Source organism: Trichosurus vulpecula, chromosome 9 (genome assembly GCF_011100635.1).
Source record: "Trichosurus vulpecula isolate mTriVul1 chromosome 9, mTriVul1.pri, whole genome shotgun sequence".
NCBI lineage: Eukaryota > Metazoa > Chordata > Mammalia > Diprotodontia > Phalangeridae > Trichosurus > Trichosurus vulpecula.
The window spans coordinates 14066295-14137429 of NC_050581.1; the positions used below are offsets into that span (position 1 = coordinate 14066295).

The following is a 71135-nucleotide window of genomic DNA, read 5'->3' on the forward strand; positions in this document are numbered from 1 at the left end:
CTGGGGAAGGGCAGGGATCAGGTGCTGTTTGCAGTCAATCAATCAACTAGCATTTATTAAGCATCTATTATGTACTAGGTACTGTCAGGAAGACCTGAGTTCAGATCCTGTCTCTGGCATATACCAGTTGCATCTGTTTGACCCTGGGTAAGTCATTCAACCATTCAATGGCCGAGGCCATTTAAAAAATTTCTTTAAATTCTCAATTAATTCAGTTCTTAAATTAATTAATTAAGCTCTTAAATTAATTAAGTTCTTTAATTAATTAAATTCTTAAATAAATAAATTTTAATTGAATTCTTTAAAATTGCAAATTGCTGAGTAGGTGCTAATTGACATAGTGGAGAGAGTTTCCTCACTGGAAGTTCCCTAAGCCAATAAAATAATAAGTCTGGTCCAAAAAATATATATGTTACGATATGATAAACGTAAAGGAGAGTTCCAAAAGAGTGGTGGGATTAATTTGGGAAAGCTTCAGAGTGAGGTTGATGCCTGTGCTGGGCCTTAAAGGATAAATAGGATTTCAACAGGCCTCCAGATGTGGAGGGAAGGCCATAGTAGGTATAGCACTAGGTGTTGCTATGACCTGGGTCACAAAACAATAGGAACAGGTTAGGCTTGAAATGTGATGGGACTGACCGAATGCCCCAGGTTCACAATTATTCTGCCTTTGGGAAAATAATTATGAAACACATGGGTGGCTCCTTATTATCTTGCCAATTAAAAGGAGAGAACTCTGTAATGATGGGCATGCCAGCTAGCAGCCCAGCCCCGTGCTAGGAAAGGTTGCTTCTGCATCATATGTTACAAAGGGACACAAGGAAATGCACACATCAAATGTACTTATGAGAAATAAGAAGAGATGAATTGGATGCAATCTTTAAGAGAATATAAGTGTATTTTAAAACATACTTAGAAACTGGTGGCTGGCATCATCCAGCTGAAGGAAGGTAGGGAAAGGAGATGAGGACCGTCATGTTCTCCTCCACATTCCCTACAACACAATTATATCTGATTTTTTTTCTCAGTACTCCAGCCACCCAAAACAATCTTATACCTTACTGCTTCCTCCTTTCAGCTTTGGCTTGAGGAGAGGAACTACAAATTACTGTCCCAGAATTGTGACCAGCGTGCTACCACTCCATCTGCATGGAGAGTAAATAATAATCATAATAATAGCTATTGTTTATATCATCCTTCAAAGTTTGCAAAGCTCTTCACCAATATAATCTCATTTTATCCTCATAACAATCCTGAGAGGTGGGTGCTATTATTATCTCCGTTTTACAGATGAGGAAACTGAGGCACATGAATGTTCGGCGACCTGACCAGGGAATCAGCCTTTATATAGTGTCCACCACGTGCCAGGCACCGTACTAAGCACTTTTCACAAGTACTCATCTTATTTGATCCTCACAACAATGCTGGGAGGTAAGCGCTATTATTATCCCATTCTACGGTTATGGAAATTGAGGCAGACAAAAATTAAATGCGTTGCTCAGGGTAACAGTAAAGGCGCCAGCAGCAATAACAGCTCGTGTGTAGACAGTGCTTGTCATGTGCCAGAGTCCCTGCGCTAAGCACTTTACAGTCACTGCCTCATTGATCCTCACAGCGGCCCTGGGAGGGAGGTGCTGTTATTATCGCCATCACAGAGACACATCCACTCCGGGAACACCTTCTGGAAGACAATTTGAAATTCCCTGAGAAAATTGCCTAAAATGCTCACCTCCTTTGACCCAGAGAACTTGCTGCTTTGGCATGTGCCCCAAGGAAAGCACAGATAGGAAGAAAAGTCCTATACGTATATATTGAAATATTCATGTCAGTACTTTGTTTTGTTTCAGCTCCCTATTAATTTACAGTTATTCTGTCCTTTCCAGACCAAAGACAATCTCCATAGCAAACAGAAGAAAGCTAAGTAAGTAGTAGTAGATAGGGGACTGGAACTCAGTGAATAATGGTGGAATTGAGGGCGGAGGGTGTATATAATAGACTTGGGAGTCCTCTGCACAGATCTGAGAACTGAAACCACGGGAGAGCACGAGATTAGCAAGAGGAAGAGTATGGAAAAAGAAAAGACTCCGGGGGACCAACCCTGCACTTCAAGGACAGGAAGATGAAGAAAGGAATGAAGAGAATTTCACTCATTCCAATGTTTATGTTTCTTGAGGTAATTTTTCCCTCCTCTTCTCATGGCCCTCTAATCACTAGTCTCTAAGAGGGGGCTGTTTCAGAAGGTTTCTGACTGGCAGGAGAAGCAGAAATGCCCAAGCAGAAGATTATGAGCAAAAATTAAATCATTTCTGAGGATAGACTCTTGAGCCCCTGACCTGGCTCCCTATAGACTAGGTAGGATCAGCCTCATCTTCATTCAACGTGAACCCTTCCCGCACATCCCAGTTAGCTCACCAGACTTCCTCTTCCTCTATGCAGCACTTTTTTTTCATACTTCCAAGCTCAAGTTCCAGTCTCTGCCAAGAAACCTTTCCTGTTCCCCATAGCCCCAGGTGATCTCTGAATGCTGCCTGGTATGTGCTGCCTGGTACTGTGAATTATCTTTCATCTCACTGCCTAACTAGACTGTGAATTCTTTGCAAGCAAGGAATAGAATCCCCTTCTCTTATGTACTGTACAGGGCTTAACACAGTTTGAGGGTACACAGGAGGCATATATGTATATACTCTATGTGTATGACTATAATAAATACAGTTATCCTTTCCACAGTGCAGGATTTTTTGGCCTTCCCTTTGTACTAGAGAAGAAGTCTGATTTTTCTCTTTTTCTTTTATGGGGTGTTTACAGTACCTTATTTTAAAATTTGGGTTAAGTATTTGGTTATAGGCCCTGTGTTGTCTGCTGGCCTTTGCATGGAAAACGCCCCCCAAATTCCTGTTTAATTTCTCATGCCAATCTGTGATACATTAAAACCTCAATGGGGAAATTCACCATGTGGAAAGGATAACTGCACACATATTACACACATGTATAGATTTGTTTAATAGAATTGTCAATAGGCAAATCACTCCAAAATGTATTGCATTTAGTTAGTTTGGACATGATGACCTCCGTACTAATCCCATTTCTTCCTCTGAGCCTGGAAGAGGAGATGGTTGAAGACATAGAAAGGGGAAGAGGAGTTGGGGAGAAGAGCTGGAAATCAAGGGGGGTGGTAGAGAAGGCCTCAATCTTTTCAGCAAAGCAAGGAGTTGAGTCATCTGCTGAGAATGAGGGGAAAAGGAAATAGATTTAGGGGGTTGGGGCCCTTGACGGGCGGGCAGGGCCGGGCTGTGACGGGCCTCAGGGGGCGGAGGCGGAGGCGGAGGCGGAGGCGGAGGCGGCGGCAGAGGAGAGGGCAGGACGACCGGCTACCGCCGCTCGCTCGGGCTCGTGGTCGCGCTCGCGCCGCAGGGAGATGGCTCAGCGTATGGTCCTCAGGAGATTCCTGGCCCCCATCTTCTCCAGGAAGCTCCCTCAGTGTCACCAGGCACCTCTTCCTCCTGAGCTTCTAGCCCAGGGCAGCCCTCGTAGACCCGCTGCTGCACCCAGTCTGGCCCGGGCATTCTCTACCACCAAGATCTCCAACGTTACCTTTAACGTCCAGGATGGGCCTGACTTTCAGGACAGAGTTGTCAACAGTGAGACACCAGTAGTTGTGGATTTCCATGCACAGTGGTGTGGCCCCTGCAAGATCTTGGGGCCCCGGTTAGAGAAAATGGTGGCAAAGCAGGAGGGGAAGGTGCTGATGGCCAAGGTGGACATTGACGACAACACAGACCTCGCCATTGAGTATGAGGTTTCTGCTGTGCCAACTGTGCTGGCTATCAAGAATGGGGATGTGGTGGACAAGTTTGTGGGCATCAAAGATGAAGACCAGCTGATTGGCTACTGAGCTGGGGCCCTCCTAGAAGAACTCTAGTCCTTTCCAGTCCCTACCTGTCTAGCCCCCCCTTGGCCCATCCTATGTCTTTCTGGGGAAGGGGTTCTTCATCTCCAAACTTGGGAACCAAGAGCATTTCCCGGTTATCTGACTGCAGAGGACTGGTCCTTAGGGAAGTGGTGCTGCTGCTGATGACCATGGGGGATAGGGCTGGGGATGGGAGCTTGGAGTTGTTCTCGCCTTCCCATACTTGATTCCCTACCCCCCCTCCTCCCATCCCCACCACCAAGCCCACCCTAACCTAGGTCCCAGTTGTGGCCATCTCCAGAGGAGACTGGAGAGGGGCCTGCACAGGGCTACTTAATAGTGGGGTCACCCTGTTTTGACTGTGAAATTTTTATTCTTGTCGTCTGGTACCTGTGCTTTATCACAGAGGCTCCGGGACCCTGTGCCTGACCTATTTGCCACATTTTCTCCTCTGATGCTGTTTTGTAAAAGAAGAGAGAGTTATACATACATATGTATATGTATGTAAAATTCCCTCATTTTGTAGGTCTGTAATAAAGAGAGCTTTACTGATCAAAAAAAAAAAAAGATTTAGGGGGTTGGACAGGAAAAGGATTTGGAACAGCTGTTCTGACGAATATGCTTTGCAAACTGGCAAGTGCTGTGACAATGTGAACTATTATTATTGGGGCCCAGAGATGGCAAAAGGCCAGATTCCTTGCTAGCGTTGTGTAGGAGAAAGAATGCTAGATTTGGAGCAAAAAAAGACTTGGTTTACAATTCTAATTTTATCATTTATTAGTAGCACTTAATTTTTGTGGGCCCCAGATTCCTGAGCCATAAAATGAATGGATTGTATCAGATTGAAAAAAATTAATAAAAAAAAGCAAAATGACAAATGCTGGAGTTGCTGTGGGAAGCAGGTACATTAATATACCGTTGGTGGAGCTACAAAGTAATCCAGCCATTCTGAGAAGCAATCTGAGACTATGTGCCAAAAAACTATTAAGCTGTGTATACCCTTTGGCCCGGTGATACTGCCTACTAGGTCAATACAAGAGAGATAAAAGAAAGAGGAAAGTGATCCATATGTACAAAAAATATTTATAACAGCTCTTTTTTTGTGGTGGCAAAGAACTGGAAATTAAGTGGCCAGTGGTGGGATTTCAGCCGAATCACACCAATTTGGTAGAAACAGTACCTAATTTTAGGTTGAGTTCTGTGAACCAGCTGTTAGCAGAGGCAGGGCCTGCACCCACCACATCAGCAGTGACGATGCCTCAACTCGGTTCTGTGGAGAACTAATTGTTAATTTATTTGAATCCCACCATTGAGAGTGGCTGAACAAGTTATGGCATATGAATATAATGGGATATTATTGTGCTATGAGAAATGATGAAGAGGATGGTTTCAGAAAAACCTAGGAAGACTTGTGTGAACTGATGCAAAGTGAAGTGAGCAGAACCAGGAGAACAATTTATGCAGTAACAAGATAATTAAAAAACCAAAACAAAACACAACTTTTAAAGGCTTAGGAACTCTGACAAACATAATGACCAATAACAATTCCAGAGGATTATGATTAAAACATGATACCCATCTCCTGATAGAGAGTGGATGGACTCAGAGTGCAGATTGAGATATTCCTTTAGATATGGCCAATGTTGGAATTTCGTTAACTTGACTATACATGTTTATAACAAGAGTTTTTTTGTTCTTGCTTTCTTAATGTGTGAGAAGGGGTAGGGAGGGAAAGGAGGGAATGCTGGATCTTGGCAAAAATAAAATTTAATTTAAAAAAATGAATGGTCTGGCCACTCAAGTGGTGGGGACTGAGGAACCTGAGTGATGGGGTTAAAAGATATATATATATATATATATATATATGTATATATGCATATATATTTATATATGCATATATAAATATGTATGTGTACTTTATACGTATATATACACTAGGGGATGACAGCTCACCTAAATCCCCTTCTAAGTCTATAATAACTACTAGGGAGTCTTTGGTCCTTTTGGCAATGGGACTTTAGAATCAGAGAAGAGTTTTGTTTTGGAAAAAAACCCAAAACCCTGGTATAAGAAAAGTCAGTCTCATCTTATTCTTTTTGCTCCAGACCAAACTGTACTATTTGATGCCCTCTGTACATGCCCTGAGCTTTCCCGCCCAAACTGTTGTGTTCCTTTGAAAAGGAATGTTTCCCACATGGCTATTCCTGAGTCTGTCTATGAGGCAGAATTGACACTACATGGGTTAATGGTGACTCTTATCTAAATTCATACAGAGCTAAGGATGTTTTATCCTGTCATATTTGGTATAATCATTTCCCTGTTTTTTCCTTTTATAGCAAGTTTATATAGTCAGAGCAAATGGTCAGTAAAAGATATGAGCATAATGTAAGTACATGAGAGCTTGCTGTTTTCAATCTGAATGTGTAGTCATTCCATGTCCCAAATAACTAGGTAAATTTGGGCTTGTCATCAGCCTGCCTGTATAGTCATGTGAAAAATTAAATCCCTGGAATAGAACATTCTTTCTGAGTGATATGGGAATAATTAGACAGTGGAAAAGAAGTTTGTGAAACAAAGGTACAAACACAGTGTTAATCATCATCCCATAGACTAAGGCCCGGATACATCTGAGCTACTATAATAAAATGTGTTTAAGATCTGAGCTATTAAGCCTAAAATTATATTGTTTTCTATATCCTAGACAACTTAGTAAATGAGTATTAGGCCTAGTCATCTGCCTGTTAATTAATTACTTAAAGTGTCCTCCCAAGTCTTTTATTATAATTGGAGTAAAGTTAACCTCTTATAAGCAAATTCATTTGCATAATTATTGAACTGAGGGATGCGATATCATGGTGTATTGTGGTGGCACTGTCTCAAAGAATTCAGAGTCAGACCACTTCTAATCCAAGTACAGGCCCTCAAAAGTGAGCTAAGTTCCAAGAGGAACCAGCGATTTAGTAAGACAACACAGGCAATTTTATAGTGCAATGATGCTGATTACACAACAGAAATTATGAATATTAAAAAGACAGGAGGGGTTTGTTAAGGGATTAGGTAATGGGGGAGGGGTCCCATCTACGGTTTGGTGGTCAAACATCCTGGTCATGCTGCTTCCTGATTGGCTAGCTATTGTGGTCCTGTCTGATCAAGATGGATAGTTAGGTAATGTGGTCCTCTCTTGGGCTAAATAGATGTTGTGATTGTGGTTGAGTATGAGAACACAGTTCTTTAAATATGTGAATTGAATCTGGGGGCAGCAGCTAGCTACGAGTAGTGGCTGTATTGAGTCTGGGGATCTCTGGTGCGGTTAAAATCAAACTGTGTGATTAAATCAGGACATGCCTGCTGTTTAGTGGGGCCCATAAGGAAAGAAGAATACTGGGGCTGGGGGCAACTTTATTAGGATTCCGTGGACTAAGGCCATACAGATGAGGGTTCTCGTTCATGTAAGGGCATAAAAAAGTCCATCCATTTTGAGTTGAGGTTCTTCAGATTTAGAGAATGTCACAAAGCCGTGTGAGACACCACTTCTCGTGCTGCTTTCCAAATATGTTTCCACGTAGAATCCAAAACAGCACCTCTACCTGAGCTGATCAATGGATCCATATTGAGTTGATCCTTTCTATTCTATGGAGTATAAGCAAATCTCCTTTTATTAATTGTTGAATGCCCCGATAGATGACTGTCACATTTTATCCCGAGCTTTGTTGTTCGTCGTATAGTCGCTCTCAGTACTGTACAGTTCTTTATGACCCCATTTGGGTTTTTTTTGGCAGAGATACTAGAGTGGTTGGACATTTCCTTCTTCAGCTCATTTTACAAGTGAGGAAATGGAGGCAAACAGGGTTAAGAGACTTGCCCAGGGTCACATACTAAGTAAGTGTCTCAGGCCAGATTTGAACTCAGGGAGAGTCTTCCTGACTCCAGAACCCATACTCTGTGCACCTAACTGCCTCCATTCATTTCAATATTGGACTTAAACTACTAGGAGACAAGCTGTCATGTAGAAACTTGTTCTCCATGGCCACAGAAAACAAAATTGGGATCATTGGACAGAAGGTACAGAGATAGAGACTTAATGAAAGGAAAAATTTCCTAATAGAGCTATCCAAATGTGTAAATGCACTGCCTTGGGCCTCACTAAGAAGGCTGCAAGCAAAGGATAGGGGACTGTTTTGTTGTCCAGGATGAGGTAGAAGGGACTCAACTCAGGCCAGGTTGGACTCCAGGGACCCTTCCAACAGTGAGATCCTGTGATTCTATTCCAATCTCTCCTTGTTCAAGTCCTGACCTTCACTTTGCTTACTATGTGCCAGGTACTATGCCAAGTTCCAGGGATACAAAGAAAAGCACAAACAGTCCCAGCCCCCAAGGATCATCCTTGAAGCATGCTCCCAGCTCCTAACCCTTCTTCTCTGGGACTTGACTCTGGTCTACCCTGTCCTCATTCTCAGGCCCTTAGGTACTGGGAAGGAAAAATACAAGGACCCCAACATGACCTGGGGCTAGCCCCTTCCTCTCACCCCACCCAGCTCTTCTACTTTGGCCTATCAGAGTGCACATATCAAACAAAGCTCCATGCATTTAGGACACATACATCCTATCTATAATTTTCACAAACTCTTTGTTCTTTGAATCAGAATATAGACTTTTGGAGCTTTGAGAAATCTTGGAAGTAATTTTGTCCAAACCCCTTATTTTACAGAGGCAGACTTGGTAATGCGGTAGGGTGGTGTATTTAAGAACTCAGTCTAGCCTCTCTACTAGACTCTTTAAAAAAAAAGTTGATACTTCTCACTTTGACATCATTTTCTTCATCTTAAATTTACATTTTTCTATGTTTATACGTTCCTCTCCTTTCCCTATCAACTTTTGACTAGTAACAAAGAATAAAAGAGAAAAAAGTAGTACAGTGAAACCAACCAAGTCTTACCATAGAAGTAATAATGAAGACTCGGTGCCAGGCACAAACTTTAGAATTATTCTCCCATTTGATCTTCACGACCATCCTGGCAGGTAGGTGCTATTATAGCCCCCCTTCTACAGATGAGGAAACTGAGGAAGAGGCAAGATGCCTTGTCTAGGGTCATACAGCTAGTAAGCATCTGAGGTCGCATTTGAACCCTGGTCTTCCTGACTCCAATCCGGGAACTCTATCCACCGTGCCACTTAGAAATAGGAAATGTTCCGTTTCCACTGTCCCCCATCTCTCCAAAGAGTGGAAGGAGAGGCATGTCTCATCATAAAGCCAAATTCCTGTGCAAACTCAAGTCGCTGCAGCTACTGTAACATAGCAGTAGAAGGAAATATATAGTATATAGGAAATTGAGATAGGGGAAATTGAGGCTCGGATTTTTATTTTTATTGCCAGATAAGGGAACTGAGGCCCACGGACGACAAGTAACTCGTCTGAGGTTGAAGAATGAATAGGAAGCGCAGGTCGGGTCCCCCGACTCACAGTCCTGCATTCTATCCACAACGTGGCTCTTTTTTCCCGGACTCATAGACTGGTGGGTAGATGGCCCATTTTACAGATGGGGAAGCTGAGGTCCGCTCCCTGCTCCGGGGCTTTGCCCCAGGACGCACTCCCGGGCAGGGGTCGGCGCGCCCCAGACTGGCCGAACACCTGCAGCCGGTCCCCGCAGGGGGTGGATTTCTCCCCGTGCGGGCGGGGCGGGGGCGCGCGGGGGGCCGGGCAGGGCAGGGCAGGGCAGGGGGCGGGGCCTGGCAGGCGGAAGTGGCCCCGGGCGGGGGCAGCGGCGATCGGCTGCGACCGGCCGCGGCAATGGGAGCCCCGGGCAGAAGCGGCTGCGGCGGCTGCGGCGAGCGGGGCGCGGGCGGCTGGAGGCCGGACACGCTGGCCGGATAGAGCGGGGCCGAGCGCGGCGGAGCCATGGGCCGGGCCGGGGTCGCGGCGGAGCCGTTGGCGTGGCTGCTTCTCCTCAGCCTCAGCCCCTCGGCCGCCGCCCCCGCCGCCGCCGCCGTCCCCGCTACCAACGCGAGCGGCGGCGGTCCGGGTGAGTGAGGGACCGTCGCGCGGTTCCCGAGCCGGGGCCGGGGCCGGGACCCCGGCGCCGCTGGGAGGGGCGGCCCGGCCTGGGGGCCGAGGCGGGGCTGGAGGAGCGGCGCCCGCACGCCCGCCTCATTGTGACCCGTGGTTGTGGGTGTGCTCACGGCGCTGTGCACCTGCTCGTTCCCCCGCGGCGGCCCGGGCTTGGGGGAGAGGGGAGGTTCCGATCCCCGAAGACTGCCCCCTCCCACTGATGCTCTGTGTGACCTTGGGCGAGTCACTTCCCGCCCCCGGCCTCAGTTTCCTCTTCTGTAAAGTAAGGGGGGCGGTGAGGCTGGACTGGCACGCTAGGCTCTTTCCTGGGATGGAGAGGTAAGTGGCCCATTCTCTTGGAAAGTCCTTCCTGGGGGGGCAGGTTCCTAATTGTAATTGGAAAAGGGGCATGGGCGGGGGGGGGGGTGGGGGTGGGGGGGGCGTTCTTTAAACTCCATGCGCACAAGGCAGAGATCAAGTTCGAAGCTGGTCTCCGACCAAGGCTCCAGCCAGGGATTTGGCAGGTTCAGAGGACCTGAAATGTTCCTGGAACAGGACCTAAGGACCTGAGTCAACAAACCAGCAAGCATTTATTAAGCACCTACTGTGTGTGCCAACCACTGTCAGGTCCAGATAAGTGTCAGATCTCTTCCAGACCAAGGCCATTGTAAGTAGTGTACAGGGATTGCCGTTTAGCACTCTGCTTCGGCTGTGCTGAGTCCAGTTTTAGTGTTCTCCGTCCTCCCTTAAAATGAACTCTTTTCAAGGTGGCCTTGCTGAGTGATGCAAGCTTTGGACTTTGAGCTAAGCTTCCTCAGTGTCCCCCGACTTGGTGTACTTTTAAGGTAAAGCCAGAGGAGGGAAGATACACTTTGTTGCAGATAGAGACAATAGGCTGAGTTTAGGAGCGTCCTGAAAGTATTAGGTGCCTAATAAATGTTTAATTTAGTTGGGTAATGATTTCTTGATTAAAGTACTGGAGGGCTGGATTCTGGAATAGAATTCCTGAGATTAAAGTCCTGGGCTGACTTCCTTCTTTGGGCCAGGATGTGGAGGTACAAACAGTCTTGAGTTGGGGTGGGGCTGTGACCTTTGAGACTTTTTTTCTGTGTGACAGAGCCCAGGGGAGGGGACTGGATGGTAAGTGACAGGGCACTTTGGGGAGGGGACTGGATGGTAAGCTTCAGAAGTGACCTGGAGAAATGTTTTGGTTTTTTTTCTTTCTCAACCTCCTAGAATTTGCTGAGGACCTCAAATAGGCCCCAGGGAGACTTTTGGGCCACTTCTCAACTTCCTGCCCTTTTTAGCTGTCTTATCTTTGTCTTGTGAGGTATTGCTTCAAGGGTTGGGGGAAACCACATGACAAAATTAAGTGGCAACTTTTTGGGGGGCGGAATCTTATTTCAGCTTTCAAATTGGACAGAAAACAAAACGGCGGAGTGGGAAGTTTGTTGGCTTGACAATTCAACGATTTATTAAGCAACTGCACTATATTTATTAAAGAGTCACAATTACTGGGGCTTCAAAGGCAGAAATGAAAAACTGTTCCTGTAAGTGGTACAACATATACAGAGATAAGTAAACACAAAATTGAGGAAGAAGAGAGAACTGACGTCTAGGGAGATTAGGTAAGGCTTTACCTATGTGGAGCTTTAAAGAAAGATAAAGATTTTAATAGACTGCGGTGAGGAGGTAGGAAGTGTGTTCTAGGCATGAACGAATGAAGCAAGCCCTTAATAAATTCTTACTCAGCACTGCGATAAATACTGGGAATGCAAACAGAATAGCTCTCAAGGACTTACATTCTAATGGGAAGACGACACATATGGAAGGTCTCGTCTGCAAATCAGATGGAAAGGTCCCATCGGCCTAGGGTGTAGTGGCAAAACAGATAAGTGTTAGTACCTCTTCCTTAATTTTATTTCTACTGATAAAATCACACCTATTTCTGATGCTAAGCCATTTGACAGCGCCAAGGACTCTTAATGAAAGAACTTTCTTTTTTGGGTCTTGAGTAGCTGTGGCTGTAACACTTTTGGGAGCAGCTGCCAGGCTGCATCTCTGCATGGACTACCCCTCAGGATAATGGCCGAGGGCATTGGGAAGCACTGTTATTCCCAAGGCTCTCAGGCCTCAGGTCCTAGGCCATTTCCCCCAAAGTCGGAAGGGAAGTGGTGGTGGTTTGACCTTCCTGACATGCTGCTGCCTCCTGTCTTCCCTCCAGGTGCCTTGATGCTTAATCTAGGTTGTCTTGCCTTCCTTGTGTGTGATAGTTAGTTGGGATGGCTGGTTCCTTCTCCACAGGAGCCATTTCCCCAAATGATGGTTATGAGGGCTGGACTGAAAGCAGGATGGGTAGTCTGGGGTAGGAAGGGGGTGTTGCCACTCCTAGGGCTCTTGTACTTCTGCCTGTCGGTAGCAGTTGATCATAGCATCTGTTGCTTGTGGTGATGACAAAGTTGGGCCTCCTTTCCACAACAGCTTATCCCCTCAATAATAACCATGGGGTCTGGGGGCTTGATGTTGTGAGGCACTACTGTTCCCAAGGTTTTTGGATGTAGGAGATGATGGTCAAGGAGGCAGCGGTGGTCGTTTTGGCTTACCTGACATATGTTGCCTTCTGTCTCCTCATCAAGGTTTCTGTCATGGGGACCAAGCTGTGAAGGTAGGAGATAGAATGCTGAGTTTAGGTAACTTGTCCAACAGTTGATTGGAAACCAGAGTTTGTGAAAGGGAATAATATGAATAGGTATAGAGAGGTTTAGGCTGGAACCAGATTGTAGAGAGCTTTAAATCATAGGCTAAAAAAGTTTGTATTTTATCTTAGCAGAAATAGGAAGCCTCTAAAGTTTGTTGAGCAGGGAAAGACCTGTGCTTTAGAATTATTTTGACAGCTACATGTTAGCAATTGGGAGGCTATTGATGGCTGCTTAGAGGTTGTCTCAGAAGTGCAGAGGTCTGAGAAGAGAGAGTTTAAAAAAAAAAGGACATGTTTTGATACCCCTACCACAGGTGGATCAGTGCTTTGGAGTAGTTTATTTTCAACTGCCCCCTTGGCTTCTCTGAAATATTTCTTCCCAGCTCCTGTTCCTTCCAGGAGTTGGTGCCTTCTAGGTTTGCACTGTTTGGAATGAAGGTCTGTTTTTCTTCTCTGAGTATTGAATTCCTGATTTAATTACTTCAGCACCAGTTTCCCCACTTCTCCATTCCATCCTCCTACCTCTGGAGTAATGGCCTAGGTAGTTGGATTATTGCTACCCTGTTATTGAGGGGAGGCCTCTGTCCCAGAGTGACCTCTCCAGCTGCCTATTGCTTATCCCCTCCTGCCTCCAGCAGCGAGCCTCTGCTCCCTCACCTCCAAGTCATATTCCAGACCCGCTCTTGGAGCACGGCCAGCCCAGGTCCCCATGGATTCTACCTGTGCCTTTGAGTTGGGCTGTAAGCACAGGGAGGTTATTATTTCCCTTGGCCTTAGTTCTTTCTATCCAACTATGGCCTAATACATAGGCCGGGGGGCAGGAACAGGCCAGAGGCTTACCTGAGATTGATTTTTTGAATGGAAGCTGGGAGGATTTCCAGACCAGAACTTCTGGCCCCTCTGCTCACTGCCCTGCTCAGCCGCATGAAGGGGCTTGAGGAGGCAGGCAGGGTAGGGGGTGATCTTGGGGCAGGGTTTTCCCTGGCCTGCTTGTCTTTCCATGGTGTTGTGAGTGATGGCTTGATGTTATTCAGTGGTTCATGTATTCATGAACCAAAGCAGTGGGCTTCTTACACATTCAAAACTGGCTAGAGAACTAGAGGGAGAAACCAGAGGAGGAGTGGGGCTGTGTGTTTGATATGGCAGTGCCTGGGCCCAAATCTTACTTCCTGCTATGAAGGAGATTTTTGAAGGAGTCACTGAACTTGTCTCCATTTCTGTGTCACCTTTTTCCTGCTAGACTGTAAGCTCCCCTTCTGCAGACTCTGTCTTCTGTATGGTAAACTCTTAAGTGTTTGTTGAATTTGTGGTGGAAAGGGTAGTCCGAGTCACCACCCTCTGGTCTAACTGGGATTTCTAGAGGATGTTTGGAAGAGTGAGTTCCTTGGCATGAAACAGTGCTGTAGAAGTGGATGAGCTTACAAATATTTTCATATTCACACAGTCACCCACACTCCTGCACTCTTTGTGCCACTGGGTGCCCAACTTGTCATCTTTCTGCCTTTTCTTAATCCATGATATCCTGCTCCTCAGACTACTGACGTTTTGCCCTTGTAACTTTCTTAGGGTGGAGGGCAGGTCAGCCAAGTTTTAATTACATTTAATTGAAGCTGTCAAGCTGTGGGATTATAATCCTGAGCCATGTCACTGAGCCCTTTTAGTTAAGGCCCCAGGTTGGCTGGTCAAACACCTTTCCTTCTGGCGTCCCAAGGGAATATAGACTGGATGTAATTGGAATATCTGTCCAAAGCCCTTAACACTGTTTTGTATCCTGGAAGGTACTCTCCAAAGGGAAGCCTACCAAGCTGATCCTTTTTGGGGGGATATATGTGAATGAAATGGGGGTGTCAACTCTCTGCCACCTCCAGGAAGAAGGGATGTCTAAGAAGTAGAAGCTGCTGCTGTAGGTGTCTGGTCTCTTCAGAGAGCTTTAGAGAAAATCAAGTCTTACCTGTTTTCTCAGCCAGTGTCCTCAAGGAACTCTTTCCCTCTGCCAGCTGCTTTTCTAGGGATGAAGTTTCTGGGACAGCTCCTGTGTCTATTGCTTTAACTTCTTAAGACAATATGACTACCTTGCAATGTGACCATTTCTTAAGAGGCTGCAGGAAGCCTTCATAAGACCATGTTACCACTTTGTGTTTACCTGCCATTTACTGTGACTTCTGGTGTTGTAGAAGGGACCATTCACCAAGAAAGGCTATGCTGGGGTCCCAGGTTTAGTGTGGAGTTGCTGCTCTCAGCCTTGGAGGACCCTGTCACTTTTTCCCTCTGACCCTTTTGAAGGTACAGCTATACAGGCAGACGTGTTCTGAGGTCCTTAATTTTTTTCTTCAAACCCTGCCTAATATCTTTAATGCTGGGAGGGAGAATTGAGGTATGATGGAGAGGGTTAGTTATTTCAGATCGACCTGGATTATTCAACAATGGGATAGTAAGCCCAAGTACCTAACAGCAGGATTTTACATTACAGTGGAGTTGGGTTATAACATATTAATAACCTGATTGGATTGAATTGAAACACAGGCATATCCATTATAACATTACCCTGACCAACCAATTTCACAATAAACATTTATTTTAGTGCTCTCCATGTGTGAGAAACAGTGCTGGGTATTAGAGATAGATGTGACATAGACCAAATGCTCTGGAGGTGAGAGAGATCACTTTCAAATATTGGAAATAGGGGACTGGGTAGGAAAGCCTTTGTGGAGAAAGGGGAGCCTGAGTTGTGCCTTGAAGGAAAGGATATGGATTGGGGGTAAGAGGAAGTCCATTCCAAGCACAAAGAATGAAATGGACAAAGACGAAGGGGTAGAGACCAGTCCATTTGGGCTGGAATGTAGTATGCTGAAAGAGGTATACTAGTATGAGAGATGGCTGGAAAGCAGGTTGGAGCCAGATTATGGATGGCTTTGAATTCCAGGATTAGGAGTTTGTTTGTTTTTTATTGTTGTTCAGTCATTTCAAACTCTTTATAACCTCATTTTGGGGTTTTCTTGGCAAAGATACTAGAATGGTTTGCCATTTCCTTCTCCAGCTCATTTTACAGATGAAGAAACTGAGGCAAACAGGGTTAAGTGACTGGCCCAGGGTCACACAGCCAATAAGTGAGACCAGATTTGAACTTAGAAAGATGAGTTTTCCTGACTCCAGGCCCCACCAGGGATGGGGAACCTGCGGCCTGGAGGCCACATGTGGCCTTCTAGGTCCTCAAGTGCAGTTCTTTGACTGAATCCAAACTTCATGGAACAAATCCCCTTAATAAAAGGATTTATTTTCTAAAATTTGTACTCAGTCAAAAGGTCGCACCCGAGGACCTAGAAGGCCACATTTGACCTAAAGGTCTCAGGTTCCCCACCTCTGCCCCACACTCTATCCACTGTGTCACCTAGCTGCTCCTCTTTGGCTTTAGGGAATCATTTAGGAGTTTTTAGAACAGTGACCTAATCAGAGGCTATTGTATGAAAGCTGTTCCTATTTCCCTAAAACTTTGTGATCTGAGTCTTTACTCTGTTTCTTTTTTCTTTCTTATTTTTATGAGGTGCAGGGGGGCATGATGGATGGAGGGAACAGAAGCTCAATGAGATGACTCCCTGCCTCCTGGGAGATTCTTGCAGCCTCCCTTTAAGGAAACACAGCCTACCCCAGAACCTCATATCTTCTCTGTGTCTTCCTTTAATGTGCACTATTCACTGCTTCCCTGACGCAATATCTTCTTTACTTTTCCACCTTCTGGCCTTTGTTCTCATTGCCCCTTCCACCTTCACTGCATTTTATCCTATTCTGTTTATTAATAGGCTGCCTAGCCTCTAAGGCTCAGTTCAAATGCTATGCCCTCCATAAAGCCTTCCCTTATCCCTTCCCTCCTCTCCTCATCGGAAATGAGCTCTCCTCTGAAGACCCATAGTATTCTGTTACCTCTCCTATGTAATTGTCACAGTTTGTATTATGGGTTGCTATAACATGATCTCCAAAGAGTTGAAGCTGGGGATCACCCAGAGGGTAATGGAGAAGCATGAGGTGGATGTGAGCAGACTACAACTTATTTCAAATGAGAAATTATGCCAAAGACTGTGTAAAGAATGTTATGAGAGACACGTATGACTGGGAAAAAGATGAGCTGGCTATTGTTTAGAGTGAGGGATCGTGATAGGCAGCCTGTATACTCCATTGGCATAGATGCAATGCCAGGAGAATGAGAGGAAACCCTCAAGAAGAGGACCCCCTGTGGCAAGGACATGAACAAAAGTGCCTCAGGTTAGGTCGTACATGAGCTATAATTTAGTGAGCTTATCACTGAAAGGAGCACCCACATCACAGATTTATTGGAACATATTTACATACTATCTGTGTACGTATTTTTTCCTCTCTTAAACTGTGAACTCTTTGAGGTCAGGAACCTTTCTAATTCACCTTTGTCTTCACCTCAGAGCCTACCACAGAGCCATATACATAGTAGTTTTCAATAAATATTTCTTAAATTTAAATTCTCATAATAATGTCCTGAGGTTTGAAGAGGATGGGACTGACTTTGGCTAGAAAGCTAAGGAGAGCTGAGGCAGGAGGCAAGCGGAGACTTTACCCAGGTTGGATCTCATTGCTTTGTTCTGGAAACATGGACAATATAATGTTGAAGAAAATGATTAGTAATGAATAGTCATTGGAAGGGCCTGGCTTAGATTGAGAAATTGACAAGATACCCTGCTGCTAGTCCGGGGTATGAGGCATAGGGAACCTTCAAACTCAGGGAGAGGAGGATAGGCTCAGTATGGGTTATTTGGAGGATTATTTAGTGGACACTATCCCCAATATCTCTGTCTCTAACATGGAGATGAGCAAACTGAGTCCCAAAGAGGGGAATGGACCTACTGAAGGTCATATAGGGAGTAAGACAGAACTTGGGATTTGGACCTACATCACCTAAATCCTATTTCAGCTCTCTTGGCACCATTCCACCTCTTGAACTCAGAGAAACAGTTCCTTCATGGAAGAGTGAGTCTACCATAAGGACTCAAAGAAGACTAGATTTCCCTGTCCTTGTCTAAGGTCCCCACTGGGTGTGCATGTGTATCACAGTATTTGGAGGATTGGTATATATTTGAGCCTGATTTGTTCTCTGGGAATGAGGCCTTGGCTTAGTCTATCTAATCCCTCTGGAGCTGAGTTGGCCCTGGGCCTCACAAGGGCTGTGTGAGCTGTTCTGGCTGAGTCAGCTACTGAGGGGACTCAGGCATCCTGACACCTAGTTCTCACTATGCTGGGGATCACTGCTGTGCTTGGATTTCTGAGCATATCCCTCAGTACTCCTTTTTGGTACCTGGAGTATGTCAGTGGGTCCCATATCTTCCCTTGATTCAGTTAAGCATATAAAAGAGGCTGAGGCTTCAGCTCATGGGCTGAAATCCCCGGGGGAAGGCTGGTGTGAGACACTCACAACTTTAGCAGATCAGGACTTCCACCTGTGACCATAGAACTGTAAGAGTCTTCAGAGGTCATCTAGGCCCCTCTCTACCTGAAGGAGAAAGGCCCTCATCTTCAGCGTCTACAAGTGCTTGAATAATGTCCACTCAAAAATTGACAGTAAGAAGGAAATAACTCTGTAGCAAGGCTTTGGTTTTGTGAAGTTCTTCCTTATATTGACGTGACATCTGCTTCCATAGAACACCCAGCCATTGGTTCAAGGTTTGCCCTGTGGGGCCAAGCAGAATAAGGGAAAACCACATGGGATCCCTTTACATGTTTTGAAACAAAGCTAATGACTCCGCAAGACATCAAGAATAGAAGATCCAAAAGATATTTTAAGATGATCATTATGTGCCTCAGTCTCCTCTTCTCCAGGCTCATTATCCCCAGTTCAGAGACCAAAAGCTGAGTCGATACCTCCTGGTCCCTGGGATCAGAAGACTTCAACTTGGGTCTGTCACTGTCTATTGTGTGACAAGTCCCTTCACTCTGTATTTTTCTCCCTAGTTATAAGATAGGAATGATTTTTCTGCTTTTCTCAGATATGCTTTGGCCTAGCATCATCTCTTGAGACAACTGCTTTGTCAGTTCTCTCAGCCCTAAGGTTACTGGAGCAGGAGTCCCTTGGTAACTGGCCCTGTGGGAAGTTTACCCCTTACTTCCTCTTCCCACTTGTCAACCCCTTTCAGTCATTGGTGCCAGCCCTCTATTTAGCCTCCTGCCAATCCTGTTTTTGCTGTCGATCCTGAAGGCATTGACTCAAGGAAATCAGTCTCTTCCTGACCCTAGTTGGGTCATGGTAACATTTTTTCCAGGATCCAATCACTTCAACCATCTCCCTGATAGCCTCTGCCAGGACATCAGGACTAGAGAAAACTGGGGTGGAGATGGATCAGAGGCCTTCAAAACTGTCCACCATCCCCTTCTAACTTAGGGTCTTCCGCTAAAGGAATTTGGAAGTCTCAAGCCCTCTAAATCTTCTATCTTGAACACTCCTAATCCAGTCTGGAGAGAAGCCTATTTGAGCTAAGCTGATACCAAGCAAGATCTTTCTTTGCTTCCTGCCAGTCTGACTAGGGAAAAGGGGTCAGTCAGAGGGGCACTACCATGGCCCTGCCATAGGTTGGCTTCAGTGTTAAGGGAGCTTGGGAAAAGTTGAGATCACATTCATCAAATTGAGGGCAGGGCTATATCTCACTCCATGCTTCTTTACCCAGGAAGAGGGCAACCTAAACCCTCCTGGCACTGAATGTCTCCTGTATTTACAAGCAGAATATTTAACTGTACCCTCTCCTTCACCTCAGCTCCATGGTGATTATCATGGTGAGAACACTCAATGCATCATTTTTAACCTGAACTCCAGCGGCCTGGTGGAGAACAGCTGCTGTTCCCCCAGGAACAGACAAGCTAGAACCTAGGATCCACCACATGTTTTCCTCTGGGACTTTCTGCTAGAGTTCACTCAGGCCAGGCTAGTAGTCTGGAGGTTGAAAGTGACCCTGAGGCAGCATGGTGTGGTAGAAATAGTGTTGTTTGGGATTCAGGAGACTTGACTTAGGGTGTGTAACCCTTCCTCAATGTAAAATGAGAATAACTCTGCCCTATTCAGTTAAACAATTTCAACAAACGTTTTTGAAACCTATATGAAAGACACAGTGCTGGATGCTGGCAAAAGCTATGACACAAACCCTATTCTCAAAGAACCAGCAATCTATTATGGGAGGAAGGGGGTGGAAATGATATATACCCAAATAACGGTAGTTAAAAAAATTGTTACACATAGGAATAATTTACTAGGGATAGTTAAAGGCAAAGTGCTAGGAGAAATTTGAGGAGGAGGAGACCATTTTCAGTTGAGGTGGGAGGTCATAGGAAGTCAAGGAAGGGCCCACGGAAGACATGGCACCTGCATGTGGCTTGGAAGGAAAAGAGATTTTTCAACAGATGTAGCTGGACAGAAAGTCTGTTCTACATATTGGGCGAATGTTATCAGCAAAAACATTAAAACAGAAGGTAAGATAAGAATGGGAGTTGGGCGATAGATAGTCCAGTTTGGGTGAATGTAGTGTACATGAAGAAGGATAATAAAAAGATACAGCCAGAACAATAGATAGGAGCCAGATTGTAGAGCAGTTTAAATGCCAGGATAAGGGAGCTAAACTGTTCGGTAAAGCAGTATGTTTCTGGCATGTATAAATAGGGGCAAATGCTGGGCCCAGAGTCAGGAAGACCCTGGGCATTTGAGAATGCCCAGAGAATGGGGAGAATCACTGTGTTATTGGGTCTGAGGTGAAGAGGGGACTCTCCTGCCTCAGTTTCCTCAACTGTAAAATAGGGATAGTAATAGCACCAACCACCCAGGATTGTTGTAAATATCACGAGGTAATATTTGTAAAAAGTGCTTAGCACAGTGTCTGGCATATAGTAGATGCTTTAGAAATGCCCCTTTCCCTTTCCCTTATCAATTACTACTATTAATAATAGTAGTAGTAGCTTAATTTCATATAGCACTTTCTAGTTTTACAATAATAATAATAACTGACATTTGTATAGCACTTAATGTTTACAAAGTACTTTATGCATATTATTTCATTTGATCTTGAGGGCAGCCTTGTGAAATAGATATTGCAGGTCGTATCAATTCCATTTTTCAAATAAAGGAACTGAGACTCAAAGAGATTAAATGTTTTGCCCAGGGCCACACAACTAGTACATATCAGAGGCAGGATTTGAACCCAGGTTTCTCTTTATTCTAAGTCCACCTTCCTGCATAACAGCCTTGTGAGATGAATAGGGAAAGAATTATTATCTCCCTTTTACAAATGAAGGAAACTGAGGCCTAGAGTGGTCACGTGACTTATCAAGATCATCAAGATGATGGAACTGGGACTCCAGTCCAGCTTGTTCCACTCTTGAGATCACCCAGTGGTCTTTCCATTACATTGCCTTCTTATGGTAAAGGTCCACACACAGGAATATAACTCTGGTGGGTAAGGACAGCATTTATTCACTGATGGCCCAGCATCAGCGACTCATGCCAGCTGTGCTCAGAGTAGTTGTTGAGAACTTCACTTTATCCATGCTTCTCAGCCCAGAACCTGATGCTTTGTATTTCTGGATATATTGGGGGGTAGAGGAGAGGGGGGGGGCGCCACGCTGAAGGGGAGGATGGGGGTATTGTTTGAATCAAGTTGTCGTTCGCCCCTGGGAAGGAGCAGTCCTCAACAGACTGCCCCACCCTAAATGATTATTCCTTCGTCTCCCCTAGACCTGACGTATTCATATGAGTACTTTGTCCAGAGCCCCCAGAAGTTGTCCTTCTACAGCTGGTATGGCAGCGCCAAGCTCTACCACTTCCGGGTGCCTTCTGACACGATGCTGCTCCGTTGGTTGCTGCAAGCATTCAAGGGCCCAGGCTCTGAGTGCACAGATGTGGAGATCACCGTGTATGTGACAACCCGATGCTCTTTTGGCACCCTTCCACATCTGCCTCTCATGATATCCCGTATCCCTCCTACTGTACCCTTGCCTCTCGCTGGTACACTTCCCACCCCACTCAGCTTCCTGAGGGGCCCCCAGCCTGTATTTTAGCTTTCTCCCTCATATAGCCTTGACTTGGGCTGCCCAAGACCTTGATCTCAACTCCAACCATTTGTTCCCATCTGCCCTTTCTGCTGGGGGAGAGGGAGCACGGTCTCGATCCCTCCCTGTTCTTTCTGCCTCTAGCCACTTCCGTTATGGTGCTCCTCCAGTCATCAACCCTCTGGGCACCAAGTTCCCAGACAACACCACAGTCCGGCCCTCATTTTCCATGAAGCTGACCCACAACAACACTATCATCAACGTCTCCAGCCCAGCACCTGGTGACTGGTTCATCGCAGCCCACTTGCCCCGCTCACCCCAGAAAATAGAAGTAAAGGTAAGAGTGAGGAGGGCCCTTCTCTACCCTCCCAGGCCCCTCTGGCATGACAGCCTCTCCCTGATGTTACCTTCTCTTTCCCTTGGAGACCCCACACAAAGAGTACAGTGACCTCTCTCCTTTAAGAGTTCCCCCTTCTGGGGCAGCTAGATGGCATGGCGAGTAGAGGACTTGAATTCAAATCCAGCCTCAGACAACTTGACACACTTACTAGCTGTGTGACCTTGGGCAAATCACTTAACCCCAATTGCCCTGTCTTCCCCCTCCAGAAAACCAAAAAATAAAAAAAAAAGAGTTTCCGCTTCACCTCACCGTGATTCTCCCCATGAAGATCCCCACCATGCCATTTCTGAAGTACATATCCAACAGTATCCACCCTCCCTCTCTCATCTCTCCCTAGGGTGTGGCCACCCCCTGTACCTACATCTTCCAGCCAGACATGCTGGTGCTACGACTGACTGAAGTTACCATTCTACAGCCTGACACGCCCCTCTCTCAGACCCTCTCTGGCTCCCAGTTGAGGCATCTCAAGTGAGTTGGGGGTCAGAGTCCTCAAGTACAGGGCCCTGCACTCAAGAGGGGATTGGGCATTAGATCTGCTTGAATCATCAAATTTTAGAGGTACATCTGTTGTCTGTCACAATTCTGTGCCCCACTCCCCCCCAAATTCATTATTTGATTCTCACGATATCCAATTAATTTCAAAAACATTTATTAATACCTGTTATGTGCAAGACACTGTGGTATATGCTGAGGATACAAAGTCAAACAGTCCCTGCCTTCTGGGAGATTATATTCTACTGGGAGGATACAAGATGTGTACAAATAAGTAAATACAAAGTGTATAAAAGGTAGATCCAAAGTAATTTCCAGTAGAAAGAATACAAAAAATGTAGGGAATGAGGTGGTGGTGGAAAAGCGTAGATCAGGAAAAGCCGCGGCGGGGGGAGGGGGAGGCATTCCAGGCAGGGAGGCAGGAGGCAAAATATCTTGGATGGTGGACAGTTATCAGGTCAGTTTGACTAGAATAAAGAATATGTGAAAGAGAATAATAGGAAACAAGGCCTCAAGGGGGAGGCCTGTAGTTGGTAAATGATGCGTTAGGACTAAAACTGAGGACTCCTAACTCTCAGTCCCAAACTGAAACCAAGTGGCAAAAGGGGTGGGAGGGGAGATTATAAATGATGTGGCAGAGAGAAGTGGAGTGGGCGGTGGAGGGAACTATAGAGACTGGTCAAGGCCTGGGTGTAGGGCTTTTCTCAGGTAGCTGTAAGGGAGGCTATCACCAAACAGTCCCTTTGGCTTACAGGGTCTTCATCCCAAGGTACACCTCAGACCTCCAACTAGAGCTGAGGAGCTGTATGTCTAATGGGAGCCAGGTCTGCCCAGTACGCCTCATTGTTGGGCCCAACACCCTGCCCCAGTCTTTTCAGAAGGTCATCGGCTGTACAGACCAGCATGAGCCCTGCCGTCTGCACCTACCTGCACCCCCCTGGGACACTTGGCTACAGGTGACAGCCGAGGGCAGGGCAGAACCCAACGTCAGCGTGACCTTTGATGCTGTTGCCTCCTTTGCAGGTTGGCCAGCCCCTGGTGTATCACTATCTTCACAATCCTGACACTACAATAATTTTCTGAGGCTTGGGAAGGAGATGCTGCCACCCCATAGCTCTTTATTCAAACCATTCCCTCCCTTCCCATTGCTTTGGGAATAGTTGGTTAGAGTTGTACCCAGTTCTTCCTAAATCCCCCTCAGAACTGTTCAGCTCTCACTATTAGCTAAATCACATGGAATCTCAAGCTGAAGCATTCCCCACCTATACTGGCCACAGTACAGCCTACAAATCCCTCCTGAGAGTTGCTTCTTGAGGTAGCCTATTCTCTTCCCCTGATTTTTCCTTAAGATGATTTGGCCCATACACCTGGAGCTTCCTTTCTTCCCATCTCTGAAAATAATCCTGATCCTCTCCTTCTGGACTCATGGAAGCCATCAAGGTTTTCTTTCCCCAAGATACACCCCTTTCCTGCTTGGCCCAAGTGATGCCCTACTGGGCTGAATGACCTACTTTCCTTCCTAAGGCTGCTGAAGGTCTCTCCCCTTCCCTCATTGTATTCCCCTTCAAGATCTCTTCTTTCCTGAGTCTGCAACTTCCCTCCCTCCTAGCTGCTGACTTTCATTCCCTTTGTTCTCTGGGCAGTGTGCCGGCCAGGGAGTCTGGGACCCTTAGTTGTCTCCTACATCAGCCTGAACCAGAGTCTCAACGCATCAGCAGCCTCCTTGTCCATGGGGCGAAGCCCTTGGCACCTTGGCAAGAGGATGGGTGTGGGCAGCAGCCCCTTTTCCCCTGTCGGGGATTTCCAAAATGCCTCGGCTCTGAGTGGCTTCTGCCTCCTCAGCTACCCGGTTATTCGGGAGGAGCTGGATGTGGTTTCCGTGCGCTTCTGGCCCCTGAGTGGTTCTGGGATCATTGTGTGGTCCAGTCCGCCCACCCTGTTCCTGATCAATCTCAACACAGGCATGGATAGTGGCAGCACCTTCATCGTCAGCCTGAAGCTCAATACGGTGCCTGCCCAGGGTTGGGATTGGAGGGCAGTGGGTGGGAAGAGATTTTTCTCTGGAATGTGATGTGAGGAAGTTTTCAGAGATATTATAGGTCACCAGGGGCAATGTACCCATTGCCGGTATGCCAGGTTTAGTTCCTGACTCCCTCAACAATTTCACCTCAGTCCCCAAACTTTCTAATATATTAATTTTGTCTTTGATGAGAGACTTTTATTTCCCAAAGAACTTGTTCTGGCAGAGATTAGAAATTGCCAATTCTTTAAATATTTACCAAATGCCTATTATATGGCTGGCCCTGTTTGGGGGAGGGTGAGAAATGAGGGAGAAAATGTGGTCCTCACTGTCAAGGAACCTTCAGTCTAGCAAGGGAAGTATTTGTCCGTACATTTAAGCAGCCGTTTACAAAATGCTCGATATGTATAGGACCTTGCTCTGGACAAGCAGTGAAGGAGATAAGAGAGATGAGCAAGCCTTGGTCCAGCTATCCAAGAACTCACCACCTAAGTGGGGGAGCAGAGTAGAGAAAATATAGAGAAATAAAAACAACACAAGGAAGAGTGTGTTAAATGTAGAGGTGTCACAGAACCAAAATGTTTTGAGTCTTGAGGGGAAAGAGTACTAAATTGGTAAGATAAGAGAAAGTTTCATGGAGAAAGGATTTGAGCTGGACCTTTGAAGAATGAGTAGATAACAGATGGAGCCTAAGGAGGTGTGGAATTGTGGGGCAGGGTTAGGATTCCAGGAAGTGTAGCTCCCTGGGCAAAAACAAGGATTTGAGAAAACTTTTAAGAACTAGGTGAGTAGACCCAGTCAGAGAAGGAGAGACCTGGGGAGGGATCACTGGATGTATGTGGAAAAGAAGTATAAGGAAATCAGTTTGGCTGGAAAATAGAATGAATCATGGGGAGACGTATGAGATCCAGATGGAGACATAAGGTGGTGCCCCACTGTAGAGAGCCTTGAACTGTGTCTTCCAGGAAATGGAAAACCTATTAAAGGTTTTTGGACCTGGAAATGATGTGCTCCAACCTGTGCATCAGAAATTCATCTGGCTTTGTATTCAGAATGGATTATAGGGAAAGAAACTGGAGGCCAAGAGACTGACTAGTCCTTTACAGCTTCAGCAGCCCACAGGCCTGCTTCTTCAAGGACCTTACAGTGGAGCTGAGAAGAGAAAGCTAGCACATATGAAATAGTTAGAAAACAATACGAGGTAGACTGTAGTATAATCATTCACACATAATTATAGTCTGTATTATGTTGTTGATATGAAAGAGTATGGTCTGTTTTATGTGAAAACTACCAAAACCGTTTGTAGAAGAGGAATCCTCTGGGGTGGTCAAGAAAGTTTCATGGAGAAAGGATTTAAAGTGCTTTAGAGGAAGGATAGAATTTAGATTGGGAGAAGGTGGGGGCTTCAGCAATCAGACCAGGCCCACGCCTTTCGTTTCAGGGGTAAGGAGAGGGGAAACAGGGATGGAGTTACACCTATTTTTCTAACCTCTGAGCTAGGTGGGGAAGGTCTGAGTTCTGGGCCTAGGCTAGGGGTAGGCAGAGAGGCCTAATACTGACCATTGGAATCTGTCCCTTGCAGACTCTGGGCAGTAACAACATTTCAGTGGTTGGTTGCCTGAGTGCCACCTCGCCTGTTCTCAGCCTCAATACCTCTCAAAACTGCACTACAGGTACAAGAATGAAGTAGAAGCCCCTGTCCCTGGAACCTCTTTTTCTGGGGGAAGAGGTGCTCCTAGGGGAAGACCCCTGTCCCTGGAACACCTATACTGTGGGAGGGCATAGGAAGAGCTATTTCGTCCTTGCTTTAGGTCTCTCAACCTAGCTTGAAAAGCAGGGGAAGTGGGTAACAGTGTATTAGGGGAAGGAAGTTTTCCATGTTTGGCTCCCCAGTCCTTCCGGTCTCGCTGGAAGCCCCACTAACCAACAGCAACACCTCTTTCCCTTGTCGCCTTAGCCTTTTTTGAAGGATACTCTTTGTATCTGTCTGACTCTTCTCGTGAGGCCATGCTTTCTGTCCCCTATCCAGAGACTGGCGACTGGTACCTCTCCTTACAGCTCATCTGCCCAACAAATGTGAGGTCAGTGTCCGAGGGGATGCGGTCAGGGGACCAAGGGTCCCACGGATAGTCCCAGGAATAGGACAAATTGGATCCTTCTGGAGATTTCCAAAGGGCCAGATTTGGGGGCGTGGGCTCCCCCTTTTGTCAGTTGGGGGATTATCCCTGCTGGGCCTTTTTGGCCTTTTTCAGTCACCGCAGGGACATCACTATTAGAGGATGGTAATGATAATAATGTCAGCAGTTCACATTTCTCTAGCTCTGTACAGTCTACAAAGTACTGTCTTTTTAACAACCCTGTGAGGTAGGTGATATAAATATTATTATCCCCATTTTACAGATAAGGAAACTGAGGCTCAGAAAGATTAAGTGTCTTGTCCAAGGTCAAACAGCTAGTAAGTATCAGAGCCTAGACTCAAACCCAGGACAGTTGACCCCCATTCCAGTGCCCCAGGAAGCTAATGTGGGGAAGGGCAGCCTCAATGGCTAGAACACAAAGGGGGAGGGAAAATGTGGAAGGCAAGACTGACCCAGCACAAGGCACAGAATAGAGAGGACATTGGGTCAGATTGCTAACTGGCTGATAGCTTCTAGAGATGTAGGCTTATTTGTGTGTCCCTTTGCCCTTTACAGTGAGTGTCAGCAGGTTCGAGCCAATGTGGAGGCTTCCATATCCCTGACCCCCTGCTTCAATGATTGTGGCCCCTATGGCCAGTGTAGACTGCTCCGAAGACACGGGTACCTCTATGCCAGCTGTACCTGCAAAGCTGGTGAGTAGTACTTGACTCTTTCCTGAGAGAGGAAACCCTAGATTGGATTTTTTTCTCTAATTCCCACCCAGAAAGGACCCTAGGACATAGGACCAATAGTCATAGTTTCCCCTAGGTTCCTGGGACCTTGGGGACCCAGCCATCTATCCTCAGGACGGTATGGAGTAGGGTCGAAAACCAGAATCCTGGCCTATGAGATCATTACAAGGCATATAAGAGGTGTAGCAGCCCTAGGGGCATGGCCAGGGTTCTGCCCTGAAGAGAGGAAGGCCCCTTAGAAGAAAGGCAAGGTTAAGGGAAATGTTTGAAGCCTTCCCTGCTTCTTCAATGCCCCATTCATTTTTTTGTTTTTCTTTTTTTCCTCTCAGCCTCCTGCTATGGTTTTCTTAGGGACCTTCCTCATTTCTGGAGTTTCTAAGACTTTCTACCTCATTACCCAGACCCTACCCTGGTAGGCCAAGCAGAAGAGTCCATTCTACTGATGGGGAAACATGGGGCTTAGAGCCCCATCTTGATACCCTACCTCAGGCTTTTCCTCCTCCCTAGAATGAGATATCCTGATTTGAATTCCATCTCTCCTCCAGACTTCACTGTTTCTGTTGAGACTATTGCCATTTTTCTAGTCATTCAGATTTATAATCTTGGAGTCGTCCATGGTTCTTCTTTTTCTCTCTCCCTGCATCCAATCAGTTGCCAAGTCCCATTTTTAAATATAAATTTTTATTGATATTTTTGTCATTCATCTCCTTTACATTTTTATTGGTATATTTGTTTTTCATTTCCCAGTATATCCTTCCCTCCTTCACCTCCCAGAGAGTTATGTCTTTAAGAAGGAAAAAAAGGGGGAAAAAGTGAAGCAACATATTAAGCAAATCCAACATTCTATGTAGTGTTCTCTGCATCTCCACAAAGGAGCCGAGGCGAAATAGTCCCCGTCTCTTCTTTGGAGCTAGGCTTGGTCATACTTTCACAGCATTCAGTTTCAGATTTTTGTTGTTTTTTCCACATCCATTGTTGTAGGTATGTTGTTTTTCCAGTTGCCAGATCCTCCTACTACAGTATCTTTTGTGCCCATCCTCTTCTCTGCATTTACACAGGCTCTGCCCGAGCTCATTACTTCTCCCCCAGACCATTGCAGCAACTTCCTACCTGATCCTTCCTGCTCCCTGTCTCTCCCCTATTCAAGCTTTCCTCCACAAAGCTTCCAAATTGATACTCCTAAAACATAGACTTTACCATGTTGCTCCCTGACTTCAGTGGCAGTTACCTCTAGGATAAAATCCAAAATCCTCATTCCAGCCTCCACAATATGATTCTCACCCAACTTTCCTGAAGTAGTATTTCATATTAATCCTTTTTCTAGTCGAACTGGCCCACTAGCTGTTCTCTGTGCATAACATTCTACTTGGTTGCCTGGCCTAGCTAAGCCAAGGTCTTGAAATCTAAGATTTAGAAATCAGGGGAGAGGTGTAGCTGCTTCCCCCTTGCAAAAGACAATATTCAAGTGAATACTGGTCCTTTATTTATATAAATTTATTTTTAGTTTACAACACTCAGTTCCACAAGTTTTTGGGTTCCAAATTTTCTCTCCCTCCCTCTCCTCCCCCCAGCCCCCAAGACAGCATGTAATCCAATGTAGGTTCTACTTATACCTTTACATTGAACTTATTTGTATAGTAGTCCAGTTGTAAGGAAGAATTATAACCAATGGAATGAATCATGAGAAAGGAGAAAGAAAACCAAAAAAAGAAGGGAAAAAACAAGAGAGCAAAAAGTTTGCCTCAATCTGCATTGAGACTTCATAATTCTTCCTCTGGATGTGCATAGCTTTTTCCATCATGAGTCTTTTGGAGCTGGCTTTGAACCTTGCATTGATGAGAGGAGCCAAGTCTATCAAAGTTAGTCCTTACAGATATCATGTGTTTGTAATCGTGTATAATGATCTGGTTCTGCTCCCTTCACTCAGCATCAGTTCATATAAGTCATTCTAGGTTATAATGAAGTCTGTCTGCTCCTCATTTCTTACAGCACAACAGTATTCCATTACCTTCATATACCACAACTTGTTCAGCCATTCCCCAATTGATGGGCGTCCCCTTGATTTCCAATTCTTTGCCACCACAAAAAGAGCTGCTATAAATATTTTTTTACATATGGGTTCTTTTCCCACTTGTATGATCTCTTTGGGATATAGCACTAGAAGTGGTACTGCAAGGTCAAAGGGTATGCACATTTTTATAGCCCTTAGGGCATAGTTCCAAATTACTCTCCAGAATGTCTGGATCAGTTCACAACTCCACCAGCAATGTAACAATGTTCCAATTTTCCCTCATCCTCTCCAGCCTTTATCATTTTCCTGTTTTTTCATGTTAGCCAGTCTTACAGGAGAGATGTGGTACCCAAGAGTTGTTTTGATTTGCATTTCTCTAATCGGCAGTGATTTAGAGCATTTTTTCATATGCCTATAGATATCTTTAATTTCTTCCTCTGAAAACTTCCTGTTCATGTCCTTTGACCATTTCTCAATTGGGGAATGACTAAGTGTTCCTTTCATGAGGCAGCAGCTGAGGGCATTGATTAGAGCTCATACCGCCCCGTCCCTCCATGCAAACATGTTAATAACCATAACGGAGTTGCCTATTCCTCCTGCAAGCCTGGCCCCAGGCATTGATTGGAGGGAGTTGAGGGAGAATGATACTGTGAAAGACATTCCCTGTGTCCCTTCTGTTTTTCACCTTGCAGCCTTGGGAGTATCTCTACATAAGCACTTCACTCTCATAGGTGATAAAGTATATGTAAGACAATGCTTAGATTTCTTCTCTTTTTTCATAAAATTTAAAATTCCTCTCTAAGGTTCCCGTCATTTCTACATAAGCATTTAGTGCTTCCTGGCTGGTCCAGCTGCCTAAGTTGCTATGTACTAGGACACGCTCCCTCTCCAGTGGTGAATTCAGGTCTGTCAAAGCCTTTTCCCTCAGAGTGAGGCTGAGGTCTCTAGGGAGCAAGCAGCATCTGGGAAAATGCTGACTTGCGTCACATCCGGCTCCAGCCCCAAGATTGCTGAATCACCCTTGCTGATTGGAACTGGAGGAGCGGAAAGGGACTTGGCCAGCTCAGACTTCCTTGCTTTCCTGGTGATACAGGAGGGAGGGCTAGCCCATGGACTTAATTCAGGATTTCCAAAGAAAACATTTTGGAAGGTCCCTGTTCTAGGGCAGAGCAAGGCAGCTACCTGGCTGTTGGTCCCTAGGCTTAGATTACTTATGGAAAAACTGATAACTTGGGGAAGCTTTGGGATATGGCTTTGAGGGGTCCTCAGAGGAGGATTATCTGACTTGACTTTTGTCCTCTCTACAGTATCCTGCTGGTCCAAGGATATGATTAAAGGTCCCTTCCCTAATTGTTAGTTATAATTGTGAGTCGATATTACTATCTCTGTAATAACTTCATTTACAACTTCCCTATAGGGGCATATAACGATCCAGCTTTCAAATTTGGAAGTTAGTAGTTAGACTAGCTCAGTTGGGTAATGTTTTAATTAGATCTCTTTTTGGTGCCTGGAGGTATCTTGGCCCCAGAGCTTGATGAGAGAAGAGTAGGGAAAGGACAATTCTGGAAAGGCCCTCGCTAGAGGAAGCCAGGCCCAAGTGCTAAATGGGAATGGGGGCTGATTAGTTTGGAAGCTGTACTGGCTTCTGCCACAGAATGTTAGTATTAGGAAGGACCTCAAAGGTCATCTGGTCTAACCTATATCTGAATGGGAATCTTGTCTATAGTATCTCTGACAAGTGGTCATTTGGTGTCCATGTGAAAACCTTCAGTGAAGGAATATTTGCTCTCCCCTGATGCTGTCCATTCCATTTTAGGACAGCTGTAGTTGTCAGGAAGTGTTTCCTTATGCTAAGCTGAAATCTGCCTCTGCCACTTTGATGCTTTGCTCCTGGTCCTGCCCTCTGCAGTCACATGAAACGAGACTCATCTCCCTGTCACGTGACTTCCTTCTGTATTTTTGTACATTTCTATCCTGTAGCTGCTGAGTATTTCCTTCCTCAGGCTCTAATCCTTAGTTCCTTCAACCAGTCCTCATAGGGTCTTTAAGCACTTCACTCTCATCAGTGTACATAAGACAATGCTTAGATTTCTTCTCTTTTTTCATAAAATTTAAAATTCCTCTGTAAGGTTCCTGTCATTTCTACATAAGCATTTAGTTCTTCCTGGCTGGTCACAATCAGATCCAGAATATCAATTTTCCCTTTCATTTTCCCTTCAACTTTCTTAAAAAACCCTTAGTTTTTATTGATATCTTTTATCTTTATATTACCTTTATTTCCAAATGCGCCCGCGCGCGCACATGCACACACACACACACACACACACACACACACCTCCTGAAGAAAAAAGGGAAGATGCATTTTCTGAACTCTTTTCCAGGAACAGCTTTGGTCATTTCAATTACACATCATTCAGTTACTTTTTTTGTTCTTCCTCTTTACCTTGTAGTCATTGTGTCTTTTGTTTTATTGGTTCTACATATTTTACTCTGTATCAGTTCATATAAATCTTCTCGTCATCTTTTAAAAGAAAGAAACCGTTTTTTAGATGCTTGGCTTGGGCAGAGAGCTCCAGCAAATGTCCAGTGAATTAAATTTCCTCTTCCCGACTGTAATATGCCTCTGTGGCAAGTTTGTGGTTTCTTTACCTAATTCCTCTTCTGTTTTCCTTCTCTCCTCTGAGTCATTACTGCATACTTGCACAAAAATATTCCTTCTCTTTCTCTCTCCATTGATCTTCACCCAACTGCTCTCTACCTTGGTTTCCCCCTCTGATTCCTTTATGTGCTGCTACTTACCATTTCATCTCTTCTGTTCCTTTTAAGTAAGATATACCTTTCTAACAGCTATATATATGCCACTTGAGAATCCCATCCTGTCAAATCTCAGTGCTACTCCTACAAGGTTGGATTTTTTTCCTGATGTTAGGATTTTTAGCTCACCTTCTTTCTTCCCTGTACTTTGTGCATTTGTATATCAACATCTGAACCCATAGGTTTTATTGCTGGCTTTCTTCTTGAATATTGTCTCCTGTGATTACTGAGCTTCTCATTTGGTATTCTTTCTGTGCTTTACTTACTACTCTCTATGGTATCTGACTTGGCAGATCTATGAGGGCAGTTTCTTCCTCCTCTTCCTTTTTTAGTTTAAAGCCCTCTTGATCAGATTTGTGAAATCCTGGGGAAACATATCTTAGTATAACATCCCCATGCCCTGTATCTTACCAATTCTATGCACCCCGAGTTGCTTGATTTTGCTTTTTTTTTAACTTTAGTTGCTAGAAAAGGCTTTAAAAAAACCTGACCTCTGACTAAAGTGAACTAAAGGGAAAAAGGAAAAACTGGGCTTGCCTAGCAATTTATTGGAAGTCAGGCAGGGACTGGAATCTACCACTTACCTCACAGGGTTGTCATGAGGATCAAATGAAAGCCTATATCTGAAGCACTTTGCAAACCTTAAAGCACTGTACAAATATTATCTATCATCATCATCACTATTATTATCATTATAGAGAAGGAACCAACATCCCAACAGCACTAGGGAGCAGGTCTCTTTTTTGATTAAGTGATTTCATTTATTTACAAATGATATAAAATCTCAACTCTCAAAGTTCTTGCAGTTGAATAGATTAGTGAGGAAACCTTGGGTAGGATTTAGCCCAAGGATCAGATTTTAAGTCCTAGCTTACCTTCTGTTTTGGGACATCTCTTGTCCTCCCCACTCCCATCCTAAGTTCCAGTAGTTACTGAATGAGTCTTCCCTTCCATCCCTACAGGCTGGCAGGGCTGGAGCTGTACTGATGACACCAAGGCCCAAACAGTGGTGCAGCAGAATGTGGCCACCCTGCTGCTTACACTCAGCAACCTCATGTTCCTGCTCCCTGTCACCGTCGCTGTCTACCGCCACTATGTGGTTGAAGCATCTGTCTACACCTATACCATGTTTTTCTCTACGGTACTGCCTTTCATTTCCCGTTCGTTCTTACTGTGCCCATCATATGTTTTTTTCTTTCCTCCCATCCAGCCTTTCCCACTCCTTGGAAAGGGCTTGCCTGGGAGTTCTTCTAAAGGCAGTTTGTCAGGTATGAGCATCTCTTTAAGGAACTAGTGTTTCAGAGGAGGCCCCTCCTCTCACACCAGAAGGGTATCTCAAGACAAGGGGCCTTCCCAGAGTTAGCAGTAGTATTTCGTTCATGCATGCAGGAGCATTTACTAAGCATATGGTGTGTACAAAATACTTGGCTAGCCTGACGAGGATGAATATGAACATGGCCTTTCTAGAGCTTACACACGGCTGAATCTCTATAAGAGACTCTGTCATGCAGAGTAGAATGGGAGAGGCAGGAAGATAAAGTGCTCTGGATATCTGGAGGAAGGAGATACAATCACTCATGCCTGGAGATTCGAAGAGATTTCACACATGTGTTGGTGGTACTTGAGGAAGGATTTCAACAGATGGTGCCTGGAGAAAGGCACAGGGACCAAAAAGTACAGGAGGGATTTAGAAGTCAGCAAAGATTCTGGTTTGGCTGAAGTTTCCGGCTGTGCACAGGAGAGTCATGAGATAGAGATAATAGAGTCAGGCTTTAAAGAGCCTTGAGCGGTCATCTGGTAGGTCTAATGCCCTCATTTTACAGGTGAGGACACTGAGGTCTGTGGAGGCTGAGTGACGTGCCCAGTCACTGGTATCAAAGATAGGATTTGAAGCCAGGTCCTGTCTCTTCAAATTCAGCTTTCATTCCATTGTACCATGCTGCCTTCCTGAGCTTTATGGAAATTGTGGAGAGCGTCAAGTGCTGTGCTGAGGATTTTGCATTTTCTCCCACAGTGAATAAGAAAGGCTAGCAGAGAAAGGCTAGAGGAAGGGAGACTAGTTAGGAGACTGATAAACCAGGTGGGAAACACTGAGGGCCTGGGTTAGGGTGGTAGCAATGGGAGTACAGAAGAGAGGACAGACTGGGTATGGGAAACATGAGAAAGAGTGAGTTAGAAATGATTGTGGTCCAGACTTCCTGGGCAGAGGGGAAGAGTACCTGAAGTCTGACCTCTGACCTCCCCTTTCCTTCCCTCCGAAGTTCTATCACGCCTGTGACCAGCCTGGGGTAGCAGTGCTGTGCATCATGGATTATGACACGCTCCAGTACTGTGACTTCCTGGGCTCCGTGGTGTCCATCTGGGTTACCATCCTGTGCATGGCTCGAATAAAGACTTTTGTAAAATATGTAAGTGTTGTTGAAGTCAGAGACCTTTTATCTCCTTCTAGGAATCCCTCAGAGAATGGGGAAGGGCAGGAGAGAATATCCAAAGAGCACATTCTGCATTGCTTCCTGTGAGGGGACTGGGGACAAACTGAGCATCAAGAAATCAAATTGAACCTTGAGAAATCATGTTCACATGAGACATTTTAAATGGCAAGCCTAAAGGGTTAGTGAAACTGGGGTCAGTATTGAGAGAACAAGGGGAAGAAGAGTCACTCTGGTGGCATTTAACTCATTTCCTGAAGGGAGGGAACTCTGATTTTAGGCATTCCACAGCAGGAGGAAATAGTACTTGTTAGGTGGGGTTGGGAAGAGCACCTCCCTTTCTGCTAACTCACACCCTACGTGCCCTGCCCCCCAGCTTCCTGGTTCAGCTTTTGTGTCTTTAGACAAGATCAAGAAACCAAGCTAGTCACAACAAACAAGTGAGGAAGGAGAGGAAGAGCTGCTTTGCTTTGCTTTTCACCTGTGCCCAAGGCCAGCTGAGAGGAAACTCCCCCTCCCCATGGGTGTGGGCCATGGCTGCTGCTCTCTCTGGCCCCTAGCTCCCAGAGGAGAGAAGGCATTCCTACAGCCATTTCTTGCCTTTGCCTCTCAGGTAGGATGCCCTGGAAAAGCCCTGGGGCCAGGGAACATGCTTAAGGGCCACCCACATTTCTCAGTCTAGCATGATGAACTAGTGTTGGAGCAAGGAAACAAATCAGTTTGTGCTTAATATAATAGAACTCTGGATTTAGGACCAGAAGACCCAGATTTAAATTCTGGCTCAATCATTTAGCAGATATATGACTTTGGGCAAATCACTTTACCTCCTTAGATTTTAGGGATAATCATCTCTGTCCTCCCTACTCACTGGGTTGTTGGGAAAATCTAGTGAAATGATGTGTTTAGACTTCTGGATCACCTGGCCACCTTGACAGATGGGAAATGAATGGCCAGCTCCTTTTCCTAGATCTACTCCAGCAAAAACATGGAATTTGCACCAGAATAACGATCAAGAATTCCAGTGAGAAACTACTGACTTCGTCTATCCCAGAACTACCCAAAATAACAGAAAGCCATGGGCAATGTGGAAAGAGCTGCCAGCACCAGCACCATCAAACAAGCCAGTAGCCAGAGACAGCGAAGAGCAGAGGTTCCCCAGGGTGGGGAGCTTGGAAGCAAGGGGTTCAGCATCAGCCATTTCAGCGTAGCACTGATCTGAGTGGGACAGCCTCAGCAGCAGGGCTCTGAGGCATCTAGTGCTGTGTCCCATGATGCCACAGAGGGCCCTGAGGATCCAGTGCTCTGAACCTCAAAGATCCAAGGGAATCTGGCAGGTAGAAGTTGGTGCAGGAACCCAGGGTGAGACCAAGCAGTGCCAACTACCCCTCACCCCTAAGTACAGCATGGGGCAAAGCCAACCTGGTACAAAACCCTAATTCAAGAACTAAAGCTGGAAAGATGAATAAACCAAAGAAGATCCCAACAACATAAACAGTTATCGTAGGTCTAGAGACTCCCTAAAAGAAAAAAAGAATAACAACTGTAGATTTAGACTCAAAGTAAAAAAAAAGTGGATTTTCTGCAAGGATTACCTAACTACCTACAAGAAATGAAGCAAGATATAGAAAAAATAAAAGCTCTGCAGGAAGCACTTGGGATGAATAGCTTAGATGGAAAAAGTGGTAAGCTTTACCCAAGTAACCAATCCCCTGAAAACTAGAATAGACCAAAAAAAGAATGATCTTATAAGACAAGAAACATCAGAATAAAATCAAAAGTAGTGTGACCCTTTCTGCACCTCTCAAAGTGCCCAATTCCTACAGGTGATGCCAAATCACTCAGCTAGGATTAGGAACATCAAACATGGGTTTAATTCTCATGAAGGAGCAGGGCCAGTGATGGGGAGAAAGGGGAAGACTACCAGCTCCATGCCTAAAGAGTCCCAGTATCTGGACCCACTTCACCTAGACTTTGCTCTTCTAAGGAGGGGAGGGACACAAGAAGGGCCTACATTTGGATGAGGTTTGTCAGTGAGCTAGGTCCTTAGTGTGATCTGCTAAGCCCTGAGAGAGGACTAACCAGCCACTCTTAAGTTCAGCTTGACCTGTTGCTATAGAAGCCCAGAAGTTCTTTGGCTGTTCTTGAATCAAAGTCTTCAAGAGTCATCTGACAGTCTGAACCTCTATCATTTCAAGAAGAGGGTAGGTACCCAGACCTAGAAATTAGACACCCAGCTAGCAGATTTTTAGTAAACCATGACTTGCCTAACCCTCACAAAACTCCCCATAATGTCCTAGCAGGCCAACATACATAGCACTAACCGGGTAACCAACCAAATGCCAAATCTTCAAAGGTAGAAGTGCCTAGAGGATGCAGAGCAGACTGGCTAATCAGGGAAAGCCCCATGGATAGAGTGAATCCTGGGCTCAGTCATATCATCAAAAAGGGCATAGACATATCCACCTTACTTTCTGCAGTTAAGTGTTGTATGATCATCTGATGGCGGAATAACTTGGGTCTGGGGTAGATCTCAGGAGAACTGGCTTCCCTTATCTGCAGGTCTGCTTTCCAACAACCTCACTGTGGTGGCTAGTATATTCCTATAAGATTTAATTTTCCTTTCTGTATTATGGGCAAGTTCCTTGACCTTAACTTCAAGAAGAGAGGCAGGAAATCCTAAGATCTTGAAGCTGGATTAGACCTTAGAATATAATTGGTTTTCAAGTGAAAAGAACCTCAGAGGTCCAGTAGTCCAGGCTGTACCTAAACAGGAATCTCTTCCCCCAACAAGTGGGGAACCTCACTGTCTTCTGAGGTAATCATTCCACTTGGGGATAGCCCTAATTGTTAAGATGTTTTTCCTTATGTAGAGTTGAACAGATGGAAACAACCTTTGAAGATTCTTTAATCTAGTGACCTCATTTTGGCAATGAAGAGACAAAATGAGAGGGAGGCCATATCTGATCAACACTGTGGAAGCTGAGTGCTGGGGCAAGCCTGAGGAGGCTGCTCCACAGGCTAGAACTGACGCCAATGTTTTTTTGGCATTCCCCCATAGGTGGTCTTTGTCCTGGGGACCCTGGTCATTGCAATGTCACTGCAGCTGGACAGAAGGGGCATCTGGAACATGATGGGCCCCTGCCTCTGTGCCCTCATTATCATGATCAGCATGTGGGTAAGGATCTCATGGGGTGAGTTGGGGGCTAGGGTGGAACCCTATAATGGAACCCAGGCCCTTGGAATTCCACATTCTTTTTGAGACCTCAAATTGAGCTACTCAATCTGACTGGAGATATCTTGTCCTGCATTCTTTCTTCTTTGATTCTGTGGATCTCAACACTTAGGGTAGCTTGGTGGCTGACCGTACTCATCCTATAGTATTCCCCCAAATCTCCACTGTTAGCCTGTTTGTCTATATTTGGCTTCATCCTCCTCAAACTCAAGCCATAAGAGGAGTCAGCAGTTTGAAGGGGCAGTCAGTAGAACAATGGACCTGGAGTCAAGAAAACTTGAGTTCAAATTTAGCCTCAGCTACAGACTAGCTTTGTAACCCTGGGCAAGTCATTTAACCTCAAATGAGATAATTGAAAACTGCTTAGCAGAGTACCTGGCACATAGTAGGCACCATATAAAGGTTAGTCATTATTATTATTTGCTGTGTTAAGTCTGGTCAAAGTTTAATGTTGGTGCAATCTGCAAACATTCAGGTGGTACTAGGAATTAGTGCTATGAAGTTATGAAAAGCAAAAGAATCGAGAAGGTTCTCATTCTGGTTCCTAACTCAGATTGGCCACTAAAGATGGACCTGTTGTCATTTGTATGCAGCTCATAGATGGATAGATAGATGAATGGATGGATAGATAGATAGACATCTCACTTGCTTTCTCTTTAGGGTTTACAAAGTGCTTTACTCACAGCAATCCTACACGGTAGGTAGTACAAGTAATACTATCCAATTTTACAGATGAGAAAACAGATACTCTCCAGGGAATAGGTTTACCCTCGTTGAAGGCCTCTGCACAGAAGCAGGAGAGCTGCTCAGGCATAGATAAGCTTCCTTTCCACTATTTCTACTGTATCACACTGTTAGTACAGGCCCTGGCTTTGTTGTAGTCTTCAGGTCATTACAGGTCTATAGTTTAATAAGCATTTTTTTAAGTGCCTATAAGGTACCAGGCAGACTGGTACACAAAATGTTCATCACCAGTTTCCCTCAGTTCACAAAGAAAACCCATTTATGTACAGATCAGTTTCTTTCTGAGGAACTCCTCAGCATACGAACAGTAAGGGGTCAGAGCCCAAGAGTTACTCCATAGAGAGTCCTGACCAAAAGTGTATCTTTGTTTTTTAGCCTTTGCCATGACCAGTTAAACTTAAATAGATCCTATATCTAATTGTAGAGGAATGTTAAATGAGTCACTTTTTACGGAAGACTAATTTTTCTGGTCAGAATTCCCCAATTCCAAAACAAAGAAACCTCTTTCAAAGTCTGACGTGTCCCCTCCATAGCCCAGCATAGTACCGAACAATAATACACATTCTGTAATGACTAGCTGGAGAGAACATTATCCACCTCACTTGAGATCTGATGAGGGTCAGGAATGTAGGATATTAGGGAGACAGATGCCCCCTGAAGCCTGTGCAGACGCTGCTTGTGTACCTTGCATGCCTCCAGGGTGGGCCCACTGACTGGTGTTCCTTTGATTCACCATTGATCAGCAAGGATGATGCACTGAGACAGACAGGTAGGTCTAAAGAAGATGGGTCTTCAGGAGCATGGTCTGGATGACCACTTTAGTTCAGCTCCAGGATGAGGACAAGTGTGTTAGAGTGAAAATAATGCTGCACTTGGGGTTAATTCAGGTTCCTGACTACCACATCCCAGCTATGTGATGATAGCTGGTTGCTCTGTATCTGAACCTCAATTTTCTCTGTGAAATGGGGATAATAATCATTGTACTACCCACCTCATGGATTCAGTGGAAGGCACTTTGTAAACTATAATGTTAATAGAAGGTAATGATACTGTAATTTCCCCCTAACGCAGCCAGGGGACTCTCTGTTACCTTCTAGTCGTTCTCTGAAGATGGAAGAGAATCCATGGTCTCCACCTCTCTACTCTGGCATTTGGTCCCCAGTGGGTAGGATGACATTTCACAACTAGAAAGTAGAGATGGGGATCAAGTCTGATTCCCTCAAGTCCTAAGGCAAGGGGTCCGCGTCCTCCACTCCCTCCCCACGTTGTACTTTACGAAGCTCTTTGCTGTCTGAATACTTAATAAATGCTTCTTGCCTTGCCAATTGTTTCTCAGAACATAGTAGCCAAACAACTTATTAATCCTCATTTGACAAAAATGAGCCCAAAGACACTAACTCAAACCTATGCAACGGCTTAGTCACTAGGATCCAGATCTTTGCCCCAGAGCAGCAAGACCCTCTCTCTTTGGTCATTAATAGATCGTGTCTTTTCTTGTATGGCTTAGGTGTACAGATGTATTCATCGACATCACTGTTATCCCACATCATGGAAGCGATGGGCCTTCTACCTCCTCCCTGGAATCTCTCTGGCATTTGTGGCTATTGCCATCTACACCTTCATGGGGACCAATGACAACTACTTCTACACACACAGCATCTGGCATGTGCTCATGGCCAGTAGTGTGGCTTTCCTTCTACCCCCTCGTGACAAGAACACAGAACCCTGGGCCTGGTCACAGAAGCTCACCTGCCGCTACCAGCTCTGTAAGAACACCCAGGAGGAACTCTATGCGGTGACGTGAAGTTACCTGGCCAGTGGCCCAGCTGTTCTTCTGCAGCAGGGACTGCCAATGATAGGCTGGCTCCACCTGCCTTCCAACTCGGCCTGCAGCTCCCACTTTTCCTCTGTCTCCAAGAATAAAGGAGATGCTTCCTATTTGATTTCTGTTCGAATAAAATTGTCCTGAGCACAGTTTTTCTATTTCTGCCAAGGGAAGAAATAGTCTCTTCCCCCACGCCCAAATCCAGTTCCTGAATCCCAGTTCTGTCTCTGCTCAAGAGGCCTAGGGGATCTAAGCCTGGGTATCTGCTATCATGACACCTGCATGACAGTCTGCTTGGGAACAGAGCCTCTAGCCCTCCTGACTGGTCAAGGGTAAACTTTTGGTTTGATGGGAGATTCAAAGAAACCCCATGGAGACCTCCAGCTTCCTAAACTGTTGAACTGTGCTAAGGGGTAGAACATAGTTCAGACTTTCAGGCACCCAGCCAGTTTTGGGGCAGGTCCAAAGAGAGAGGTAGTAGGTAGAGTAGTAGGTAGAAGGAAAAATGAAGGTGAGTTCATAACTGCTTCTACTTCTTCCTTTGCTTTCTATGAGAAGCAGAACCAGGACATGCATATTCTCAACTCTGCAGGGCTGGTCCTGGCCTACAGCTGTCACAGCCGAGCCGCTGGGCTTACCCCATCTCAGGCTTTTCTGCTCACCAATGAGACTGAAGGAGCCAGTACCTTAGATTGAGTTGTGTTGGAGGTTTCACTATAATCTTTGTTCTGGTTATCTCCTAGTGGAGTTGTCCCTTTTTTGCCCCTGCCCCTGTGGCCTCCCTACCTCCACCGCTACTTCCCCAAAGCTTCAAGGCCCTTTCTGGAAGAGCAGCTGTATCTCTCAGGGGTAGGTGAAGGAGGCTAACTAGGGGAATGGTGCATAATGGAGCCGTTGGGATGATGTCTAGAAAGATCACTTCTTAGCCAGGGATCAAGACCAAATATTCTGTTCATGGAACCAAGGGCAAGTCAGCGAAGTGGAATCAATAGGGAGCTGTGTAGATCACATCCCCTGTGGGGAATTTACTTAACCACTGTCATCTTGCAGACAGGCAATTCTGTGTAATGGATAGAGGGCCAGCCTCTGTCTAGAAGAAACTGCAACTATGATCCGGAACAAATCACTTTATACCTTAGTGCTCCAGGCAACTCTCTTAAGTTACAGAGAGGGTGCCATTGTGGTACTAGAGGAAGTTCCCCATAATGATAAAATCACAGGTCTGAACTCTGTACCTTCTACCCTTCCCTACTGTCATCTTTATAAGGGTTCTGTCTATATCCTGGAATAGAGCTCAGGCTGAGTTCAGGGCTGTCTGGAGTTGAGACCAGAGGCAATTGCCCACACAGGAATACTCATTTTTTCATTCAATGTATATTTATTGCTCCCCTATCATGTGAAAGACTCTGGGCTAGGTGCTAGATGGAATCAATGGCCTTGACTTTAATTAATACTGTTAAAACTGCTTAAAGGTTTACATTTTAACCTAGAGGCAGTTGAGAGACCCTTGAGCTCTTTGAGCAGGGGAATGATAAATTATTCCTGTGCTTTAGAAATACCCATTTGGCAGCTGTGTGGAGGCTAGGAAGCTACTTAAGAAGTATTGCTGTAAGTGATGAGAGCCTTAATTAGGGTGGTGGCCTTAGAAGTACAGAAAAGGGGAAGAATTCCAGAGAAGAGGCAGAGGTACAATTGATATAATTGAAGTAAATTGGCAACTGACTATAGGAAATGAGGGAGAGAGAAGAATTGATAGTGACTTCTCTGTTGCAGACCTGGGTGACTTGGGATTGTGATGGTACTTTCAACAGAGAGAAGTTGGGGCAGGGGGCGTTGGGAGGGGGGAGACATTTGAGTTTTGTTTTGGACGTGTTGAGTACAGGTGCCTATAGGTTATCCTTTTGGAAAGGATGGGATATCTAAGTGGAGACATCCAACAAAGCTGGACTTTGTAGGTCTAAGCAAGGAATAGAGATTCAGGAGTCATTTGCTTAGAGGTGCCAGTTTGAAGCCTTGGGCGTGGACGAGATTGCCAAAAGTTTAGCAAGAGGGCCAGGGAAGAGCTTGTCTTCTGTTTGATCTCACCCAAAGTGAGACATCCTGCCTGTGTTTAGGTGGTGGTAAAAGAATCACAAAGGAGATTATAAGTGTGGGCAGAAATAGGAAGACCAGCAGAGTGAAGGAGAGTACCCAGAAGGAGGCGGGTGGGGATGGTCTGCATTGTCAAGTGATGACTGTAGATCAAGTTGGATTGAGAATTGAGGAGTCGTTTGATTCGGGAATAAGTAGGACGCTGGTGACATCAGACACGCAAAGGTTTAATATGAACGATCGCGGGTGGCTGGGCTGGATCCGGCTTGAAACTTCTTAGAGGAAGAGGCAGGTGTGACCTGCTGGGTCCCGCTGAGAGCGCGTGGTGCCTCCACCCATGCGCCCGGGGGAGGGAACGGATGCAACAGGGAACACAGCTGAGGGTGAACCTAGGGCTAGGGGGAGGGGACGAGGAGGGGTCCCCGCTCCTCCTCGGAGCCAGGTAGCATACTCGCGCACCCACCCCTAAGGGCAGCCCCCCCCCCCCCCGTCTCCTCCTCGCGCCCCGCCCCGCCAGCTCTGTCCTCGGATACGAAAGCATTTCCCACGATCCCCAGCGGGGGCTAGGGGCGGGGCCGCGATGGAGATGGACAGATCTCCCAGCCTGTAAGAGAGAGGGGGGAGAGGACGCCGGCTTTGACTTCCGCTTCCTCCGGGCGGCCGATGCTGGTGAGTTTGGCGTGTTAGGGGGTGTCACTGGGGGGGTCGGAGGTGGCGTCCTGGGTGCTGCCTTCTCGCTTCTGAGCCTAAGTGAGGACAGCCCTGGGCTGAAAAAACCAGGTGCTCCTGGGGGGAGGGGGGCGGTGTAAGAGTACAGTCCCGAAGACCCAAAGCTGTCTCCCTGCGTCGGTTGGTAGTGAGCCTCCCGTCACTAGAAGTCTTTACACTTTGGCTACTGTACAAGGGACTCATTTTTCAGGCACAGGTTGAGCTCGACGGTCGATGGGGTCCTCTAAGAGTCAGCAACGCCGTTCTGCGGGAGCTCGGGATGAGGACCCCCGGCCTGAGAAAGGCCCTCGAGATCGTGCCCAGGAGGGAGCACCGGCGGTGGAGGAGGGAACTGGGGGGCTCAACCTGGCACAGGTTTCCCACCCCTGGCCCAGAGAAAAGAAGACTTAGCAGGGAGGGGACAGCTGTCAGGTGAAAGAGGGGTTCCGCTTGTCCCCTTTGTCACCAGGGGCCGGGGGAGCTTCGGAGGCAGATTCTGACCCAACATCAGAAAGAACTCTCCAGTAATCAGATCCGTGTCCCGCGGTGGGATCGGTTGTCTTCTTTGGGTGGCGGGTTTCCCATAAATGGACAAAGGCTGAATGACCATCTTTTAGGGATGCTTACGTTGGTTGGGAACTTGGCTTAGAAAATGTTAGGAGTGGAAGGGAGCAAGTCACCTAGCCCAGCCCCCTTCCTTTGTAGGGAAGGAAGCCAGAGAAAGCGACTTAGGCTTAGATTCAAACCCAAGCCTTCTGATCCAGTGCTCTTTCTCCCCTATCACACTTCTGCTAGACAGCTTCCTAGGTCCCTAATGTCTCCAAGAGGTCCATGAGTACTTGGCTAGGATTCAGTGAACTTCAGCTCTTCTTCCACCAGGCCCAGAGAAGTTTTAAGTGATTTTGTTAGGGTCACCCAGGTAGGAAGTACTGAAACAAAGAGAGTATAAACTCACATCTTCCTACCTAATGCCAAGTCCAGCTCACACTGTGTTCCACCATTGGACACAATTCTGATTTCTGAGCAGTTCTTTCTGGGTTGGGTCAAAATCTGCCTTCGAAGCTCCACCTCCCTCCCGCCCAACACACACACACACACACACACACACACACACACACACACACCCCCAGTTCTCCCTCTGGGGACTAATAGGACAATCACATTCCTCTTTCATCTAACAGCTGTGAAAGCAGCTCTCACATCCCTCCTAAGTCTTCTCCAGGCTAAAATTAGCACTCTCTTCAAGGTAGAATTAAACTAGAAGTCCCAGATTTCCTACAGACACAAATTAGTTCTTTGCTCTACCAGCTAAGTACTCAAAGTTCTTTCCAGCTCTAGTTCACTACTTCCTATGGTCTGTAAAATGAAAAGATCCCTTCTGTCTCTGACACTTTGGTACCAAGGCCTTGGTGTTAGTGAATTATACTCTTCTGTTCCCCCAGCTAGTATCTTGCTTTTCCCCATCCCATAATAAAAATAAATAAGTAAAAGTCCTCCCCATCAATAATATAATGCTCTTTTATTTTTTAATTAATGTTTGTTGTCTTTCCTGTACAGTACAGTGAGAGGCATAGGGGGAAATGGTTACAGTTCCAATCTTTTAGTGGGAAAACTGAATAGTAACGTGACCATTCATCTGTGAGAATGTCACCTGTTAAATAAAGGCCTCTTCAAGGGCAGAGCATAGCCCAGTCTAGAACTGGTATTGTAAGCTAGTGATATACAGTAAAGTTAGAAAGGTTATAAAATGGCAGAGGCAGAAAAGGTCCTTAAAACATAAAACTATAGAATGTCAGCACTGGAAAGGACCTTAGAGGTCACCTGCTTTAACCACCTCACTTTGCAGGGGAAAAAGCAATAGGGTGAGAAATGGGACCAGAGGGGGGTATGATTTGCCTAAATTTATACAGTGAGGCCTACAGGGGCCAGATTGTGGAAGGCCTCAACAGCCAAACAAAAGTTCAGTCTATTTTCTTAGGATGGTAGAGAGTAATTGGAAATCTTTTGTAGGAGAGAGATACTACCCAACCTTGGGTCTCTGGTTCCTACTACCCTCTTTACCGAGTCATTGCTAACCCTAGTTTTTTTGACCTGGTAAAAACATAGAGCAAAGCAGATTGATGTGGAAGGAATACTGGATTTTAAGTTAGAAAGACCTAGGTTCAAATCCCAGCCTGACCACTTGTTATTCATGTGACTCTGAGAAAGTCACTTTATCATCTATAGACCTTACTTTCTTCAGCTGTAAAGGAGGAAATGTACAGAATCAAAGGTTCTTAACCTTTTTGGTGCCATGAATCCCTTCTCAGAATAATGATTTTTTAAAAGAAATTCATAATTGAAGGAAATGCTCAATTTCACGTAGATGTTAATGAAAATAAAGATGTCATTTTTTTCACATCCAAGTCCGTAGAGCCCCCGAACTTTGTCCCCAGACCTTTTGGGGATCTATAAACCTTAGGTTGAGAACCCTTGTGCTACATGATGTCTGAAGGTCTTTCAAGCTCTAAGTCCCATGATATTATAACTAGTGACGTGAGTGATGGTATTAGAAATAATTTAGGGCATTTTTCCTTCACAGTAACTCTCCCCCTAATGCCGCTGCACAAGTACCCTGTTAAACTCTGGAACACCTTGAAGCTGAGGCAGGGGATTTATTCTCGTCTGCCTGAACACTACCTCAGGTCACTGCAGAATGAAAGGACACCCACAGCAGTCCATTATAAACCTCATGGGGTCAAGTACAAGATAAATCCGAAGAATGGACAACGTGAGCTTGTCCAAGATGTTCCCATCCCACTCTACTTTCCCCCTGAATCCCAGAAAGGACTCTGGGGAGGTGAGGGCTGGATCAGTGGTTATAGATATACCAACAATGACAAGGTACCTCTGTGTGTGTGTGTGTGTGTGTGTGTGTGTGTGTGTTGGGAGGAGGAGGGATGGCTAGTGAGGGTGATCTAGTGTGGGCTCAGGAGAAGAGAGTAGAAGGGACTGGTCTGCTTTTCTTAAGTCCATAAAGTGAGTGTTGCTATGGCTCCAATCATTTATAGAGGTGTAACTCAAAGTTATCTTCAGTTTTCTTCAGTGAAGCATAGAAAGTGACTGTTCTGCTAAATGAATGCCCCTGTAACTTCAAAAAAATTAAAAATTGTAGCTGTTTTGATGACATTCTTAATTCTTCTAAGTAGAATTTTTAATTTTTAAAAAAACATTGCTATTAATAACAGTTCATATTCACATAGAGATCTGCAAAGCATTTTCCTAACTGACCCTGTGAGGTTTTTCATTTTTGTGTTTGTATTCCCAGCACTTAATATGATACCTTGCACACATTAGGGACTTAATAAAATGCTTGTTAGATCAGATTGGAGGTAGGTGGTGCAAATACGATTATCCCCATTTTACAGACAAGGAAACATTCTGAGAAGGAAAATTACTTTCTTTGTTAACATTGGATCATTGGTGGAATAAGAACTTGGACTCTGGTTTTCTGATTCTATAGCAAGTACTCCTTCCATGGCTTCCCGGTTGCCTCTATGTAGGAAAGTGGAAGGCCAGTGGCCCTTCTCTCTCCCTCTGGTAGTAGCAGGTTCTTGGATATCAGGAGAGGCTGGGGAGAGAAGAGTAAGCCTGCCCTTCCTTCTCCCTGTTCTGCCAAGCAGCTCTTCTTACTTTTAGCTGTTGCTGAGCCAGTAATAACGTGATGTAGAGGAATGTCCTCTCTGGTCACCTCCAGACTGCCCCTGCTCTCCCTTGTGCCCTGTGGCATGTTTTTGCATAAGCTTAGCCCTTAGACATCATGTGAGCTTTTAGTTTCCCAGTCTTTGCACATGCTTAGTTATTTGGAATGTGAGTACTAGTGAACCATGATACCAGGTTTAATGTGTCTCTAGTAAGATGGAACTTTTTGAAGGTTAGAAGGACATCAACTCCAGGAGAAGTCAAAGTGGGACTCACTGTGAAGCTGAGCTAGCTAGGAGTTCAAGGTATGAATAGAGATGAAAATGGCAAGAGTTGACCAGGCAGGTAGACCGGGACCATATTTTAGGGGGATATAGAGTAGAAAGGTAACAGCTGGTTGGGCTGACAACATAGTCTGTTAAAACAGGCCCTGTTTAATAACAGTATAACTGGCAAGGTTCCTTTTAAAACTGACCCTCTACGTTTCCTTCTATATACTAAATAGATATACGAGAGAGAGAGAGAGAGATGTCTTTATCTATATATAGTATATCTATGTAATAAATAGATGTACTAGATATCCATAACTTCTTTCAAACAGATCTTAGTATCCTGGGCTCTGATGAACCTACAGAGCTTTTGTACTTGGGGGCCCATCAAGGCTTTTCCCTTGAACTAATAGAACAGGAGGGATGACAAAACTACATTAACAGAGACCAGAGAAGAGGGGAAAAGCAAACTTTGAGCTAGATGAGACAAGTGAGTGCAGATGGGCACCTCAACTGAAGAAATACAAAGTGTGTATGTTGGTGGTTGTGGAGGGAGAGATATTACTTGTCTTTCAGGAAGAGCATTGGTGATTATGTGGGAACAGCTTGCTTACTCTTAGAAACTTTTTTCTGCCTTTAGCTCTCAAGGCGTGTGAGAAAGACTTGGAAGCCCCACCTGTATGAACGAGAGCTTTACAGTGAGATCTTGGACAAGAAATTCAAAATAATGGTTACCATGAGAACTCTGGATCTGATTGATGAAGCCTATGGATTTGATTTCTATATCCTCAAGGTGAGGACCCAGGACTATGGAGAGGGAAAAAGAAAAGAAGAGCCAAAAAGCCAAAAGAAGAGTTTTTGTTTCAAGGGCAGGATCAAAACTAGGAACAGAACAACTTCATTCTGCCTGTGCTTCCTCTGAAGTTAGATTGGCAGCCACAGTTGCTGCTTGACATTAAACTAGAGATTTAAGGTTTAGTGTCCATTGCAGGATTGTGGGGAGTGGGAATCTCGGTGTCCAGCCTGTATTACAATGTTCAGTTCACTTTTTAGGAAGGATGTTGACAAACTGGGTCATATCTTAGATGATGGGGGAACTGGAAGCTATGTGATGGGAGGACCAATTGAAAGAACTGTGTTTAGCTTGGAAAAGAGAAGACTTGATGGGGACAAAAAATGACATGTGTTAATTCTTTTCCAGTAATTGAGCTGTATGTCTTAAGAGCCTCTAATCCTCTGGGCAGTCATGTAGAAAATGGGTTCCACTGTTATCCCCCTTGGCCGGGTGGGTGGAGAGCTGGCCTTGGAATCAGGACAAATTCAGTTCAGGTCCAGCCTCTGTGTGTGACTATTGGCAAATTCTTGAAATCGTCAGTGCCTCGTGGCAACTTTCTAAGACTATAAATTGCGGAATGGTTTCTGATATTCATTGATAGAGGATTTTCTCATTGGGGAGCTGCCTACACAAATGAAATCACAGGTTCAGATGAAAAAAAATTTTTGATTAAATTTGTTCTGCTTGGCATCAGAGGGCAGGACTAAGACCTTGTTGTAGAGTCAGGTTGCACCCTGATATAAGGAAGCACTTCCAAACAATCCACATAATTCAAAAGGGAAAATTGTATTGGACCTGCCTTGGGTAGTGATGACTTTTTTGTCACTAGAGGGTAGATAACAATATGTTCAGATTCCAGGATAGAGTAGGAGTTCCTGGTAAGTACAGGTTGAACTAGATGATCATCGAGGTTACTCTGAAGTTCCCTTTCTGAATATGATCCAGAACTCACTGAGTGGTTTGTTGATTAGTCTAGGATGAAAGTCGTTCCAAAAAATGTTCAGTTTATGTAAAGATATTTTCCTATGTTTTGCATGATTACACATGTATAGCCTATATCAAATTGCTTGACTTCTCAATGAGGGGTAGAGGAAGGAGGGAAGGAGAGCTTGAAACTCACAATTAAAAAAAATATTAAAAGTTGTGTTTATATGTAATTGGAAAAAATTAAATTTTTAAAATTAAAAAAAGATATTTCCATTATTGATGTGAATCTGTACTCAAAAAGCACAAAATTTACATACTTAAATATGTCAAAATAATTCTGATTTACCCAGGCAAACTATTTATGTGTGTCTTTATATATGGAAGAGGGGGCTGTGAATAGGTGTTCTGAGAAGCCCTTTGATCAGCCTAAAAGTTTGAGGAATGCTGGACTAGTTCAGCAACTTTGTACAATCCCTTTAGGACTCAGCACTGCCAGTTTTACCTATTTTTCCTCCTATGGAAAAGTGAAGGGGGCCTACATCTAGTCTGTAAGAGACCCTGACCATCCACATTAGAAAGTGGAAGGGCTGAACCAGGTCTGGATGTGACCTAACTCTGTTCACTACAGAACTAGGTACCTATTAAAGGCTCTATGGTGATGATGTTTCATTTACATTCCTGAAGATCATTGAAAAACCAAATTCAATTACATGATTAGTGCTTGATTTATGAGTATGACTTTACCTCCAGACGCCAAAGGAGGATCTGTGCTCCAAGTTTGGGATGGATTTGAAACGAGGAATGCTTTTGCGTCTTGCCCGGAGGGACCCTCAGCTCCACCCAGATGATCCAGAAAAGAGAGAAGCTATTTATAACAAGTACAAGGTGAGCAGCCAAACTGATTTTTCTGGCTAAATTCTGCACATCCATTTGAGTTAACTCATCCAAGGATCATCCAGCCCCATATGCCTGAGGCCTCCTTCACTCCTCTTCAAATGGGTGATCCCTCTTTTTCTAACAACTTTTGGCACAACTGGCTGCTCCAGTAAACTTAATAATTATATTCATCTGTAATTTAGATTAATCAAAATTATATTCAGTTCAACAAATGTAATTTATTAAGTACCTGCTTTGGGCCAGGCGATTTACAATATATAAAATGCTTTCCTCATGATAAGCTATGAGGTAGGTATTTTACAAATTAGAAACTGAAGTTTAGAGAAAGGAAATGTCTTACTTTAGGCAATCCAGCTAGATGGCGACAGAGCCAAGATTCAAGCTCGGGTCTTCTGACTCCTAACCCAGTGTTCTTTCAGCTATGTTTGTAAAGCACTTTGCGAACCTTAAAGTGCTGTTTAAATGTTAACTATCATTTTTAATATTACCACCCTACCTCTGTATTTCCCTTTTTTTTTCCTTATGCTATAGGAGTTTGTGATCCCAGAAGAAGAGGCTGAATGGGTTGGGCTGACATTAGAGGAAGCAGTGGAAAAACAGAGGCTCCTGGAAGAAAAAGTGAGTATCAAGAACAGGGTCTTTGAAGGCCCAAGAGCAGTGTCCACTGTTGGCCTGACGTCTAAGCTGTTGTTTCAAGATATTTACATTGGACTCGAGAGAGGTGACTGATGAGGGGGCAGGGGAATCAGGCATCCTCCTCCCAAGTTTTTTGGGTGGGAGTGACGACAAGATGGGAGTGAAGCTATGGAAAAACTATGCCAGTTCTGGCCAAGGAACAGGAGCAGACTAGGTTCTGATTCTTGTTCTGGAGCCTTTCTACTTTCTCAACAGATCAAGCTTTTGTCAGCTCTAGGGGGTTGGTTTTGCTGCACCCTCGGACCTAGTGCTGCAACTTCCCTTCCTCCCTGTGTTGGGGTCACCTTCCTTACCCCTCAGTCCGCCCAGGCATCAGTTTAGCATGTTTATTTACAGTAGGCAGAAAGGTCAAGCTATACAAAATGTACAGTCTAGATAGTGTTAGAGAAATACTGAATACAGAGCAAAGATCCCATCCTAAGACCCCTGAACTATGTATAATTTGGGCATCTGAAACAGTAAGGCAATAGTAACATTGTAGATAATAATCGTCAAAATGCCTGTGTAGTTCTGTATTGTGAAGTATACGAGACCCTCCACATAGAAGGTAGAAGAAGTAAACCAGTTATTCAGATGCCAGAGAACCGGATCCCACAAGCCATTTATCCGGTCAGTCCATTTCATCATAACAGCAAAGAACCGAAAACATTCAATACACAAGATAACAACTTGGAGCCTCACCATCCCAAAACCTCTCTGACCCCCTGCCGGGGTCTTCCCAAAAACAAACTCACAGCACAACTAAGTCAGCCTGTTCAGTTCTAACGATCACGAGGGCGGCCATTAGCAGCCATAACTTACTCTCTCTCTCCTCCCTCTCTCTCTCTCTCCCCCCCCCCTCTCTCCCTCCCCCTCTCTCTCTCTCTCTCTGTCTCTCTCCCCCTCCCCACCCCCCCCGACATAATTTCCTTTTCCTGTCAGGAAGCTCCTCCCACCACACATGTCTTCATCTTCCGGTGATGTGAGCAGGTCACAAGGCCTATCAATGGGTGGGAAAGATCTTCAAATCCAAATTGCTACTACAGCATCAAAGCACTTAAAGGTTTCCTTTTTCTGCTGCCATGTGCTAGGTGCTGGGGGAAATACTAACATGAAAGACAGGTTCTCTCTCCTCGAGAAATTTAGAGTTGAGTAAGAAGCGCTGGATGTGCACGATGACTATGGTAGATGTCACAAAATGATTAGGTCTGTCTGAGTGGCCGAGGAAATTCAAAGAGGAGTGGATCACTTCCAGTTGAAGGGGTCAAGGAAGGCTTCATGGAACAATCTAGCATAGTGGCTTGCACATAGTAGGTGTTAAATAATGAATTTGTTGAGTGAGCCAGCACCCAAGCTAGGTTGTGAACAAGTATGAGAAATAATATCAACTCAGACAGCGCACTGCAGTTGCTTTCCTTGCAACTTTTTGAGGTAGGGAGCGTCATTTTATAGGTGAGGAAACTGAAGCTAAGTGAGATTTTCCTCAGAGACTTGTGTAGTCATACAGAGAAGTGTTAGGATCTAGACCTCTGCCCTCCCAGTCCTGTCCTCTCTGCACCGCCCCACTTGTCTGTAAGCATGAGAGGAGGGCTTGTTCAAATACATGAAAAAAAAGGTAAGGAGAAGCTATCTCACCTACCAAACTGGCCCCACCTCTCTCTGGTTTTCTTTTCATACTCCTCCTAGATTATTCTTTCAATGACTATTAAGCACCTCCTATTTGTGAGGTCTTGAGAATATTAGTGAGGGAGATAAAGAGACAGATAAGTCAACATCCCTGCCCTCAAAGGGCTTACAGTCTAATTGGAATAAAACCTATACACAGACTGAGCTCCAGGCCTACATCACCAGTTGCATCTTGGATGTTTGCAGCTGCATGTCCAATAGGCATCTTAAATTCATTAGGTCCAGAACAGTTCACCTTCTCCCCTCCCCTCGATTCTCTCATCGTCCTAATTTCAGTCACCATTAGCCTCCCAGTCACCCAGGTTTGGGTCATAGAAGTCAGCATCAGTTCCTCCCTCCCCGTCGTTTCCCATATTCAGTCAGTTACCAAATCTTGTTAATTCTGCCTTCACAAGTCTTGAGGCCATCCTCTTTTCTCCACTTGTGTAGCCACCACCCTAGTTCAGGTCCTCAGTACCTCTCCATTGGACTATTGCGAGAGCCTTCTAATTGGCCTTCCTGCCTCAGACCTCTTCCCCCTTCCAGACTGTCCTCCATAGAGCCACCAAATGATATTCCTAAAACACATCTGTCCGTGTTGTTTCCCCACCCAGAAAACTCCAGCAGCTTCTTGTTTGTTCTGGGATAAAGAACAGACTTCTCTGTTTGCCATTTATAGCCCTTCACCGTGTCTTCAGCCTCCCTTTTTAGGTTTAGTGAATGTTACTCCCCTTAATTCACAGTCTGTTCCAACCAAAGCAGGCTTCTTACCATCTTCATTCACAGCATTTCATCTCTATGTGTGCCTTTGCACAGGCTGCCCCTGTCCCCACCCCAGGCCTGAAATGTACTCCTTCACCACCTTCTACGGGAGGCCAGCCCTCATCCTTCCCCACTAGACTTAACTTGGCTGTGTTCATGCAGCCTCTCCTTATGGAATGGAAACTTCTTGAGGTCAGGAACTGTTTGATTGTTGTTTCTGTGTTCTCAGGGCCTGCCACAGTGCCTGGCACACTTGTAACACAAATTGAAACATGATAAGTGCAGAAGAGGAGGCCCGGGTACTTAGGAGATGATGGAGAGATGGTTTATAGTTGGGAGATCAAAGAGGAGAAGGGCTTTGAAGGATGATGGGTGGGATATTTGTAGGTGGAGACTGGATTTCCATCTCTGCCTTACAGATCTGGAGAGATGTTAAATTCAGTTCCAAGTAGAAAGTTGGTAGCAGGGTAGTGACTAGGTTTTCTGGGTTAAGTTTAATTTACTGAGCTATTCCGCTTGGGCAGATTGCTTCCCAACTCAGGAACATGGTCATCGTTTACCACAGCCATCTCAAGCCACCAAAGCATTCGCAGGATTCCAGACTCTAGAGGGTAATCTGGAGGAGCCCAGTTCTGCTCCTCTTAACATGGTTTGAGTTTTCATGCGGTAAACTGTGGCGTCAAAGGGAAGTATCGCCACTTGGGGATATCTTTTTAGGGAACGTAGATGCTGATGAGTTTTGAGTGGGATGAGTAACAGAGAGACACATTCTCAGCAGGGGGCTTGTGGCCACTGAGGCTGGAGGGGAGACATCATCCATTTGTGTGTTTCTGACTCCTTGGACCAGCTTCAGCTACTCTTGTTCTGCTCCTCTTGTGCCAGCTGCTCTGCAGGACTCTTACCCACTGTTTCTCCCCTTTTCAGGACCCTGTCCCTCTGTTCAAAGTATACGTGGAGGAACTTATTCAACAGCTTCAAGACCAGGCACTCTCGCAGCCAGCCGTGATGCAAAGGAAAGCCTAGTGGACAGGAGCTTCCCAGAGACTAGACTGTTTGATTAAGAAGCCCTTTTCTCTTCCTCCTCCTCCTCCCCATCGTATCCACTACAAACCCACTGCTGCATATTTCACAGAGAATTGGGAAGCCAAGCATATGAAGACTTTCTGTGTCCCCCCGCTGGCTACTGAGCCAAGCTCCTGGCCTGTCTCTGGTGGTAACCAGAGTGACAGACCCGCTCTGAATCGCAGTGCTTCCTGAGCTCCTGCTGATGCTTTGAACTGAATACCTTAATTTTTCTGAGAAGCGGTCATTCAAAAGAACAATAAACAAACCCATCCAGTGATCCAGTTACTGTCCCAGTGTGTCCCTTTTAGCCACCCACACATGTCAGAAGTCTGCCAGGGATTAGAAGCTAGTGAGTGTCTTGTGCAATAGAACCACTGTTTGGAACTTGTCACGTACCCTGTAGTCTCTTGATGTGAGACTAATACTGTGGACAGTCTTGGAAGCCCTTTACATAAAGTGGTTAACTTGATGACTTGTAACGTTTTTTTTGGTTGTAAAAATTCTGTAATTCAAATAACTGTAGAGTCTTCCATTTGACAAACACATATACAGTGGAAAGAAGGCTGGAATTTGAATCAAAGGGCCTGGTTTTGAAACTTAGCTCTGCTAATTATTGTCTTTGTGACCTTAGGCAAGTCACAATCTCTCTGGGCCTCAGTTCCTCATGTGCAGGAGGAGATGGTTTGGACGGAACATGTTATCCTGTGGACCAGAATCCCACAGTTTTCCATTGTCTCAGGGAGATGTTGCCTCCCAAACAGCCTGTGTTCCCATCTTGTTACAGTAAGGACCAGGGCTGTGTGTTCTGGGATCTGTATCTGATACTGGAAAGTGTCCTAGTTTATGTTGACAGCTTTCCTTGGTCCACAGAACAGACTGCTTGAAGGCATTACCCAGTTCACTCTCACAGATCTGCGGGTTGTCTGGAATCTTGCCCTTGTTACCATTTCATGTATAGGCTGGTGAGCCAAGGCCTAGAAGTGTTACAGAGAAGGTAATGTCAGAGATCACATCAAAAACCAGCAACAAACTGAAAACAACAGCCACCTTGATCACCCAAACCAGTTCGCTTTGCAGTTATGCTACTGTTCAAAGCTCTGATACAGAGTTTAGTGTCATAGGATTGTGTTTGACTCAGTCATTGCCTTTGAGCTGAACTGGAAAACTATAGTTAATGATAATACCAACTCACATTTACTTAGTGCCTTTTCTATCAAAGCACTTTCTGCTGTAGGATTAATCAGCTGGGATGAGGGAAATGGTTCCCAAAGTTTTTACATTCAGTGCAGCCTCTGTCCTTGGCCCTGTCCTCTAAAACATTTTATCAGTAACAGACATAAAAGGCAGCTTAATGTGATTTGGAAATGGTCCAAAGCTGGAAAACAGATCTAAGAGAGGCAGTGTGGTGTGATGGGAAGGGCTGCCACATGGCTGTATTACTCTGGACATGTCACATAACCTCAGCCTCAGTTTCCTCATCTCTAAAATGGAGATAACTACCTCAGGATGTGAAGAAAGTTCTCTACAACATCATAGAAAGATGAACAATTATTTTCATGCTTTCTTACTGTTTTTTGACTTGTTAAAAGTGCTTTCCATTCCTTCATGAGAGTCTGGGGCTTTTCCCCTTCGGGTTGCTTCATTAACTCTTGCCTAAAGGCAGGAGAAAGAAGAATCCCTAATTAGCCACTCCTAGACACAGCTGGTCCTGTCCCTGTGCTTGAGTGAGGCACTCTGGTGTCCTAGGCAGCCTCTGGCTGTTTTCATGTCGTGCTTTGTGTGCACTCAGCTTTGCAGGGTGACAGGTGGCCTGAGCTCTAGGACTTGAAGCTCCTGACTGACCCTTGGCCCCAAAGTAAGCTAATGATGTTCTCTGTAGGAGGAGCTGGCAGTGTTCTCCGCTTCTGGGAAAGGCAATGCAAGACTCCCTGAGAATACTGTGTATCACCATTGTCTTCAGCATTCAAAACCACAGCCCTCTCCCTGACTATTCCTGGCTTGGCTGACCTCACTCCTGCTCAGAGAAGCCCTCTCATGGATCTGACCAGCTAGATCATAGAGGAAAAACCTTCTAAGGTCACATACAGCTTGGAGGCCCCAGAACTGCTACTGAAAGAAGGACTGAAGTGAACTTGGCCAAGTCTGAGGTTTCTTCTCTGGTTTCTACATGAAAAATGGGGGAATTGGATCCGATGATTTCTATGGTCCTTTAACAGCATTAACATTACATGCACCTTCTTGCTCTGTCTACATTCTCAGGGTTGTTGTTTGTCCTTCGTTCATGAAGAGGACCATGACATCAGGAAGGTGATGCCATGACTTGTGAGTGAATTGGATTTAACTGAGGGAGGGCTATGTAAAGTTACTAGCCTCACTTCCTCCTCCAGAGCCATCTGGCTCCAGTTTCGAGATATAGATCAGCATGACTGAAGGTGGCTCCAGATGCACAATCAGTCTGATCATAGCTTCTTGAAGAGACACTAGTGTAGTGGGCAGGGTTCTGAGCTCTGAGCCAACAGATACAAGATTTGAGCTAGGGCTCCACCACTTACTTTGTAACCCTGGGCAAGTAAGTCACTTAACCATTTTGATGTTGTCTCATGTTTAACTTCATAGGATTAAAACAGAAACAGGGATCTGAATCAGATGATCTCTTCAGGTCCCTAAGAGAGAACTATATAGTAGTCTATTTAGACCTTTCTCCACCCTTGTAGACCCTTTCCTCCTGATTTCAGGAGAGAAGGAATGCAAGATTCTCGAAACAGCATCTACAGACATTTCTTGATTACAGCTTTGAGCTGATTCCTCTGGGTTAAGAAGAAGTTAGCACCACCCAGGGGCCTGACGGAGAATTAGGGTTCCTCCACCCCAGTTTCCTATGCACTAACAAGATTGATAGGTATCCCAGGCCAGGCCCTGGAATTCTCCAAAACTCCAGGCTTGTTTCCACCCAACAAATCACGGAACTCTGGGTAGTCTGGGCAGTGTTTGAACTTTCTGAATGAGTGGTGAGCAAGGTGCCAGTTCACTCTGATTTCGAGTATTTAGAATCCAGTCTTTGAGTTATCCTGAGCATTTTCCTCACTGCTCTTCTTGAATAGTCCATTCCTGGAGTCAAGCTAGGAAAGAGGAAAAGAGCCTAATTCATCTAATCTGCATGCCTGTGAACAGGATAGTTTGTGAGAGAAAGGAATAATAAAGAAATGTATAGTAGAATACAGGATCCTTAAGGCAAGCAAGGACTGTTTCATTTCTGCATTTGAAGGATCAACTTTTGGGTGCAGAGTCCCACTGAAATGAGCTTTTTATGTCATCTGGGCTTTTCTCTATAACCCTCTCTTATCCCCCTGACCTATTTACCTCTCCCTGAGGAATAAAAATACTCAATACTTCATTCAAGGTTCTATAGACTCCTGCTTCTATGGACTCCTTTCTGCTCTAATGGGTTTTCTCTTCAAGTGAGCCCTGACTAGAAGCTTCCAGATACTGACAGTGTGGAGTCATTCTCTCTATAGAGGCCAGGCCAGAGCCAACCCCTTTTCCATTTCTCCACCCTTATTCCCTGATTCCTGACTCCTTTCTGGATTGTCTTTCCCCCCCTGCTGTAAGGATTGGACCCCTGAGCTGAGCTTGGGCTATGGACTTGGCCTGTAGGGCCTCCCTACTTATAGTAGGAGAATTGGGCAATACTGATGTTGTTTCCATGACAACAGAAAATCATTTGGAAGGTTCACTCTGGTGCCTTACCTGACAGTGTTACTGAATTCATTTTCTTTCTCTCTCTCTCTCTCTCTCTCTCTCTCTCTCTCTCTCTCTCTCTCTCTCTCGGTCAGGCCCCTGGGGCAGTGATTGACTCAGTTCTATTTATAACTTTTTTCTACACGAATAAACTAGCCCAGGGCCCCACCCCCTATACATAAAGAGTCCTCTCAGGTAGCAGTGGGAATGTTCTTTTTTGGAATGCTCCAATGAGTTTCTGTTTTCCACTCTCATGAAGCTCATGGAAGTCTGCCTTGTTTACCTTATCCCTTTCCTAGCACCTAGACAATGGGCCTACCTTTCAGCACCTCCCACAAAGTCTTTTTGGGTTCAGAGAAGCCCTTTTGCTCTCCTTTTGTCATGAGGTTTTAGAGATAAATTTATACACTAAACTTCCCTCGCCCCCTTTGGCGGCCATCTTTATCCTACTGGCAAGTAAGTCAAATATTTACTGATTAAGTGCAAGTATTATATTCACAATTTTACTGAGACCTCCATAGGTTCCTACTCTGCTGCTTCATCAGGGTATGGAGGTGACCCTAGATTCTCAAAAGCTATTACAGACAAGCATAAGCCCTGGCTGATTGTACCATACTGGAAAGTCTTCAAGTATGAGCCCACCAGTGGTTCTACTCTCTAGGACCAGCTTAGTGAAACACATAGAATTCTTAGGCCATGGTAACCTAAGAAAAAAAGAAAATACAATAGCCCTCAGTGCTGTGAGGGCCCCCTTTTACCTCGGCAGTGATAGTGACAGAATGGTGAAAGGGAAAGCACGGAGAACTAACAATCACAAAATTTTCAGCCTACCTATAAACTTTGGCCTTGGTGCTTGGAATGTGAGATCTTTATCCAATGACCAACAAGTGAGGTGCTCTAGGAGGAGCTGAATCACATCAATCTGAACATTTGCATTATAAATCAAGCCAAAAGAAAAATGGAAAGTGTATCTAAACAGAAGATGGCCTCCGGGTACTTCTTGAAGAAGCAAAGTGTTGCCAAAGTTGTTTTTATTTTGCACCCAAAAGGAACAAGAGACATTATTATTCCGTGGAATAGTTAATTATTTCATATTGTAATACTTGTGAAAAATAGCTACAAAAGGACCACTATAAAAATGATTGCAGCTTATGCACCAACATTACTTTCAGAGAATGAGGAGGCTGAGAAATTCTACGGAGACCTTGGTAAGGCCTTCCAAATGAAATCAGCACACTGCACCGTTGTACTACTTGACTTAATTGCAAAGGTGGGAAAAACGGAATGGTGAGATACACACACACACACACACACACACACACACACATAAACATGTGCATATGCATACATATAGAATACACATAGGCATACATATAGAAAAGCATTGTTCAGTCAGTTAATCAACAAGAATTTATTAAGCACTTACTTTTTGCCTGCCAATAAGCTAAGCCCTGGGAATATATATACTAACAGAAAGAAAGACAGTCCCTGCCCTCGAGGAGCTTACATTGGAATGGAGGGAAGACAACACAGAAAAAGGGAACTGAAAAGCAGGGGGAAGGGGGAAAGGTACTTGGCATGGAGATATGGAAGTGAATCAGCAATTTCTGGAAAGTGACAAAGATATTTCTGGCCTGGGCCTCCTCTTCTACCAGGAAGAAGGAATGAGGGAGGCTAAAGACTTGTAGATCACACAATATACTCATACTTTAACATCATGAATGCTTTCTTCAAGAAAAGAACTGAAGGTGCTAGATATAGCTAATACTAAACAACATCACAAAAAATGAAATCAATTTTATATATAATATATGTATATATATGTATGTAGGTATGTGTGTGTGTGTGTGTGTGTGTGTGAATACAATTGGGCAACTGGGGTTAAAAGACTTGCTCAGGGTCACACAGCTAGTAAGTATCTGATACCCTATTTGAATTCAGGCCTTCCTGACTCCAAGGCTGGTGCTCTGTGTACTGCATTACCCACCTACCTCATGAAATCAATTCTATTTTAACAGACAGGGAAAGACTTTTTTTCAATTAATGTAAGTTGTCACTAAATCAGTTGCCTTTGTACAATTAGATCACTAATTTGTCAAACTGAAGACTAGAAGTAGTAAAAATCAAAAGGAATACTATTGAGAAAAAGGCATGGCATGTAATCAAAACAAGAAGTTGATACTGAGCAGAGCTGAGGTTGGGAGTGGAGGGGAATTTTAGAGTAGCACCGAGAATTGCGGTATGAGGATATAGACTCATCAAGCTGAAACTTCTTGATATGGTCAGAATGCCCGGCACGCTTGGTATTCCCAAGCAGGTGGAATGTATAAGCCATTTAACTTTCTCATTCAACAACTTAGTTTAACAGTGACCTATTCATAAGGTGTTCATTCCTGTAAATCAACTAGTCAACAAGTACTTATTAAGTGCCCACTATGTGCCAGTCACTTTGCTAGAGGCTGCAATACAAAGACTAAAATGAAATAGTCCTTGCCCTCAAGAAGCTTTACAGTCTATGGCAAGACAATATGTTTATATGTAAGCATAAACAAAATAAATACAAAGTAATTCTGGGACAAGGCGAAAGTGGGGAGCCACTAGCAGCTGAGGAATCAGGAAAGAAAAGGTCTAGCTTTAGCTTTCTTAAGGTCATTAATGATCTACTGAGTGAGACTTTTAAAACAAAGAGGTTCCTGCTTTATCAGAATTGCAAAGAAGCAGCACAGGGGACATATGGAATCCATGCCAGGAAACAATATGGATAGCAAATTTATAAAAAGAATTTGCGGGGCCCTGGTCTGCAGGTACAGCCCAGGGTGATGTTATAGATACACATGCAAGCTTGACCACTGGACTTTAGGATGCAGGACATGACTACTCTCTCCTCCAGAGTAGAAATGATCACCTTCCACTACAAGGTAAGACCGTTCCATTGCCTTTCTTTGTCACTTTGATTGGGTGAGATGACCGATGATTGTCCTTTGCAAACAACTTCTGGATTCCTGTTTTCACGGCAGAAATATAGTTAAAAATCAGGTCGCAGCAAGAGAGTGGCTCTGGTTGCTAAGAACAGAGATTTTTAGATCTTTACCAGAGCACTTGAATGCTGCTTGAGAGTTTTACCATTGTATCTTTTATTTTCAACCCTATTCTGTAAATGGAATTAATCATTAATTTATAATTTATTGATGGTTTACAATGAGCCATAACTATGGGTCGCTTGTAATTGGGAAGATTAAAATGTTCATGGGAATTAGGGTAATTGAGTCAAACAAATTATTTAAAATCATTGAATTTTAAGCCTAAAATGAGTCTCTTTAAAAGAGTCTCTAAAATGAGACCAGATCAAAGGCACTAGGAAGCTGGAAACTATGGGGACCCAGATGAAGTCTTTCCAGGTATACAAAGGATCACGTAAGCTGTTTATAACAAGGCATGTATATTGGGAACTGAATCAAGCTTACAGCACCACCTGGTGGCTCCTGAATAGACTGTTTAATAAGCTATTTCTGACCACTCATCTGCCTTTCCACTCTTAATTCAACAGCGTGGCAGGTGTTCCTAAGGAGAGAATTCCTATACCTTATTCTATATAGAATCTTCACCCTTACATAGTATGACTATGTTCTTCAAGAAGAGAGCTAGTTGGTGTTGCACACGATGAATAACAAATAACACACAGAAATGAAATTTATTGTATTTTGACAAACATGATGTGGAAATCATTTCTAAATAAATCCTCTGTATACAGACAGATCACTGACTTGTTAAAGCAAAGATCAAAGTCAATACCCAATTAGAAAAATAAAAATGAGAAGAACGTATGATGGACAACTGAGGTAATCCTCCAACCTAACTATTTAAAGAAGCTACTGATTCAGAAAAACAGGAAATAGTTAAAATAACAGATACTAAAATAGAATATCACCATTTCCTAAGGAAGTTTAAATGATGTAAATCAAGGAAACTAAAGGAGTGTAGAAACCACCAGAGCCAGCAATCACTTGATCTCCCTGCCAAATGTAGATAAGTGGCAGCCAAGGGCAACACTGGTTTGTTACAACTAGTGACTGATTTGTAATACTTTACAAAGGAGATTAGTATGCCACTACTAGGTCTGTATCCCAAAAAAGATTTAAAAAAAAGAGGAAAGGACTTACATGCACAAAAATATTTATAGCAGCTCTTTTGGTGGTGGCAAAGAATCGGAAATTGAGGAAATGCCCATCAATTGGAGAATGGCTGAACAAGTTGTGGTATGTGAATGTAATGGAATACTATTGTGCTGCAGGAAATGATGAGCAGGTGAATTTCAGAAAAACCTGGAAAGACTTAGATGAACTGATGCTGAGTGAAGTGAACAGGACCAGAAGAACATTGTACACACTGAGCAGTAATACTGTGCCATGATCAACTATGATTTACTTAGCTCTTCTCTGCAAGACAATTCCGAAAGACTCATGATGGAAAATGCTATCCATATCCACAGAAAGAACTGATGGAGTCCGAATGCAGATCAAAGCATAGGATTTTCACTTATTTTGTTTTTTGTTTTTGTGGTTTTTCCTTTTTGTTCTGTTTCTTCTTTCACAGTATGACTAATGTGGAAATATGTTTCTATGATTGCATATGAATAACCTATGTCAGACTGCTTGCCGTCTTGGGAAGGGGGGAGGGAAGGGAAGAAGGGAGAAAAATTTGGAACTCAAAATCTTATAAAAAATGAATGTTAAAAACTATCTTTACACATAATTGGAAAAAAATAAAATACTATTTACAAAAAAAACAAACAAAAAACCCAGAGGAGATTGGTAGAAGATGAGGAGCAGTTCTGCTTCAAAACACAAGAAGAAGCAGGGAAAAACAAGTTTACAGAAAGTTTATCAAGAGACCCAACTAAGCCAAAATCATCTCAATGGCATTTATTGATTAAACTAGACAGAGAACAACAAAAAGATGAAAAAGATTTTTGAATATTTGTGAACTGTTTTGTCCATCAGTTATAGGGAAGTCACCACGTTTAGACTCTAAATATCATAGCCCCTGATATGTTTTAGGAAGAAGTAGAAATGGAACACAATTACCTTTGGATCACCTTTGGAAATTTGTTTTTTTTAATGGCCCCCAAGCTTCTCCCTGAAACAGAGGCTCAAATTTTTAATATCTATAGTCTCCCAGGGATGGTATATGGCTGTGAGTGATGGAATACCATAATGGCTGAAGAATTGAGGTTAGAGGTAACCAAAAGGGCAATAGAAAAGCAAGTGGTATGTGAGAGCTGAGCGCAACATATTGACAGTGAAGAGTTGCACAGGAAAAGTAGTGTGAAAAATATCACCAGAAATAGGAGGGAAAAGGTGATGGGCTAGTCATGCAGTAAAAGCAAGAGATAAAATTCCCCCCATACACACATGTTGGTTTGATCTTTTGTGGAGGATTTATCATAAGACATGGATGAGAATTGTACAAGATAAAAAAGTGTAAATGCTATATGTGCCACTGGTGGGAGCAGCCATATCAATGAGATCTCAGATCCATTGATTCATCAATATATCAAAAGCAGTAGATGAGATCACCAAGATAGAAAAGAAGATGGTCCAAGACCAGGCTTGAGGGGCATGCAAAATTAGAGGCTGGAAGCTGGATAGTGATCCAGCAAAGGAGACTAAGACCAAGGGATTAGACAGTAAGAGAAGAACAAGTAAAGAGCAATATCATAGAAGTCAAGGGAGGAGAGTATCCAGGAGGAGGGAGTAAGGCTAGAAATTGTCAAAAACCACAGAGAGGTCAAGAAGGATGAGGTTTGAGAAAAGGTCATTAGATTTAACAATATAGTGGAGTGGAGAAAAGCACTGGATTTGGAGCCAAAGTCCCTGGGTTCAAATCTTGGCTCTGCCACTACTACTAGGTGAACTTGGCTGAAGTCGTATGATCCTCTTTCAGCCTCTCAGTTTCCTTATCTGTAAAATGAGGTGGTCAGACCAAATGGCCTCTGAAGTCCCTTCCAGCTCTAAATCTATGATCGTGTGATTATTGATTCCCTTGGAGAGAGAATTTTCAATCAGCAGAGAGAGAGAGAGATAAAGACAGATTGTGATCAGAAAGGGAAACCAGAGCTGGACAACACAGAGATCACACAAGTTAGAAATGATGGTGATCTATGAAGTTTGTTTAACCACCCACTCCTGTACATTGTTGAGGTGGAATGATGATATAGATCATGGGAGCTAAGGAAATTGATGAACTTGGAGACCAGGATGTTTAAAAGGATGTCAACATATATATAGATATAGATATATAGATATATATTAATGTCCCTGAGTATGACAGGAGTAAGAGTGGAGTAGAAAGTTGAATCAGGTAATTACTTACTTTAAAAAAAAGAGTAAAATGGTGGTTAATATATTATGGCAACATAAATGACCTAGGAAAGAATTCTTTATTTGATTACAACTGTTGCTAAAACTGGAAAGTAGCCTAGCATAAATTAGGCTTAAACCAACATCTTGTACCATATGCTACAATAAAATCAAAATGAATATTAAAGGTCATCCTATTTTTAAAAAAAAAACCTAGAAGAAAAACAGATCCTGGACAACCATATTCCTGTAGCTATGGCTCTCAGGGATGAATTCTTAATCAAACAAGAGTTAGAGGCAATTACAAAATAAAATAGATAATTTTTATTACATGAAATTGAAAGGCTACTATAGGTATAAAATTAATGTATCTAGGATAAAAAGGGAAGTGCTCAACTAGGAAAAAAAATCTTTGAATCAAATATCTCTGATAAGGGATTGGTATACAAGAAACATAGACAACTGACAAATAGATAAAGTCAAAAGCTATTACCCAATAGGTCGAGGGATATTAACTAACAATTCTGAAAAGAATTGCAAACTATTGACAACCATATAAAAGAATGATCCAAATCACTAGTAGTAAGAGAAATGCAATTCAAAACACCCTAGCAAATTGACAAAAAATGGGAATAGTTAATCTGGAAGGGTTGTGTTAATAGACGTCATGCTGATGCTCTGTAGCTGGAGTTATGATTTGGTATAACCATTCTAGAAAACAGTTTTGAATTATTCAAATACAGTAACTAAAATATACATATCTTTTGATCCAAAAATCCCACTGCTAGGGATATGTGCCAAGAAGGTCCATGATAAAAAAATGAAAGTCTCCATATACACCAAAATATTCATAGTAACAATTTTTTTGTGGTAGCCAAAAAGTGGAAGCAAAGTCAATGTCCATCAACTGAGGAATGGGTAAACAAACTGTGGCACACGAATGTAATGGAATAGTGCTATGCTTTGTGAAATGGTGAGCATGATGAATACAGAAAAGCATGGAAAGACCTAGATGAACTGCTGTAATATAAAGCAAGCAGAACCAAGAAAACAACAGGTATAATGACTTCAGCAATGTAATTGGAAAGAACCACCACATAACCATAAAAAATAAATTTTATGAAATTATAAAGACCCAAGCTTGGCCCCAAAAATATGAGAAGACACATCTTTCCCCCCCCCATTCTTTGCAGAAGTGGTGCTCTATTGGTGTGAAATGTTGCACATAAATATTTCAACGTATTCATTGGTTTTGCCAATTTTTTTTCTTCCTTTTTAAAAAAAATTCTTGGCAGCTATATGGCCCAGTGGATGGAGTACTGGGCTTAGAATCAGGAAGGCTTACCTTTATGAGTTCAAATGCAACCTCAGATGTGTACTAGCTGTGTAACCCTGTTTGCTTCAGTTTCCTCATCTGTAAAATGAGCTGAAGAAAATGGCAAATCACTCCAGTATCTTTGACAAGAAAACCCCAAATGGGATTGTGAAGAGTCAGACAGACTGAAAAACAACTGAACTGAACGGAACTTGTTACAAAAGATCATTCTCTGGGAGGGAGCTAGAGGAAGTAGACCGAGGGAAATGTAGGTGATGTGAAAATAAAATGTATCAATAAAACTATCTTTGAAATGAATTATGACAATAAGTATCTGGATGGGGAGTGGACCTTAAAGAGGAAAGCTTCAAAGTGATGGCAGCAAAGGAAGCATCTACAATGGCCACAGGCAGCAAACGCTAAGTCGACTCCTACTCTTGGCTCAGGGAGAGGGAGACACAAGATGGGATAAGGAACAGCCTGCGTTGGACAAGGTGGCTAGATGTTGAAGTGTTTTCTGTAGAAAGCCCAGTCTCTGTGAGTGTCAGAAGAATGTGAGACAAGGAGATTTAGGATAAGGGGCAGTTTGTTAACGATAGAAGTGTCATTCAGTCAACAAATATTTATTAAGCTCTTGTCATGTGTCTGTCTTTGTGCTGAGTGCCAGGGACACAAAGAAAGGCAGACAGGGTCCTTACCTTCAGGAAGCTTGATCAGGGGCCACAACATACAAATAACAAGGTATATACTGTTGCAACCTTAACTCCTATCTATGAGGCAGATTTATAACATAGAGCCCAAATTCATAGTAATTCTGCCCTTATAAAGGTAATATGGCTCATAATGATGCCCCAGGCAGAGAGCAAAACCCTTTTACAATGACCAGGGGGTGGAGCACCCAGCCATGTCCTAGGAAAGGTCCCTCTTTCCTTTGTGGTTCCCACTGTGTGTTCTCATGCCATAACCAAAGGGAAAGAATAAAAATTTATTAAGCACCTACTATGTGCCAGTCATTATGCTAAGTACTTTACAAATATTCTATCATTTCATCCTCACAACTTTGTGAAGAATATGCTGTCAGTGGACTAATAGCAACATATAAGGAGAGAGTTGACCACAGGTGTTTATGAGAAATAATATTAATCCAGCAAATACGCACTTTAACAGAATAAATTTGAGAAAACAAATAAAAGCAAGACTGGGGAAGAGTTGGGCTGCCCATTCCTGAATTGGTCGTCTTGCTCTCTCAGATCCTGCTACAGGGCCAGAGATAAAACACATAGTCACACACTCACCTCCAAACTTGTCCATTTAGATAGAGGTCTTAAAGAAGTTCTCATGGTCTTAAAGAAGTGAATCATAAAATGTGGATGCTCCCCCAATCACCCTAAAAGGATTGCTTAAAATAAACCTCTCCCTTCTTTTCTCCTTGTTCTCCTCCAGAGAGAAAAACCTCTACCCCCATTGTCAGAGAGTTGATCTCATCAATTTCCTCTCTTCCAAAACTAGGAAAACTATGAATCCTAGGGGGTTTTATGTCCAGCCAACCCCTCACCAGGAGTTGTTACACTATGCAAATGGAAGGTAATCTGGGAAGGGAGGCACAAGCAGCAGGGAGAACAGAGAGAGGCATCCTGAAGACAGAGAGATTGGAGCAGTCTTGAAGGATGGGTATTTCATAGGGCACAAAGGAATAAGAGGAACTATGGTGAGCTGGTACTGAGGTAGATAGGAAGGAGACTGTAGGGAGAGGTAGCAGGAAAAACAAAAGGATATTTTTCTCTGGAGACAACAACTGTGAATCAACGGGATTAGAAAAGCAAAAAGGATGTAGAGTTTGCCAGCCACAGGATGAGGGAAAAAACAGTTGTTTGAGCCCTCCACCATCCTGGGTCTTGTGATGTTTGAGCACGTCATGGTGGGAATGTTGTTAGCTACTTCCACAACTTGTCACTCCAAATAATGGGAAGGTGGAAGTGGAGATAATGGGTGGAGGGAGCAGAGCTCTGGACTAGTGTCTGGGTAACAACTACCTGATGATTTGGTTGCCAGAGCTGGATTAAAATCATACTCTGAACCAGCTCTGTTGTCTTATCCCCAAATGAGATACACCCATAAAATTCCTTATAAGTGGAGCAAGCACTGAGTTGCCAATCAGCATGGGTTTCTCTCCCTTAACATTCTGAAGTTGGAGTTTCTGATGGATATGAATTTCCTTTGGCCCAAGACCTCTAATACCTTTTGGTTCCCAGAAGCCTCGGATTTCTGATGGTTCTTAGACCCTTCAAATGGATGGGAGATGACTACTTGACAAAGATGTTGTAAATGGAGTTCATTAATTGTGTAGGGATTAGACAGATTACCTCTGAGGTCTCTTATAACTCTAAAATTGTGATTCTTATTTCACCCTCAGATTTGCCATCTTGGTCAATTCAAATTAATTCAATAAATCCTGGAACTGAAATGTGCAAATCCCACTTAGCCAGTTCTTGGCTACCCTCTTCTGGTGTTTTGAGGAGTCACAGGGGCCCCTATAACTGAGATCTAAGAACAGGGCAGGGAAAAGGGAAAAGCTGGAGAAAGTAATAGGAGGAATGGGCAGTACAATGAAAAGGGTGCCCAACTGGGAGTCAGGAGGCTTTAGTTCTGCCATTGAAAGAGTCAACTCTGCCATTGACCTTGAAACCCTTGGCAAATCATTCCCTCTCTCTTGGCTTCAGTTTCCTCCTCTGTAAAATGAAAAGGCTGGACAAAATGGACTGTGTGTTCTATGTGGCTCCTGATCCATCTCTCTAACATCTCATGTTCTACAGCCCCTCCCAGTTCTGAAAGTGCATGTTCAAATGCTCCTTCCAGCTCTAACATGCTATGTTTTATGTCCTAAGTTCCTTTCCAGATATGACATTTTTTGGAAGCTCCAATGTGAAAAGACTCAATGAGCTAAAGTAGACAAAGCCCAAGAGATAGGAGAGCCTTTGTCTCTGACCCAAAAGCCTCCCTGGGATGAAATGAGAATGGCCAGACCATAGTGAATGATGGAATTCTGGTTGACCTGGGCTTTGCTTACTGAATAATAGTAAATGGGATTGTAAAGAAACACCCAGGTGGGAAACGCATCCAGACTCTTCTCTGTGGGGCTCTATTCATTGTTTAGTAAACCTCCACCTGAGATCTGTTGGGACCGTGGATGGCTGTCACCAACTTTTCCTGGCCCCCGGGGTGCCTAGATTCCCCTAGCTTTCCTGATCTTGGGAGGAAAGAAGGAAAAAAACCTTTCCTTAAACCTACTGAGATACTTGTTGGGTTAAAAGAATATATGTTATTGAAGGAGCTTCAGGAGAGAAATAAGAGAAGGCAATTAGGCTTGAGAGGGAGGTATTTATTCGGTATATATTTATCTTTGTACATTTTGCATCCCCTGATAGAATATAAGTTCCTTGAGGGCAGGGACTGTTTCATTTCTTGTTTTTATATCCACCATGGTCAGCTAGTGCCTGGCACATACTGGGTACTTAAGAAATTAATCAACAAGAATTTATTAAGCTTATGTGCCAGACACCGCACTGAGTAAATACTAGAAATAGGAAAAAAAATTTTAAAAAAATTCCGTTCTGAAGAAACTTACATTCTAATGAGGAAACAACATGTAGGTTAATAGGTAATACACGATATATGCACATTATGTAAGAGATAACTTTAGAGATTTATGGATAGATGGATTGGTGGATGGATGGAGAAATGGATGGAGTGCTGTGTGGATGGAAAGATAGGTGTACGGATGGAAGGAGGAAGGATCAACAGACAGCAAGGTTTAGAGTTACTTAACTTGTATCTCTGTGTTAGTATAAGAACCCAGTCTCCCAATCCCCCCAACCTCAATCACCCATTTCATTCCTTTCCTCCCTCCGAGGATCTCTGGGACAATTAGGTAGCTCAGATTCAACAGCATCTTTTTCAAAAGTTCATTTACACATTAAAATAGACTGACTTGTAGAGGAAAAAGAAACACCTTGGGAAAGAAAAGCCTCTTCTTACCTAGACGTACCTGGCTTTTCTTACCTGTAAGTGATCCACACCCAAGAATTCCTCACAAGTTCACTTATACAGCAGTCAGATAGTGTACTAGGCTGCAATGGACAAGGTAGGTGGCATCATAGTACACAGAGCACCAGGCCTGGAGTCAGGAAGATCTGAATTCAAATGTGGCCTCGGACACATACTACCTATGAGACTCTGGGCAAGTCACTTAACCTCGTCTTCCTTAGTTTCTTCATCCATAACATGGGGATGATAATAGCTACTTCCAGGGTGTTTGTAAAGATCAAACGAGAAAGATGAGAAAGAGTGAATGACAGATAGGCTTGGAAGGCTAGAAGTGATCTTCGAGATCTTCTGCTCCAGGAGTTCTTAACCTGGGGGTTTTGACCTTTCTAAGAAAATTTTTTTTAATGATAACTGTATTCCAAAGCAGTTGGTTTCCTTTGCACTCCTATATAACTTATTTAATGCATTTAGGAACATTTTTCTGAGGAGTCCAAAGGCTGCTAGACTTGCCAAAGGCATCCATGACACAAAGAAATTTAAGAACTTTGATACAATCTAACCTCTTCGTTTTACGTATAAGGAAACTGAAACACACAGGGGTGACCTTGGCAGCAGAGCTAAGATTCAAAACCATGTTGTCTGGTTCCAAATTTGATATGTTTTCCATTCTGCTATAGAGAGAAAGAGGCCAGGGCTATAGAGATAGCATTCCATGAAAGGGTTCTCTCTCTCTCTGGGGCCTTTGGAGCAGGGGTGTGTGCTGATACCAGAGAGCTAATTGTTCCATTTTCAGTGAGAGCATTTACCCCTCAGAAATCAGCCCACCCTCAAATCAGGGCTTGGTTTAATGTTTTTTTTTGGTTGTCTAGACTTAAAAGAGTGATGGAGGAAATGTTAATAGCTCAGATTAAACTTAAAAGTATGTCTTGGGTACATTCCCCCTACCTTCCCCAGTCGTTAAACATTTACCAGCATACCCCTGCTTTGGAGGCAATTTTCTTTACAGATGCTCTTTCTTACCTCTTATCCCTTTCCCCTTCCAGTTGCCAAGAAGTCAAGTGAGCACCCAGCATCCAGACAGAGGGGCCTAGATAGGCAGTCACAAATTTAAAGCCCAATGACTACCTACCACAAAGCCCCAGCCACTAGTGACCCCCACAGACCAGTCCAGAGACCAAATAACTGTCATCAGGGGAAAGTATTAACATCACAGCTCCTATTTAGTCCTTCAGGCACCTAAGGGACTCCAGATTTCATAGAATAAAACTGGATCATCTTGAACAAGCCCCTCACTTTTAAGACTGGAAAACTGTAGCCCCTGGGGAAGAGTAGTGACTTGTCCAAGGTCACATTTCTGGCACAGATGGATTGGGATGAGGAATTCACAGTACGAGGCTATGAATACAGACATCTGTGTTGTATATAAATATTTATATTTGGGGCATGCACATGCAGATTTTTTTTTTGATGGGCAATGGTAGAAGGAGAGAAAAGGAAGGGAAAGACCATGACCTAACCAGAAGCAGCCCCTTCTGAATTGCTAATGTCACTGGCCACAGGCCAGCCCTGACC

General features: G+C 44.2%; 3 protein-coding genes across 3 annotated transcripts; all 3 read left to right on the forward strand.

Moving 5' to 3' along the window:
- Nucleotides 1-3377: 3377 nt before the first annotated feature.
- On the forward strand, nt 3378-3892 carry LOC118831163 (thioredoxin, mitochondrial-like). The gene has a single exon (XM_036738334.1). The coding sequence runs from the start codon at nt 3416-3418 to the stop codon at nt 3890-3892; it is 477 nt and encodes a 158-aa protein (XP_036594229.1). The 5' UTR covers nt 3378-3415.
- A 5779-nt stretch (nt 3893-9671) lies between these two features.
- Nucleotides 9672-40650, forward strand: PGAP6 (post-glycosylphosphatidylinositol attachment to proteins 6). The gene is made up of 13 exons (XM_036737336.1): nt 9672-9927; nt 21383-21560; nt 21841-22033; nt 22434-22564; nt 23343-23611; nt 24232-24596; nt 26191-26281; nt 26566-26689; nt 27302-27438; nt 33265-33443; nt 34564-34710; nt 37790-37906; nt 40215-40650. Exons 1-13 carry the CDS (start codon nt 9804-9806, stop codon nt 40509-40511), a joined length of 2352 nt encoding a protein of 783 aa, XP_036593231.1. The 5' UTR covers nt 9672-9803; the 3' UTR covers nt 40512-40650.
- A 2354-nt stretch (nt 40651-43004) lies between these two features.
- Nucleotides 43005-54576, forward strand: MRPL28 (mitochondrial ribosomal protein L28). The gene is made up of 6 exons (XM_036739490.1): nt 43005-43292; nt 45913-46214; nt 47922-48074; nt 49794-49928; nt 50472-50558; nt 53967-54576. Exons 2-6 carry the CDS (start codon nt 45927-45929, stop codon nt 54063-54065), a joined length of 762 nt encoding a protein of 253 aa, XP_036595385.1. The 5' UTR covers nt 43005-43292; nt 45913-45926; the 3' UTR covers nt 54066-54576.
- The last annotated feature ends 16559 nt before the right edge of the window (nt 54577-71135 follow it).

Coding starts and splice junctions, on each gene's coding strand:
- LOC118831163 (XM_036738334.1), top strand. CDS start 3,416: ATGGCTCAGCGTATGGTCCTCAGGAGATTCCTGGCCCCCATCTTCTCC.
- PGAP6 (XM_036737336.1), top strand. CDS start 9,804: ATGGGCCGGGCCGGGGTCGCGGCGGAGCCGTTGGCGTGGCTGCTTCTC. Junction 26,282..26,565: donor CTCTCAAAACTGCACTACAG/GTACAAGAATGA, acceptor TTGTCGCCTTAG/CCTTTTTTGAAGGATACTCT. Junction 27,439..33,264: donor CAGCTGTACCTGCAAAGCTG/GTGAGTAGTACT, acceptor CCATCCCTACAG/GCTGGCAGGGCTGGAGCTGT.
- MRPL28 (XM_036739490.1), top strand. CDS start 45,927: ATGCCGCTGCACAAGTACCCTGTTAAACTCTGGAACACCTTGAAGCTG. Junction 46,215..47,921: donor GATATACCAACAATGACAAG/GTACCTCTGTGT, acceptor TTCTGCCTTTAG/CTCTCAAGGCGTGTGAGAAA. Junction 48,075..49,793: donor TTGATTTCTATATCCTCAAG/GTGAGGACCCAG, acceptor CTTTACCTCCAG/ACGCCAAAGGAGGATCTGTG.